The 71282-nt window shown below is 45.1% G+C and overlaps 2 protein-coding genes and 1 non-coding gene across 3 annotated transcripts; 2 read left to right on the top strand and 1 right to left on the bottom strand.

Annotated features, from left to right (window-relative positions):
* Positions 1–11309: 11309 nt before the first annotated feature.
* Positions 11310–11444, bottom strand: LOC129403947 (small nucleolar RNA SNORA70). The gene has a single exon (XR_008629578.1). It is a non-coding gene; the product is annotated as a small nucleolar RNA SNORA70 (small nucleolar RNA).
* Positions 11445–18008: 6564 nt separating this feature from the next.
* Positions 18009–22749, top strand: LOC105943219 (protein PET117 homolog, mitochondrial). The gene is made up of 2 exons (XM_055133346.1): positions 18009–18167; positions 22600–22749. Exons 1-2 carry the CDS (start codon positions 18072–18074, stop codon positions 22747–22749), a joined length of 246 nt encoding a protein of 81 aa, XP_054989321.1. The 5' UTR covers positions 18009–18071.
* Positions 22750–23063: 314 nt separating this feature from the next.
* Positions 23064–55126, top strand: KAT14 (lysine acetyltransferase 14). The gene is made up of 10 exons (XM_004614404.2): positions 23064–23328; positions 25505–25623; positions 30869–30990; positions 34774–34955; positions 37100–37516; positions 37911–38476; positions 47834–47970; positions 48937–49112; positions 50889–51079; positions 54202–55126. The coding sequence occupies exons 1-10, from the start codon at positions 23070–23072 to the stop codon at positions 54373–54375; spliced, it is 2343 nt and encodes a 780-aa protein (XP_004614461.1). The 5' UTR covers positions 23064–23069; the 3' UTR covers positions 54376–55126.
* The last annotated feature ends 16156 nt before the right edge of the window (positions 55127–71282 follow it).

The following is a 71282-nucleotide window of genomic DNA, read 5'->3' on the forward strand; positions in this document are numbered from 1 at the left end:
TGTCTCTGTCCCTGTCTGTCTGTCTGTAGTTTAAGTCTTTCTCTCTTCCCCCTTGTTCTTTGGTCTCTCGGCTTCCCTTTTTTTTTTTTTTAAGTAAAAGGAATGGGAATATTCTAGATATTCATTGTTTCTGTGTCCATTGACTGAAGGAAGATACATATTCTCTGCTTTTAAAGAAAAAAAAATTTGGTTTTTGGCTGGAGCACAACCTGTGGTCCTCAGGGCTTACTCCTGGCTCTGTGCTCACTGATTACTCCTCCCGGGGATCAGGGGACTATGTGTGGTGTCAGGGAGCAAACCTGCTTGGCCTTTTGTAAGGCACTATTTCTCTGGCCCTTGCTTTGAACTTTTAAAGCAAGTAAGTCTTTTTTTTTTTTTGCTTTTTGGGTCACACCTGGCTCTGCACAGGGGTTACTCCTGGCTCTGCACTCAGGAATTATCCCTGGCGGTGCTCAGGGGACCATATAGGATGCTGGGAATGGAACCCGGGTCGGCCGCGTGCAAGGCAAACTCCCTACCTGCTGTGCTATCGCTCCAGCCCCGCAAGTAAGTCTATTTTTGAAAGCAAGTTCAAAATCCACTGGTAACTCTAGTGTCTGGTTATGGGCTCCAGAAAAATTAGTCTTTTTGTGCCTCAGTTTCCTCATCTGTAAAATGGGAAAAATAGCATTTATTTCATAGAGTCATTGTGAAGATGACTCAATACATATTCATATAAATAGCCCTTCATTTAACATTTAAAAAACAGCTTTATTGAAGGGTTGGAGAGGCAATACAGCAGGTGGGGTGCTTACCTTTCGTCCTGGTGAGCTGGGTTTGATTCTGGCACTGTACCACATGTGGTCCCCAAGTACCACCAATCCCTGAGTTGAAAGCAAGGAGAAAGCCCTGATGCAGTCAGTGTGCCTCCTTTTCCGCCACCCCTCACTCCCCCCAAACAACCAAAAACAGCTTTATTGAGATAATAATGTATACACATTAAATTAGTGCCCCCCCTTTAAAAAAATATTCAGTCCTCAATACTTAGTCCTCACTCTGTGCTCAGAGATCACTCCTGGTGGCACTCTGGGGACCAATATGTGGCACCAAGGATCAGAGTTGGCCGCACATAAGGCAAATGCCTAGACCTCTGTACTTTCTCTCCAGTCCCTAATAATTTTCCCTTATTTTGTTTCATTCTTTTTTGCCTTGTTGGTTGTTAGTTTTGGTCTTCAGGCCACCCTCAGTGGTCGTCAGGGTTTACCCCAGACTCTCTGCTCGAGGATTATTCCTGGCAGAGCTCAGGGGACCATGTAGGTGCTGACCATCAAACCCATCAAACCCATCAAAGGGTAAAAGCAACCCTGTCACAGTGTATCATCCAGTGGTGTTTTACTGAATGATATTTTAATAATTTCATTTGGCATTTTGTTGTAACAAGCAATATAAAATGCATTATTTTGTGCATGCTAAAAGAGTAGGCTTGGAGGGTGGGTGGGAAACTAGGGGCACTGGTGGAGTTAAGGACACATTCGTGGTGGGACTGGTATTGGAACACTGAATACCAGGAACAACTGCACTGAGAACAGCTTTGTAAATCAGTGTTTAAGTAAAATTTAAAAAAAGTGTTTTCATACCTCCCTTTTTACCTGTGACCATACACACACACTCACACACACACACACACACACACTTGATTGTGAGGTAATGATTGAGTTATTTTTCATTTCAGTAATTATTTTGCACTGCATAGGCATATCAAATTATCACATTATATACCTTAAAGATGCACAACTTTTACTGATAATTTATACCTCTATATACCTGGAAGGAAGATGTTTTTCTTTCTCTTTTTTGTTCAGAGGTGGGGGGGACACACCTAGCTGTAATCAGGGCTCACTCCTGAAAGGCTCAGGGGATGATAAGCACTGCCAGGGATCTAATCTGTCAGCCACATTTAAGACAAGTGCTTTGCCCACTGTACTATCTCTCCTGGCAGAAAAAAATCAATTTGGGCAGAAAATATTAAGCACTGAGAAAAAAATAATTAAATACACAGAGATGAAGAAATGGTATGTGCATTGTACAACTTGGATGAACTTTCTTCTTCTTTTTTTTTTTTCTTTTTGGGTCACACCCGGTGACGCTCAGGGGTTACTCCTGGCTCATGCATTCAGGAATCACTCCTGGAGATGCTCAGGGGACCATATGGGATGCAGGGAATCGAACCCAGTTTGGTCACGTGCAAGGCAAGCACCCTAACCCGCTGTACTATCGCTCCAGCCCCTGAACCTTTCTTTTTTTTTAATTATTTTTTTTGCCAATTTTAAATAGTTTTATTTAAGACATTGCGTTTTCCACTCATGATACAATGCTTATAAAGTGCAATGTTTGTTTTCCCTGTGCACATGTTCCCTATTCAAGTATTAAGAATGCCCGGTTACTTATTACTATAACAACTTAATTGCTGTGGAATTTGCTACAAATTTGGGTCCTTCAATGTTTTGTGTGTAACAATGCTATATATATGTATATATGCTCAGCTGGATTAATCAACCTCTTTAATGGTTGGGCCAGAGGAGGCACCACCAGAGGGAGGAGCACCACCACCAGGGAAGCCACCGGGCATTCCTCCTGGCATGCCACCTGCACTCTGGTACAGCTTGATGATGGGGTTGCAGACTTTCTCCAGCTCTTTCTGCAGATGTTTGAATTCTTCCTTCTCAGCAGTCTGGTTCTTATCAAGCTAAAAATTATTTTTTAACTGAATCACCATGATTACAAAATTACAAAGTTGTTCATGACTGAGTTTCAATCATACAAGGTTCCAACACCCATCCCTTCACCACTGCACATTTCCCATCATCAATGTCCCCAGTTTCCCTCCACCCCCAGCCTGCATCTAAGGAAAACACTTTTCTCCTCCTCCTCCTCTCTCTCTCACCTCTCTCCTCCCTCTCTCTCTCCTCTCTCTCCTCTCTCTCTCCTCTCTCTCTCTCTCTCTCTCTCTCTCTCTCTCTCTCTCTCTCTCTCCTCTCCGCTTTTAGGCGTTGCGGGTTGCAGTACTGTTATATCTCAGCACTCAGTTCTCGCCCAGAGGATCAGTTCCAGTTCCAACCATCATTGTCAAGGTCCTTTCTCTTTCCGAACTACATTCTCCCCTCCTCCTTGTGGAAAGCTTCCAACCATGGACCAATCTCCCTGGACCTTGTTTCTTTTGTCTTTGGATATTCACATACTATGGTTTTTTATATCCCTCAAGTGAAATGGATGTGATCATTCGTGTCTGCACCTCTCCCTCGGATTTATTTCACTCAACATGATGTTGTCCATGTCTATCCATGTATAAGTGGCTTCATTTTATCTGGCAGTTGTGTAATATTCCATTGTGTCGCTATACCATAGTTTCTTTCTTTCTTTTTTTTTTTTGCTATACCATAGTTTCTTTAGTCACTCATCTGTTCTTGGGCACTTGGGTTGTTTTAAGATTTGGGCTATTGTGAATAGTGCTGCAATGAACACAGGAATCCAGATGATATTTCTGCATTGTGTTTTTAGGGCCTAGGGTATATTCTCTGGCTAGGTACTACTGTGTTATATGAAAGCTCAATTTCTAGTTTTTGAAGAATGTCCATATTTTCCAAAAAAGCTGGACCAGTTATGACTCCCAGAAGCAGTTAATTATGGTCCCTTCCCCCCCACATCTTCACTAGCTCTGGTTGTTCTTGTTCTTTTGGATGTGTGCCAGTCTCTGTGGCGTGAGATGATATCTCACTGTTGTTTTGATTTGCATCTTCCTGATGATTAGTGACATAGAGCATTTTTTATATTCCTTTTGGCCATTTGTATTTATTTATTTATTTTGCTTTTCAGGTCACACCCGGCAATGCACAGGGGTTACTCCTCGCTGTACACTCAGAATTACTCCTGGCAGTGCTCAGGGGACCATATGGGATGCTGGGAATCGAATCCGGGTTGGCCACATGCAAGGCAAACGCCCTACCCGCTGTGCTATTGCTCCAGCCCCTTGTATTTCTTTTTTGAGGAAGTTTCTGTTCATCTCTTCTCCCCACTTTTTGATGGGGTTGGATATTTTTTCTTTTAAATTTGTTCTATTGCCTTATGGATATTAACCCCTTATCAGATGAGTGCTGGGTAAATAATTTTTCCCATTCTGTGGTCTATGTTTGTATCCTGATCATCATTTCCTTTGAGCTACAGAAGCTTCTTTACTGTAGCCCCATTTGTTTATGTTTGTTTCCACTTGCTTGGTCAGTGGTGTTTCACCCTTAAAGATGTCTTTAGCTTCAGTGTTACGGAGAGTTCTGCCTATATTTTCCTCTATGTACCTTAATACTGAGGTTTTTAATCTATTTTGATTTGACATTTATACATATCATTAAAAAGAGGTATGAGTTTATATTTTCACATGTAGCTGACCAATTTTTCCAACACCACTTGTTGAAGAGGGTTTCCTTGCTCATGTCATATTTTTTTCTCCTTTATCAAAGATTAACAGATCATATACCTCATGGTCTATCTCAGGATATTCCATTCTATTTAATTGACCTAAAGGTCTGTTTCTAGTCTAATACCATGCTGTTTTAATTACTGCTGCTTTGTAATATAGCTTGAAGTTGGGGAAAGTGATGACCCCTATCTTCTTTTTCCCAATGATTGCCTTAGCTCTTTGGGGTGGTTTATTGTTTCAAATGAATTTCAAGAGTGATTTATTTCTTTGAAAAATAACATGGGCATCCTTATAGAGAGAGCACTGAATCTATACAATACTTTGGGAGTGCTGTAATTTTAATGCTATGAATCCTCCCAGTTCATGAGCAGGGGATATGTTTCCATTTATTCATGTTCTCTTTTCTTTCTTGTTGTGTTTTGCAGTTTTCTTTGTATAGGTCTTTCACCTCTTTAGTTAAGCTGATTCCTATGTACTTGATTTTACAAGGCACAGTGGTGAACTTTTAAAATCTTTTAAAATATATATATATATATATTCCCTTTCATTGTTTGTATATAAGAAGGCCATGAACTTTGATGTATTAATTTTGTACCCTGACACTTTACCAAACAAAGCTATTGTTTCTATGAGCTTTTAAGTAGAGTCTTTAGGGTTTTCTAAATATAGTGTCATCCACAAACAGTGAGAGCTGACTTCCTCCTTTTTTACCTGGATGCCCTTGATATCTTTTTCTTGTCTAACTACTACTGCAAGTACTTCCAGTACTATATTGAATAGAAATGGTGGGAGAGTTTGGAAAGATATGGGAGGCAGCCTATGAGCCCATCAACATGTGGGCTCTATCTCATTCTGCTTATACGCAACTATATCACATATGGATAAACAAAATGTGAGATAGATAAGAAGATATAGATAGATAGATAGATAGATAGATAGATAGATAGATAGATAGATAGATAGATAGAGATAGACATTTGTTCTCTTGGAAGTGTGGAATTTCTAGATCTCTGCCCTCCAAGGTTTCCTAGAGGCTGCATATGTCAATGAGATACTGGCTTTTGTCTTGTGAAATACCCTGAGGAGAAAAGCAAAGGAAATATCCAAAGTCCACAGTCAGAGCACTCTTATCTTGTTTGCAAGACATCAGTAAGGGAGCATGAAATAAGGGTTCACTGCACCCTCATTTCTGTAAACAGAATTTTAAAGTAAGAGCTTCAAATAGCCACAGCTGGAGTGAGAGGACATCAGGTAGAGGTGCTTGCCTTCCATGCAGTGGGTCCAGCTTTGATCCCTGGCATCCCGTGTTCCCCCAGAACCTGACCACAAATGTTCTCTGAGCACAGAGTCAGTAGTAAGCCCTGAGCACTGTGGATATGGCCCCAAAAGTCAAAAACAAAACAACATCAACTAACCACTGATCCTTGCATCTTCCTAAACACAAATAGCTCTGATTAATAGATTCAGGGATTGCTTTAAAGTTAATAAAGTCTGTTATTGCACTTAACTGTTTAACTGTAACTGTTAGAAATCAACTGTCTTTTATTTATTTATTTTACTTATCTTTTAGGGCTGGAGCGATAGCACAGCGGTTGGGCGTTCGCCTTTCACGCGGCTGACCTGAGTTTGATTCCTCCGCCCCTCTCGGAGAGCCCGGCAAGCTACCGAGAGTATGGAGCCCGCATGGCAGAGCCTGGCAAGCTACCCATGCGTATTGGATATGCCAGAAACAGTAACAATAAGTCTCACAATGAGAGATGTTACTGGTGCCCGCTCGAACAAATCGATGAGCAACGGGATGACAGTGACTTTTTTTTTTCTTTTTGGGTCACACCTGGCGATGCACAGGGGTTACTCCTGGCTCTGCACTCAGGAATTACCCCTGGCCGTGCTCAGGGGACCATATGGGATGCTGGGATTTGAACCCGGGTCGGCTGCGTGCAAGGCAAACGCCCTACCCGCTGTGCTATCTCTCCAGCCCGAGTGACTTATTTTTTAAGGACTTTTGTGTTACAGCTGGCTTTGCTCAGGACTTACTCCTGGCTCTGTCATCAAGGATAACTCCTAGTGGGTTGTATGAAGTGCTGGGTACGCAGCATAGAAAGCAAGGACCTTAATTTCTGTACTATTTCTCTGGCCCTTCCACACTATAATTACCCCTGTCTTTTTGTGCATGTAACTTACAATAACTACATAAAGTGGAACAGGACCTTTGAAAGTGGGTCAGTCACTCAGAAATCTGTTTATTGCTCCTTGAGCCTATGTATGTTAGCTTGTTCTCCATACCTCTCTAACAAATTACTCTTTTTTTTTGCTTTTTGGGTCACACCCGGTGATGCACAGGAGTCACTCCTGGCTCATGCACTCAGGAATCACCCCTGGCGGTGCTCAGGGGACCATATGGGATGCTGGGATTCGAACCCGGGTTGGCCGCGTGCAAGGCAAACGCCCTACCCGCTGTGCTATCACTCCAGCCCAACCTCTTTAACAAATTACTCTTTCATTCTATTTATTTATTTGACTTTTTGTCACACCTAGCTATGTTCAGGGTTTTCTCCTGGCTCTGCACTCAGGAATTACTCCTAGCAATGTTGAGAGACCATATGGGATGCCAGGGATCAAAGCCAGGTCAGCCCCATGCAAGGCAAATGGCCTCTTGCTGTACTATCAGTCTGGTCCACATATTACTCTTTTGGTAAACTTTAAATTTAATTCACAGCAGCAATAATTTTACTGTGTAATATATAATATCTATCATTTGTAATATAATAATATATTCTTTATATATAATATATATGCTCTGCATATGGTCTCCTGAACACCATCAGAGTTATACCTGAGCACAGAGCCAGGAGTAAGATCTGAACACTTCCAGGTATGGCACAAACCCTTCCCCAAATAAAATACAAAGCAAAGCAAAAATGAGAGGCTAGAGTGATAGCATAGTGGGTAGGGTGTTTGCCTTGCACACAGCTGACCCAGGTTTGATTCCCAGCATCCCATATGGTCCCCTGAGAACTCCCAGGGGTAATTCCTGAGTGCAGAGACAGGAGTGACCTTTATGCATCGATGGGTGTGACCCAAAAAGCAAAAATAACCAACAAAAAAAAAAAAAGAAAAAAGAAAAAGAACCAACAAAAATGAAACAAAACTAAATTGATAAAATGTACTTGGTGTCTGAATTTGCTAAGTGTTTACTAATTTATCATTTGACTTTGTCTTGCTTTGCTTCATTCTTTGGTTTTGGGTCAGCACCTAGAGATGCTCAGGGCTTATATTCTCACTCTGTGCTCAGGGAATCACTCCCAGCAGTGCTTGAGGGATAATGTGCAGTGCCAGAAATAGAACTGGGGTCAGCCACATACAAGGCAAGCACCTTAACCTCTATACTCTCAGCCAATAAAGTGATTTTTGAAACTCTCCCTATAGATGAGCTGGCCTCAGTTTTAAGTGTTTCCACCTTAGTGTAAAAGCTCTGCGTGAGTGTATGTCTGTGTTCTTTTTTTTTTTTTTGGGTCACACCTGGCAATGCACAGGAGTTACTCCTGGCTCTGCACTCGGGAATTACTCCTGTCAGTGCTCAGGGGACCATATGGGATGCTGGGAATCGAACCCAAGTCGGCCGCATGCAAGGCAACTGCCCTACCCATTGTGCTATTGCTCCAGCCCCTGTCTGTGGTTTTTTCCCCTTCCCTTCCTTCCTTCCTCCCTCCCTCCCTCCTTCCCTCCTTCCCTCTCTCCTTCCCTCTCTCCCTCCCTTCCTTCCTTCCTTCCTTCCTTCCTTCCTTCCTTCCTTCCTTCCTTCCTTCCTTCCTTCCTTCCTTCTTTCCTTCCTTCCTTTTCTCTTTTGGTTTGTTAGTTTTAGGGCCACACTCACAGTGTTCAGGGGGTACTCCTGGCTCTGCACACAGGAATCACTCCCAGTGGGCTTGGGGGACCCTATGGGATGGTTGGGTTAAACCTGGTTTGACTGCATGCAAGGTAAGTGTTCTACTTACTCTACTATCTCTCCCACCCAAGTAATTAGTTTCAAAGCACTTACCTAGAAAATTTCTCCTCTTGCTGTGGTTAGTGATGAAGAGAGGAAACTAGTAAAGAATTCAACACCAGTTATTCCCTAGTTCCTGGAGGAGAGATTTGGGTCTTGAATCTTCTGTGATGTGAAGTAGACTGGCCCTGGAGTGGTAGATCCATCCTACATTAAACTTTAGGGACTGGGACTGAAGCAATAGTACAACAGATGGAATGCTTGTCTTGCAAGCAGTTGACCCTGGTTTCATCCTTGGCACACATATGGTCCCCTAAGCTCCACCAGGAGAGACCCTTGAATGCAGAACCAGGAGAAAACCCTGGGTACTATGTGCTGCCCCGCCCCTTGCTCCCCTCCCAAAAACAACCCCCAAAACTCTAAGGGTCACCTTTTATTACTATCTAACTCTACTTTTGCTGCTATAACAAAAATATCATAGAATGAGTGACTTAAAGAGAAAAATGTATTTCTCACAGTTCTAAAAGCTGAGGAGTCTGAGGTCAGGGTTCCAGCATGGTCAGGTTTCAATCCTCTTCCTGGATTGAAGATGCTAATCTTCTTACAGTGGAGGAAACAACACTTAATATCATCTCTTATAAGGATTGAATCCTATCTCCACTCATCTATTTTACTTTTTAGGTTTGGGACCACACCCAGTGGTACTTACGGCTACTCCTGGCTCATGATCATGGATTATTCTTGGTTACACTTAGAGGACCATATGTGGTACCAGGCATTGCACTGGGGTTGGCCACATGAAAAGCAAGCATCCTATCTCCATGCTTTCTCTCCAGCCCTAAGGATGTCATTTAATCCCCAAAACTTTCCAAAGGTATCACTTCCTAATGCTACTAATGCTATCTCATTGAAGATTAGGATTTCAACAGACTTTGGAGGAAAGGAACACAAGCATACAGTCAATAGCAATTACTACTTAACTGTACACACACACACACACACACACACACACACACACGAGTGCATGAGTTTTCGCTTGAGTGTGAGAATGTTTGATAAACCCATCTGTCTTTCTTGAGGGATGGGGAGGCACTACCTTGAATCTACTGTTCCTGTCATTTCAGTCAAAGTTTCTTGAAAGAATGATGTAGTGAACAGCAGAAAAGATTGATGAGTAGATCTGAATTTTACCTTCTGGAAATGTATTCATGGGGCAAGAGAGACTTTCATTTCTTTCATTTGGGGGAAATAGTTTGAGAAATGTAAGTCCTAGGTGGGATTTCCTATTTTTTGTTGTTTGTTTGTGCTAGGGATTAAATCTAAGTTTCATGCATGTAAGTTGCTTTCCTCTGAGACACATCCTTGACCTGGTAATAAGGCATTTTTTTGTTTTTGTATTTTGGGTCACACACAGTAGTGCTCGGGGATTACTCCTGACTCTGTGCTTAGGGATGACTCCTTGCAGGGCTCAGGAAACCACATAAGATGCCAGAGATCAAGCCCAGGTCAGCTGCATGCAAGGCAAGCATCCTACCTGCTGTACTGTCACTGCAGGTGTTGATAATAAGTCCTCTTTGAAGGATTGTAGAAGTCACTCATAAACTCATGTAACCTGGACTTTCATTTTGGAGTCTTTTAATTATTTCTTCAGTTTCCTTGCTTCTAATTTATTTATTTAGGTTTTCTATTTCTTCCTGATTCAATCTTGATTTAAAAGTGATTTAAAAAAATGTGTCCAGTTTTTCTAGGTTGTACAATTCAGAGGCATAAAATTATTCATGGTGGTTTTTGTTTTCTGTGATTCTTTGAATTTCTGTGATATCTATTGTAATTTTCCCCTTTACATTTCTGTTTTCTCTCTTTTTCTTTGTGAATTTAGGTAAGAGATTTTTAATCTTGGTTTTTTAATTTTTCTTTGATTTTTTTAAACAGTCATTCAAGTATATATATAAGTATATAAGTCATTCAAGTCTCCAAATGTTTGAGTTTTTCTCAGCTTTCTTTTTACTTCATTTATTGGGGGCATTGTTTGGGGATAAACCTGGCAGTGCTCAGGATTTACTCCTATCTCTGTGCTCAAGGATCATGCCTAGTGTTGCTCAGGGCACCTACATGGTGCTGGGGGTCAAACCTAGGTCAACTGGGGGCTGGAGCAATAATACAGCAGGTAGTGCGTTTGCCTTGCACACGGCCAACCGGGTTCGATTCCCAGCATCCCATATGGTCCCCGAGCACCGCCAGAGGTAATTCCTGAGTGCAGAGCCAGGAGTAACCCCTGTGCATAGCCGGGTGTGACCCCAAAATGCAAAAAAAAAACCCAAAAAACAAAAAACACCAAAAAAAAAAACCTAGGTCAACCATATACAAGGCAAGAACCTTAATTCTGTACTATCATTCCAGTCTCCAGCTGTCTTTTTATAATTAATTTATACCATTATAGCATTGTGAGCTGAAAAAATTTTATATGATTTCAATCTTCATGACTTTATGTTAAAAAACAGGATTTATTTAGTGGTTTCCGTTGCTGAGGAGCAGGGACCCAGGGGCAACTCTGAGGTTCTTAAGAGTTCAGTGCCTGCCATTTGTTCAAACTCACGCCATCTGGGATGAGCCAGTTTTCAACCACCACGTCTTCAAACTCATCTGCCTCAAGCTCTGTAAATTCATGGAGATGTGGCTTTTCAGGTGGCCAGGTGCAAAGTCTCAATCACATGCTTCTTGCTCTGCAGTTTGATTGGGTTGGACATGATGGAAAATGTTAACCTTGGCTATCATGCCTTGGGACTTTCCAAAGCTCTCCCATAGCACAAACCCATTTGGAAACTGAGATCAGGGTCCTAGCAGAATGGATAGGAATGTCCACAAGTGAAGGACTGTCTTTAAGGTCCGTTTGAACAGTCCACACAAACCACAGGCTGCTGATACTAGCAAGGAGGCTTCTTGTTTGCAACCACTGCTTGGCAAGTCCCAGAGGGCAGTGAGCATGGTCGGCTCAACTGGCTGCATGTTCACTTTACTGACACTCGTTTAGTGTTCCAGCATGTGGGCCACCCAGGGGAATGTTTCTTGTTTACTGGAAGAATGCATATTTTGCTTTTCGGAAATGGGGAGCCCTGGAAATATTTATTAAGTCCAGTTATTCCAACACCTCTTTAAATTTGTTGTCTTCTTGTTGATTTTCAGTCTGGTTGTCCATCCACTCATTTAAGTCAGTCCTAAAGTCCCCTACAACACGGGTACAGCAGGCTGGGTGCTTGCCTTGCTCACGGCCAACCGGGATCGATGTCCTGCATCCATATGGTCCCTGAGCATTGTTGTTTTGTTAGTCATGTGTCACACGAAGCATTGCTTCACACTTATTAGTAGCTTTTTTGTGAATTTTTATGTCCCTTTATTTATTTGTTTGTTTTGTAGAGGGTTTTTGTTTGTTTGTTTTGCTTTTTGGGTCACACCCAGCGATGCTCAGGTATAGGATAACATTGGGTTTTTCCTTTCAGCCTTGCCACAGGGAACTTAGTTTATCTTAAAGCAAAGTCCTCTCTGTATGGACACAGGAAGACAGTTAATATTATGCTATTATAACTTGGGAGTTGATTGACTCCAATAATATTTACTCCTGGGCATCTGCTTTCTCGACTCAGTTGCCCTTAGTTCATAATACCACAAAAGCAGGGTCTTGATGAGGGACTGAATGGACCCAGGGCAAGCTGTGAACTACCCTGGCATCGAAATGGGCCAGGCCAAAGTGCCACAATACTCAACTATAAGTTGAGACCATGGTCATAGACAAATGCTGTCATGATCCAAAAGTAACGACGAAACTAGAACCCTGCTGGTGTTAGGAAGACTAAACTGACCTGAGGACTGTGGTCTGGAATATATAGTGAATGACTCAGGAAGAACCAAACTTTAAGTTTGATATATCTCTTACTGTGCTCATACAGAATGACATTGTTAGAAACATTAGAAGTAGATTTACTACAACTATTTAAGAGACTCTTGCCCTCGCACCTGGCTGTCTTCACCAGGGCCTCTCAGAGGGGGTGGGTTGAGTTTTCCTTCCCACCCTGAGAAGCGCCCCTGCAGCCGAAGACCTCTGGAACCCAGCCACAGCCATGCTCAAGGTTCGATGAGCCTCACACTTGAAGGAACTGGCAGAGGAAACCAGGTGTGTGGGACCCAGGGCTGAGATCTCCAAGCCTGCTTAGATCGGGACTGGGCCTCTTCCACCCAGACCCCCATTTTCTAGCAGCTAGATGGTCACACCCAGAGACTGCCCCTGGCACCGTGTAATCCCATCAAGGGCCAACATCCAAAGACTATGGAAACCAAGCTCCTGGAAGTGCAACATCTTATAGCCTAGTTCTCCCTCTCGGAGAACCTGGCAAGCTACCAAGAGTTTCCTGCCCGCATGGGAGAGCCTGGCAAGCTCCCCGTGGAGTATTCATATGCCAAAACCAATAACAATGATGGGTCTCATTCCCTTGATCCCAAAAGAGCCTCCAATGCGGCACTGTTGGGAAGGACGAGTAAAGAAAGGCTTCTAAAAATCTCAGGGCTAGGACAAATGGATACGTTACTGAAACTGCTCGAGAAAATTGATGATCAATGGGATGATGATGATGATTTAATTGTATTACTAGCTGAGGAAAGAAGAAGGAGACACACCCTGGATTGGATCCGCCCTTAAACGGATCTCCTAGTAATCTGGAGTAATCTCTTTAGATGAGGTTTTATCCTTGAGTTAATCTCCTGGAGGAGTAGATTTACCTCTCTTTGTTGATTTGTTAATGTTCAATCTACCTTTGTATCACCATCTTATGTGATTGCTACATGAAGTAAGACTGTAAGAGCGGAGGGGGTCAGAGTCAGAAGTAAGAGTCAGAGTCAGAAGTGAGAGTGAGTGGGGCTCCAGAGAGAGAAGCAGGAGAGATCAGAAGAGAGATTGGTCGAGAGATCGGTAGAGACCAGAGGAGAGACAACAGAGACAGAGAGATCGGAAGAGACAAGAGGAGAGACTACACAGACAGAGTCAGAGATAGACAGACAGACAGACAGACAGACAGACAGAAGAGAGCACAGCGGCACAAAGGAGGAGCTATCCCAATCCGGTCCATACACAGTGGCTCGAGAGCACTGAATGCAAGCGGGGGGGGGGGTAGAGAGAGAGAGAGAGAGAGAGAGAGAGAGAGAGAGAGAGAGAGAGAGAGAGAGAGAGAGGAGGAGAGAGAGGGAGAGAGAAACCCCCGAAAGTCCACAAACACACATCATCCTTCCGAGCATGCACTTGTATTTTTTACACTCAGGGGACTCCTGCTTCTGCACTCAGGAAATACTATCCTCCTGGAGATGCTGCCCCTTTATTTGGTGCGTGTGTGTTAAGTCCTCTTGGTCTATTTAGCTATTCATCATTATATAATACTAATTCTTATCTTTTATTACCTTTTTTAGTTTGAAATCAATTTTGTCTGATATTACTATCCTTGCCTTTTTGCTACCCTTTGCCAATATTATTGTTTTCCAACCTGTCATGATGAGTCTGTTTATCACTGAAGTTCAAGTGAGTCTCTTACAAACAGAAGGCTCCATTTTGTTTCCTGATGTCTACCTCTTGCATTTTGATTAGCCAGTTCAGGTCATTGATATTTAGTGAAATTATTGAAATTAAGAAATGCATTGCTTTTGGAGAGGTAGCTCAATAAAGTAGGTGCTAAATAAACTCAATGCTTTGCTTGTGAAAGGCCCAGGTTTGACCCCTAACACCGCATGGTCCCTGAGCACTGCTGGCAGTAACCCTCACCCACAGAACTAAAAGCAAGCCCCCAGAAGCATTTAGGTGTTCCCCCTGCCCCAAAACCAACTACAAAAAGAAATATTGCTATTTTTCTAGATGGATTTGGGTGTTTCTGTAGTTTGTCTTTGTCTCTCTAGTCTTTCACTCTCTGCCCTTATACTTTGCCGTTGTCCTTTCATGTAGAGGTCAGGGTCCGTTGCTCGTTCTAGTTTCTCTATGACTTGAGCTTACCATTAGGTTCACATCTTAAGTTCACAGTTTAGATCCCATTTTAAATTTAAAACAAATAGAGTCTCATGTTCACTCGAGGAGAGCACACTATTACTCTTTTTTCCCACATTTCATATTTCTAAAGTACCTTACTGCTTCTGAATGGGATTTCTGCGCGTGTTTCAGAAGACCCTGGGAGAGTTCCTGAAGAGCCAGTTCAATGGTCACAAATCCTTTTACCACTTGCTTTTCAGAAAGCTGTCTATCATTTCTTGAATCTGAATGATAACTTATCTGAAAAGTGTATTCTTGGTTTGAGATCGATTTTATTTAGCACTTTATCTATTCTATTTTTATGGTTTTGGTTTTGGGTCACACTGGGCTGTGTTTGGGGTTTACTCCTGGCTCTGTGGTCAGGGATCACTCCTGGCGGGGCCTAGAGGACCACATGAGGTACTGGGGTAGGACGGAAATGCCGTACCTGCTCTACTGTTACTTTGGCCCTGCTCTTCAACTAAGAATTCTTCCTCTTGAGAGAGAGAGGGAAAGAAAAGCCTCCCACAGAGGCAGGTGGGAAGGGGAGCAGCAGGGAAACTGGGACCATTGGTGGTGGGAAATGTACACTGATGAAGGGACGGGTGTGGCACATTGTGTGACTGAAACCCAATCATGAACAACTTTGTAACTGTGTAGATCACTGCAATTCAATTAAAAAAATTTTTTTAATGAAAAAGGAATTTTTTTAAGAATTCTTATTCTTATTTTGGAACCCTATAATACAAACATTGTTCCCCTCATTGCTATTGCATAAATCTCTTAAGTTATCTTAAATTTTTACAAATTTGGGTTTTTCTCCTGTTCTTTTTTGGGGTGGGGGAGGTTAGATCACAGAAGGGAGTGCTCAGGGCTTACTCCTGGCTCTGCACTCAGGGAACAAACCTGGCAGTGCTCAAGGAACTACCATATGGGGTGCTGGGGATTGAACCTAGGTCAGCCATGTGCAAGACTAATGCCCTACCCACACACTATTGCTCCAGTCTGTCTTTCCCTTCTCCTTGAGCTCACTGATATAGTCATAGTATTCTGTAATTCTGCTGTTTAGTTTCTCTATTGTGGTTTTTAATACAGTTACTTTATTCCTTCCTTGTGGGCGCAAAGCTGACGGTGCTCAGGAGATCATGCCAAGCCTTGCCAAGCACGCACGTGTTCCAGCCCTTTGCGCCATCTCTCCAGTCCCACCCACTGTCTTTTTGTTTTGTTTTGCTCTTTGGGTCACACCTGGTGATGCACAGGGGTTCCTCCTGGCTCTGCACTCAGGAATTACTCCTGGTGGTGCTCAAGGGACCATATGGGATGCTGGGAATCGAACCTGGGTCGGCCGACTGTGTGCAAGGTAAATGCCCTACCTGCTGTGCTATTGCTCCAGCGCCACCCACCCACTGTCTTCTTTAGTTCAATCATTTCTGTTTGGATTTTTCTCATACTTCTCTATCTTTGTTAAAATTCTCTTCCTGATTGCCTAATTTCAGTGGACACCATTAAGATTATTGCTTTGAAAACCACTTCATCAGGGAGTTTGAAAAAGATCTTGCAGTTCTTTTCAGGCTTTATTATTTTGGCTTTTTGGGTCATACCTGGTGATGCTCAGGGGTTACTTCTGGCTCTGCACTCAGGAATCACTCTTGACTGTGCTCAGGGGACCATTTGGGATGCGGGGATCGAACCCAGGTCGAATGCATACAAGAAAAATCCCCCCCACCACTGTGCTATTGCTCCATCCCTCAGGCTTTACTTTTTAATTAATCAAAACAGATGAATTCCTCCTTTGATTTAGTCTTACTGGTGGTAGGCAGGAGGCTTAGAGATTCCTTCCCAATTGCAGTTTAGTGTCGTGTGCTCTTTCTTGGTGAGGGCATCCCTCTCTCCTCTCTGGGAGTTCTCCTGCTACCCTTGCATGCCAGGATTTCAGGCAAACGTTCCCTGCTCCATCTCTTTGCAGGGCTCCTTGCATTCAGCCAGGTTGAAGGAGGCTGCAGCTGAAGCATGGTCCTGCCTGGCTGTGCACCGCTGGATTGTAGCCTGGTGTGTTTTGGTACCAGCTGAAGAAGGTGCCTTCTCTTGAAACTGGAGGTTTTCCTTTTACCTCTTTTTTTGTTTGTTTGTTTTTTCGCTTCTTGGGTCACACCCAGCGACGCACAGGGGTTACTTCTGGCTCATGCACTCAGGAATTACTCCTGGCAGTGCTCGGGGGACCCTATGGGATGCTGGGAATCGAACCCGGGTCGGCCGTGCAAGGCAAACGCCCTACCCTCTGTGCTTTTGCTCCAGCCCCTCCTTTTGCCTCTTGCTCAGAGTCCTGAGGACATTTTGTGATTAGTTCAACTCTTGGTGTAGACTCTGAAGTGAATGCAGGAGAATATAAATACAGGTTCTCCCTATTGGGTCATCTTGGCCCTGTCTTGACAAATTCTTTTATACTAAACAGAAGTTATAGCACACACACTTTGACATGAGCCTCATCAACCAGCTCATACAAGAACAAGTTCAAATTGGGTCAGAGAAATAGTAAAGCAGGCACGCATTTGCTTTGTATATAGCTGACCTGGGTTCCATCTTGGGTACCCCACAGGGGTCCCCAAGCACAGCCAGGAGTGATTCCTGAGCAGAAGCCAGAAGTAAGCCCTAAGCCCTGTTGGGAGTGGCCCCAAAACCAAGAGAAAAAAAGAAGTTTGCCCTCTCCACCTGCTAAAAAAATCCATGTTCTCCAGGTACCTCCCCTACCAAGAAAGCAATGATGGCAATGTTAGTGAAGCCGGTAATAAGCAAAGCATAGCAGCACAAAGATCAGAAGGAGCGGTTTGGAAGAAAGGTCAGCATAGTATCACCTAAGAATTCCACCCCAACATTCCCCAGGGATGCCTCTGGAAAGGTTGAAATGAGGCAATCAATGCAAGAGAACATTAACAAGGATAGAGAAAGTATGAGAAAAGACCAAACCGAAATCATTGAGTTAAAGAAGACAGTAGCTGGGGCTGGGAAGATAGCTCAGAGGGCTGGAGCGCACACATGCTTTACATGCAGGAGCCCCGAGTTCCAGCCCTGGCTGACGTGGTCCCCTGAGCACCACCAGGTTTGCTCTAACAAAGAAGGAATACAGTAGTTGAATTAAAAACAAAACGAAACGAAACAAAACAAGACAACAGAAGGGCGGAATGGCAGAACGGCGGAGGGCAAAAATTAAACCAGTGAGCCCAAGGACAAGGGAAAGGAAACTATCAACAAAGAACAGGAAATAAACTTTAAAAAAATTAGGTAACATTAGAGATTCATGGGATAGGATGAGGAGGAACCAGGCTGAAATGAAAACCCCAACATCCGGGCAAGATTGCGGGCCAGCTCCGGGCATGGCCCTTTGTCTAGGTGGCCCCTCGGCGTGACGGGACCCCCGAAGCTCCAGGGGCCCCCTGGTCTGCTCCGGAGCCACCGCTCCCCGCGGGCGGCGGGGCGCGCTCGGCTCTCGACTGCTCGCGCCTGGCGCCTCCCGGCCGGGCTCTGCGCTCGAGCCGTCGGGCCTGCGGCGGGAGGCGGCGCGCGGCGGCGGCGGGGCGGCGGGGCCGGCGGGCGCGGGGATGTCGAGGAGCTCCAAGGTGGTGCTGGGCCTGTCGGTGCTGCTGACCACGGCCACGGTGGCCGGCGTGCATCTGAAGCAGCGGCTGGACCAGCAGGTCGGCGTCCTGGCCGCGCGCTGCCCGGGGGCGGGTGGGGGGTGGCCCCGGTGGCCCGGCCGGTCGGCGCGGGCCGTAGGAGGGTCCCCGCGCCCCGCCGCGGCCGCCCGGCGGCCCTGTCTCCTCCCCTCGCGGGGCGCGGGCCGGACGTGCACGTGCGGGGCCCGCCCGGTCTCCGCGGCCGTCGGGGCGGGTCCGCCGGGTGGGGGTGGCCGAGGCGCGGCCCCCGCCCCGCTGCCTCCTTCCGCCGTCGCCTCTCGGGGCCCCGCGGCCCGTGGTTTCGCCGCCGAAACTGACAATCGGCGACTCTGTGCTGGGGGCTGAAGGTTGGGGACCCGAGATGCGGAAGCGCTTCTTCCTGAGCCGGGGAGGTGGCGATGACCCTGTCCCCGGGGCGAGAGTGGACGTCGCGAGTGGGGGGGGGGGGGACGCGCGCGGGCCGGCCAGCGGGGAGGGGTGCGCCGGGGGGCCGGGGGCATCAGTCTGGTCGGAGAAGGAACTTAGGAGGTCTTTGTTAGTGGGGGAGAGGAAGAGGGGAAACGCGTGGCATCGGAGTTTTGGCAAGGGGAAGTTGGTGTTGTGTTTTTAGTTTTTAGTTTAGTGCCCACTGGCCATCACCCTTTAAAATTTTTTTGATTAGGGCACTGTTATGCATTAAAATTCAGTTTTCAATAAATCACTAAACAGTTACATATTACACCATAGTTTTGTTTCAGGCATATATTGTTTCTGCACCAGTTCCACCACCAGTGGCTGCTTACTTATCTGCACCAATGATCTGCTCTTCAGGTTCCTCCCAGCCTGCCTCGCTGACACGTTTTTTAAGTTTGGTTATTGTAGCGTGAGTCTCATGCTTGCAGTGTTATTGACTCAGTAGTTTAATACCTGTAGCACATTTCTAAGCCACTTCAGTGCTGGAGGTCCCCGACCCCTGCCTGCCCCATCCTCTTTTCTGTTATGTAGGGTCAGAGGTACTCTAGGTATCAGTGAAGTTTATTTGACAGAGTGTGAAGACTGCCAGTGATGACGGAAGATCAGGGAAGAGGTTGGAGTTGGGGATCAAGCGCTGGTTATAAAGAGGTAACTTTTGGATTAGGGGCCTGTATCCCTGTCTGCAGGAGGGGATGAAGAATAAGGTGATCCAGAAAAACAACTGAGAGGAAATGGAGAATGGTGTATCAGATGTAGCCCCTAGGACCTTGAAGATTTGGACTTTATTAATTTCATTTTGTTTTGTTTTGTGTCATACCCAGTAGGACTCAAAGCTTACCCCTGGCTCTGTAATCAGGGATCACTTGGGATTGTATGTGATGCTGGGGAAAACACCAGGGTTTGGTCATGTGCAAGGCAAATACCTTGTATTTGTGCTGGTGAATAGCACTGCACCCACGACTGGGATATTTAGAGTTGGGGTAGGGATGGGAAGTTGGTGGTGAAGCTTCCCTGCAGGTCTTGTTTTCTGGGGAATCTTCACAGTGTGGGGGCTGGGCTCCAGCCTAGTACCAGAGTGTCCTGAGGATGGCTCTCTGCCGTAGGCCTTCTCAGAAGGCATTCGAACAGCAGCTGGTGTTGAGAATCACAGTTAGAAAAGAAGGGTGGAATAGAAAGATTTATGTATTTGAAAGTTAGGAAGCGAATGTTGCCAGAAACCTTTTTTAAAAATTATTATTACTATTACTATTTTGGGGGGATTGAGGCCCACACCCAGGCAGTACTCAGGGCTCTCCACTCAGGGATCACTCTCGGTGGACGGTAGGGAGTTTCGACGACTGAACCTGGGTCAGTGATATGCAAAGCAGGGCCCCCACTATCTGCCCAGCCTCCATTTGTTTTATTTTATCTTACGTTTTGTTTCTGGGGTTGGACCCAGTGGTGCCCATGCGCAGTCACTGGAGAACGCATGTGCTGCCGGTGCTGATGGAACCGCATCGTGTAAGCCAGGCGCCACACCCTCTGCACTTTCTTTCCGGCCCACTTGTGTTGTTTTACATCCAGTCATTAGTAGTGGACTTAATGTCTAGCAGGGGAGAGAGTAGGGCAGATGCCCACACCATGAGTACCTTGGAAGGTTCAAGGAAGCAAGAAGTAATAATTGTTAATTCTGATCATTTTGAGACGACCCAACTGTACTGTAGCACTGTTGTCCCTTTGTTCATTAGTTTGCTTGAGTTGATGAACAGTAACATCTCATTGTGAGACTTGCTGGTACTGTTTTTGGCATATCGAATATATCACGGATAGCTTGCCAGGCTCTACTGTGTGGGCAGGATACTCTCGGTAGCTTGCCGGGCTCTCTGAGAGGCACGGAGGAATCAAACCTGGGTTGGCCGCATGCAAGGCAAACACCTACCCTCTGTGCTATTGCTCCAGTCCCGCCAACTCTACTAAACTCTGTATATACCATCTCTAGTCTTCACTGGACATAGGAGAACAATACTACTTAAGGAGCCATATGTGTAAGTGTCTGTTACAACAGTGAAGAGGTCTTGTTGAATGTTGTTGGCAAGGTAGGTGTCAAAATTACAAGAAAGATGTTTGAGGGGCTGGAGAGAGAGTACAGCGAGTAGTGTGCTTGCCTTGCACAGTGGCTGACCTGAGTTTGGTCCTCAGTGTCCCATGTGGTCCCCTGAGCCTGCCAGCATTCCTGAGTGCAAAGCCAGGAGTAAGTCTGAGTACCACCGGCTATGGCCTCCAAACAAAGGATATTTGAGGTAATCAGGATAGACTTGAACATTGGAGGAAGGTAGCAAATGCGGAAAAGTCTATGATGACATTTGAGAAAGGGTAGATCTTCAGCAGATGTGGAAGGAATGATTCCAGATGTGGGATGGGGTGGTGTAAGAATGTCCTGGTGCAGCATTTTTTTGCCTTTTTACATCATCCAACTGGCACTTGTCTGCATATGGGGCAGTTATTGCCACTGTGGCACACCTTTGGTTTAAGCCCTCTCCCACCTGTGGGCCTGTGCCTGCGAGCCACAGTCCTGGGGTACCGAGCCTAGGAGGGTAGAAATGGTCGAGGGAAAGGAGAGCGCTTGAGCAACCTTCACTTCTTTCATTGTTTCTTGTTTGTTTGGGTTTTATTTTTTACCCACGCTCGCAAATGGGCTGCTCCTGGATCTGTGCTTGGGGACAGCTCCCAAGGGTGCCTCGGGACCTTGTGGTGCAGGGAGGGGAGTGGGCCCCCACACGCAGAGTGTGCATTTAGCCCACGGAGCTCTGTCTCGGGCCCACACTTCCACTTCTGACCTTGGAGTCTTACCAGGCTGCTCAGGACTCAAGAAAGTGGGTTTTTGGGCTGGAGAGATAGCACAGCGGGTAGGGCGCTTGCCTTGCACGCGGCCGACCCAGGTTCAAATCCCAGCATCCCATATGGTCCCCTGAGCACGGCCAGGGGTAATTCCTGAGTGCAGAGCCAGGAGTAACCCCTGTGCATCGCCAGGTGTGACCCAAAAAGCAAAAAAAAAAAAAAAAAGAAAGTGGGTTTTCAGTTTTCAGCCCCAGGACTCTTAAATTCCCAACGACCTTTAATAGCAAGTGAAGTTCTAAGTGGAGGAGATCCAGGAAGTGGATACTTGGGGCGAATTTTTAGTATAGGCATGATAGGGCCAGAGAGATAATACAGCAGGTACAGCAGGTAGGGGGTGTGCCTTGCAGTGTGTGTGCGCGCGCGCGCGCGTGTGTGTGTGTGTGTGTGTGTGTGTTGGGCCAAACCCAGCAGTGCTCGGGGTTTATCCTGGCTCTGCCCTCAGGGATTATTCCTTGCAGGGATTAGGGGACCATACAGGGTGCCAGGGATTGAACCTGGCTCAGCCACATGTAAGGCAAGCACCGTACCTGCAGTACTGTTTCTCTGGCCCTCATATCCTTGCTCCTTAACCAGTAGACTTAAAAAAGAAACCTTTTAAGGCCTGGAGTGATAGTATTGTGGGCAGGGCATCTGTCTTGCATGTAGCTAACCCAGATTCAGTCCCTGGCGCCACTTATGGTCCTGCAGGTACCACCAGGAGTGACCCCTGAGCTCCACAGGCCTGGCCCAGTAACAGCAACAAAATGTTTTAAAGTTAATTTTTTTATAACTTTCAGTAAATGTCTGATTTGTGTGTATACACACACACACACATACACACACACACACACACACACACACACACACACACCTGTTGTTGCCAGTTTAAGAAGCCTCTGTTCTATACCAAATGAAGAATTTCTTAAAATATGGCAGGAATTTATTTTAGTAATAAAAGTATTAGCACAGTGTCAAATTAACTTGATTGTTTCCTAATTATGTTTTACATTCATTTAGAAAATTAAAACAGTAATTGAATATTTGAAATCTTAAATTTTGGTAACACTTTTTTGGGGATTTGAATGGTACAGGAATGGAGCCACCTGTTCAGGGTGTTACTGAAACCTGTTTTTTACATTTTTAGAGACTTCATTACGGCGTGATCAGGGACATTGAGAGACAGAATCGGAAAAAAGAAAACATTCGTCTTTTGAGAGAACAGATTACTTTAACTGAGCAACTTGAAGCAGAAAGAGAGAAGATGTCATTGACAAAGGGATCACAAAAAACATGACTTGAACAAGAGATGTCAGTGGAAGGACAGTGTCAAGTGTGTTTGTGTCTCTGTGTGGGTGGAGAATAGTTTAGTGAGGTAGATTGCCAGCCTTTTCTTGACGCCTTGTCCATTTAAACTTGATTTTAAAAAAAAGAGTAAGCAATGGATCATATATTCTAAATTGTTGCTTTGGAAGGAAGCCCTTAGGGTTGAGTAAAGAAGCCAGCAGATAACCTGAAGAGTTGCTGTCTACAGGCTGTTAGCTCCTGTAGCTTGTGGGCCAGCACAGTAATTTAGGTTACTGCCGCAAAACACTTCTGGCCCAGAAGAAGAAAGGGATGGATAGTAACATCCACCTGAGTGGTCTGATAAGTCGGCACGATGATGAAGCCACAAGAACATCTACCTCAGAAGGACTGGAGGAGGGGGAAGTGGAGGGGGAGACGCTCCTGATTGTCGAGTCTGAAGATCAGGCGTCTGTGGACTTGTCTCATGACCAGAGCGGGGATTCCCTCAACAGTGATGAAGGTGACGTGTCGTGGCTGGAGGAGCAGCTCTCTTACTTCTGTGACAAGTGCCAGAAGTGGATTCCAGCCAGTAAGGAGCCTCTCGATTTCTTTGGTTTGTTTTTCTAACCTGTGAAACACGAATGTAAAAGAGACCTTAACCAAAGATAATCAAATTAGTTTGGTGGATTGCTACCAGTTTATATCAGACAACACCTGTACTAATAGAAATGACTGTCAACCTGTCACACTGTTAAATGAATGTTCTTGGTTGGTAACCCAATAAAAATTAGAAAATTGGAAATCTGTGTTAAAGACTTAGCTACATTTCTCTAGATCATGTTTAAGAGCGTAAGGTTACGTAAGTATCTCTAATAAGATCACATGGGACTAAATTAAAGGCAAAGTTATAGGATGATCATTCCAGTTCATAGTGATACATAACTGATTGGATATTTAAGTCAGATCAGAATTAGCAGTTTAGGAGTATTTCGTGCCCTTTGTTTGGGGTTATTTGTGTTTTCCTGCTTTCTCTCCTCCTTGTTACACTTACAAGAGTTGTGTCCGCTCTGCTTCCACATCCTCAGTCTTCCTGCTTCCTGCCTCTCTTGGAGTGCTCTTCCAGCCAGCACCACTCTTACCCAAACAGAACTTTTCGGTTGGGCAGAAAGTCATATGCACATATGTATTTAAGGAATTCTTCATGTAATGGAACTTGTGAGTGGGTCAGATTTATGTACATGGTGGATCAGGTCTTTTGAGTCATCCTCTGGTTGGGTGGAAATGTTTTTTTTTTTTTTTTTGGTTTTTGGGTCACACCTGGCGATACACAGGGGTTACTCCTGGCTCTTAACTCAGGAATTACCCCTGGCGGTGCTCAGGGGACCATATGGGATGCTGGGATTCGAACCCGGGTCGGTCGCGTGCAAGGCAAACGCCCTACCCGCTGTGCTATCACTCCAGCCCCGGGTGGAAATGTTTTTAAGATGGATTAGTAATTAATGACATTTTCACAGAGAACAAAACTAGAATGTCCGACCTGTTAGCTAGTTCTTTGCTTCTGAGCTTCTCTTGGGTTCTAGAAAATCTTAATGATTTTCCCCCTAACCTCTCAGGTTACATTTTAAATTGTCCTTTGTGATGGGGTCATGTACCAACTTTGTCCTCTATCCTTGGTATCCTTTTATTCCCACATAGAAGCAGACTTTGCAGTTAGGGTGAACTTGAACCATGCCCTCCGCCCCCACTTTCCCAAACGGACGCCCCTCTACCCACAATTCATTCTATGTAGGACTTTGAATTTTCTTGGACTATAGAGATGCAGTCTCTCTAGTCTCCATAACAGCACTCACCCCCAGCACTTCTCTTTACCTGGCTAATTCCACTCTGTCAAGTCCCCTGTAGACCTCCCACTTTTTCTAGCTCTCTTACTATGGGTTGCCCACCCTTGGTTTTACTTTCAGTACCAAGGTTTGGAAACGTGGCTTCTACCACTGAGCTCCATCCCAGGCCTTCGTGTTGCTGCAGGAGGCTGCATGTCTCCCAGTGCTTTGTATTCCCTAGGAAATATGGCCCTGAAGATTGCCGCCCTGTCTCTAGAGGCAAAGCCACTGCTTGAGGGGTAGACCTAGACAAAACCACTCTGGGTGCTTCCAGTGCTCTGTGGGGGTGGAGAAAGCACTGTACTAGTATGATTTACCTGCATCCTCCAAATGTGTAAGCTGCATAGCATTCATAAGCTGCTGAGAACAGGCGCTGCCTGTTGTGTTGTGTTTTGTTTCCAGCTCTTTCTTTCTTGGTTTTGGGTCACACTTGGAGGTGCTCAGATCTTACCCCTGGCTTTGCATTCAGGGAGTCACTCAGGCGGGCTTAGGGACCGTATGGGGCGCCAGGGATTGAACCCGGGTCAGCCACATGCAAGGCGAGTGTGTTACCTGTTGCCCAGTTCCGGGTGTTCCCAGCTCTGATCACAATGCCCGGCCCATGGTGCAAGATGGGACATTTTCTGAAAAAACTGTAGCTAAACCTGTAGGAATCGGGAATGTGACTGGTTGGAAACTTCAGTATTTTTGTATTTTTACCCTAAAAGTTAGGGGATGACCTGTGATGTTGGCAGAATAAAAATCTCCTTTTCTGTGAGAATGTGGTGACTGAAAAAAAGGAAAATCAGCACGGAAAGCAAAACATTGGTAACCAGCTTAAGCCTTACTCCGAGTTCTAACTGGTGTAGATACAAACTGATGTGCTTTTTTTTGTTTTTCTCCTAGGTCAGCTGAGGGAACAGCTCAGTTACCTTAAGGGTGATAACTTTTTTAGGTTTACTTGTTCTGATTGCTCAGAAGATGGGAAGGAACAGTATGAAAGGTTGAAGCTGACATGGCAGCAAGTAAGTAAAAAGTGACTTAGAGTTTTAAAAGGTTGGCCCCTGAAGGAATTCATTGGATTAAATAGAAAATGAGTCAGAAATGCAAGCTTTTTAAGGACCACTTTGTATTTTTACAATGAAAATAATACATAGAGTAGCACTGCACTGTATCACTGTGGTCCCGTTGTTCATCGATTTGCTCTAGCGAGCACCAGTAACATCTCCACTGTGAGACTTGTTACTGTTTTTGGCGTATCAAATATGCCACGGGTAGCTTGCCAGGCTCTGCTATGTGGGCGGGATACTCTCGATAGCTCGCCAGGCTTTCTGAGAGGGACAGAGGAATCGAACCCAGGTTGGCCACGTGCAAGGCAAATGTCCTACCCTCTGAGCTATCGCTCCAGTCCGATACATAGAGTATGTTTTATAGCTTAGATATAAAGGCATTCATAATAAAAAAATAATAACTCAGTGCTGGGTCAATGAATCAGGCTTGGTAATTTTGGAAATCTTAACAGTTTTATTTATTTGCTTTTTAAAAAATTTTTTTTATTTTAATGAATCACCATGATATAGTTACAGACTTATAAACTTTAATGACTGTGTTTCAGTCAATGTTCGAGTACCCATCCCTCCACCAGTGCCCATTCTCCACCACCAATGTTCCCAGTATCCCTCCCCCCACCCCCGACATTTATGTATAAGTTGAAACTGATTTTAGTTGGAAATGAGGTTCACATTTTTCTGGAAGTCACAGTTTAGAAGGGATGTTTATTTAGTCAGTAAAGAGGCAAATAAGTTAATTAAACAAAGCACTTTTTGCTATGAAGGAATTAAACAGTATTGAGAAGCAGATTTTTAGGATATACAGTATAAGTCACTAAAGTGTTCCTTATAAATTGTAGTTGTAGTTTTAAACTATTATTTAAGTAATAAGTGCTTTTTAAGGAAGTTTCCTGATGAAATCTGTGAGTAGTGAATTTAGGGAGCCTTTTTATCCTTTTTTATGTATTTGCTTTGGTCTTTGGGACACACCCAGTGATGCTTCAGGCTTACTTCTGGCTGTGCACTCAGGGGTCACTCTTGGTGATGACGGGGAACTGTGTGTGGTGCCCCAGTTGAATCCTGGTTATCTGTGTGCAAGGCAAGCATCCTGCCCACAGTAATATCTCTCCAGCTCCAACAATGCCTTTTTAAACTTTCTAGAAAATATGCAGATATTGAAGGGAACTTTATGTTGAGCGTATAGTCTCATGAATATTGTAATTTTGATCCTTTTCTCAAAGTGTACGTGGATACTTTACTAGACCAGGACAGACTAGCATCACTGCCCTCCCACTTTCTCTCTCTGGACTGGTCCGCCTGGGGCAGCAGCGTTTTTCAAGATTGGTTCTGGAGCTGGGCTGTTTCTGTCTTAATTTGTTATTTTTTAGAATAAATTTTCTACAGAGATGCTTTTTGAAAGAAAAACTGGCTTCTGGACATATCGCTCAATGAATAATAGGACTCAACTTGAAATTTTTTGGGGGGTGGGGCCCACACCTCCTGGTGCTCACAATTTACTCCTGGATCTGCACTCAGGAATCATTTCTGGCAAGGCTCAGGGGACCGCATGGGGTGGTTGGCTACATGCAAAGCAAGTATCCTACCCACTACACTGTTGCTTCGCCCTCAACTTGAACATTGAACTAGATTAACTTGACTTTTTTTTTTTTTTTTTTTGGTGGGGGATGGCGGGAGAGAGTCACACCTAACCTTGCTCAGGGGTTACTCCTAGCTCTGCTCTCAGGAATCACTCCTGGCTCAGGGGACCATATGGGATGCCAGGGATCGAACCGCGAGATGGCTGCATGCAAAGCAAATGCTCTACCCACCATACTATCGTTCCAGCCCCTAACTTCACTTAAATCATCCTTTTTTTTCTTTCTTTTTGGGACGCATCTACCAATGCTCAGATGGTGTGGTGTCTTGTTTGGCTCTATGCTCAGGAATTGCTCCTGGAGATACTTGCAGGACCACGTAGGGCACTGGGAATCAAACACAAGTTCGCTGTATTATTCCTCCAGCCCCCAAATTCATCTTTCAATTTCCCAAAGATGTACTGGTATTGGAATCCCCGGTGTACTGAAGCACTAATCAGAGCTGACAAGTCTTATCGCAGACTGCTGGCCAGTGTTCTGGCTGTGGCCAAAAATTCCACCCTCTCTGGAAAGAGCTGAGACTCTCTAGGTCTTGAATACGGTCTGTTGAGGCTATCAGATACCAGATCATCTATATATTGGGGTGTGAACTGATATATATATTCTTTTGGCTTTTTGGGTCACACCCGACCATGCTCAGGGGTTACCCTGGCTCTGCACTCAGGCATTACTCCTGGCTGTGCACAGAGAGACCATATGGGATGCTGAGGATCCCACCAGGGTCGGCTGTGTGCAAGACAAACACCCTAACCACTGTGCTATCACTCCAGCCCTGTGGACTGTCTATATTTTTAAATCTTAAACTTTCTTACTGATTTACCAAAGTATTAAGTAAAAATTCCTGGTTTTTGTGGCTGCCACTGCGGCCACATGGTACTTAGTGGCTGCATCCCCAGTCCCCTCTGTATGCTTGTTTCTGTTACAGAATACCAGCAGTAAAGAGCTCTGCTCTCCTGACTTAGAGGCACTTTCTCCCATGCCTTCTGTCCGTCTTCAACTCCTTGGCAACTTATGAACAATTTGAAATGAAGGAAACACTCGACCAGATATATATTGGGCGAATAGGGTAAATTTTATATTTCTGTCCTGTACACCCGTTTCTGTAGTGTAGAGTGAAAGGATCTCTTTGCCTGTGCTCCTTTTTCTAGGTTTTTACAGATACTTGGGAGCCCAGGTGGGATCTGGTGGTACACACGGCTGGCTTGTCATTGCTGAGCCGGAGCTGACACTGGGGAAGCTGAGAGCTAAGCTAGGCTTCACTGAAGGTAGTAATCTCCAGGAGAGGTGTGCTTCTTACATGGAGTTTCTAGCTTGCACAGTAAACACTAAAATGACTAGAAAAGGTATTTTCAAGGAAATATGTGAAATTTAACTTTTTCACCCACGAAGTGTTCCAAATATATATTTTAAAAAATAGTTCCCTAGAGATTGGAGAGATGGGACAGAGGTTAAGGCACTTGCGCATTTGATCTGTCCTTTTGCACAGTTTTATCCCTGCCATCACATGTGTTCCCCTGAGTACTTCTGGGAGCGATCCTTAAGCACACAGCCAGGAGTAAGCCCGAGTATAGCCGAGTGTTGTCCAAAGACCAAAGAATGAAAAATAAAAATAAATAAAAGTCAAGAAATAAGGTCACAGACCTTTATGTTTTTACTGCTGAGATTCACAAAGCATGCATGTTACTATGACTCTAGGATTCGTGAGATTTGGCAGAAGCAGCTAATTTCATTCTTTTTTGTAAAATATTTCATTCTTTTTGGTTTTTGGGTCAAACCCAGCTGTGCTCAGGCCTTACTCCTGCCTCTGCACTCCAGGCTCACTCCTGCTAGGCCTGGGTGACCACCTGGGATGCCAAGGACCAAACCTGGGGCAACTGTGTTCAAGGCAAGCACTGTATTTGCAGCACTCTCTCTGGCCCTTCTTGAAGTATTTCTTTAAAATTCTTTAAACTTTAAAATTGTGGCAACATACACCTAATACGAAAATTTGCCAGAGATCTGTATTTAACTCTAGTTTGTGGCACTGGGTTCTTTCCCATTGTTCTGCAACGATCGCTTAACCATTTCCTCTGCAGAACTTTATCTTCTCCAACTTAAGCTGAATCCATTAAACCATAACTTCCTCATGAGCATTAACTATGTGAAGGGAGGGAGATCCAGGTTGGCCAGTGTAGACCCGATGTAGGAATAAGTGGAAGAAGGAAAAACTCAGTCATCTGCACTTTTTGTAAATTTAAGGATGGGAAATAGAAGCCTCAGAATTGCCAAGGCCTTTTGAGTCTTACACCAGACTCCCCATAAATTAATGCAGCAGAAACTATAGTTTATGTGCATCAGTTATGTTTATCTATTACTATTGGAGGCATAAGCTGCAATTTACTAGGCTCTTTACAAAGCAGCATCAGCTTCAGGTTGCTCCTCATGGGAGAAGTTTATTTATTCACTTGCTATTCTTTGTTTTTAGGGCCATGCTTAGTGGGGAAATAATTAAGGAATTTTTCTCCTTGGCGGGGATTTCTTGGGAGTGAATTCAGGTCCCCAGCAGGTGTGGTGCTTGTGCCTGACTCTGATGGGGGGGCATGTGATGCCAGGAGCCGTGGCTGCCTCTTGAGCTGCCTTCTTGACTTCTGCTTATTATTTTTATTAGGCTGAAACATGAATGATGTTCATAGTTTTGTCCATGTGCATGTCTAAGTACACAACTACAAAATTTCATGTAGGTGCAAAGAGAAGTATTTGAAAGAACAATGAATATAATGAAAATGTTAAAAGTGATTTCTTCACAAAGGTGTTCTAAACTGTTTTTTCTTTGTTCTGTATTTGAAGTCTTTTCTTTTTTAAGGTAAAATTTCCTGAAATTTTATTTAGCTTATTAAAAAAATTAAAAATTTGGGGCTGGAGCGATAGCACAGCGGGTAGGGCACTTGCCTTGCACGCAACTGACCCAGGTTCGATTCCCAACATCCCATATGGTTCCCTGAACACCGCCAGGAGTAATTCCTGAGTGAATGAGCCAGGAGTAACCACAGTGCATTGTCGGGTGTGACCCAAAAAACAAAAAGTAAATAAATAAAAAATATATAAATTAAATTATAAATTAAGATTTTTATAGCACAGTGTGTAGGGTGTTTGCCTTGCACGTGGCCGACCCGGGTTCAATTCCTCCTTCCTTCTCGGAGAGCCCAGCAAGCTACCGAGAGTTTCCTGTCCGCACGGCAGAGCCTGTCAAGCTATCTGTGGCATATTCCATATGCCAAAAACAGTAACCACAAGTCTCACAATGGAGATGTTACTGGTGCCGGCTTGAGCAAATTGATGAACAACGGGAGGACAGTACTACAGTGCGGCTTACTGTGACTTACAAGTGTTTCAGTAATACAGTGTAGTGAAGTCATTTGCAGTGAACTTATGTTACCTATTTTTCTGGAAAGTACTTCCTCACTGAGGACTATGACTATGAACTTGTGGCCCGTAGAGAACACGAGTGGATCAGATGCAGCGCCCAGCAACAATGAGCTGAGCAGTCCCTTGTTAATCACGCTTTTCTCTCACCCTTCCCTCTTCAGGTTGTGATGTTGGCAATGTACAACCTGTCTCTGGAAGGAAGTGGCCGCCAAGGGTATTTCAGGTGGAAAGAAGATATCTGCGCTTTTATTGAAAAACATTGGACATTTTTATTAGGGAATAGGTAATAAGATTTTAAAAATACTATTTCTCAGTGATGATGGAGAAAATGGGATTTGAGAGACTAGCTCTTTAAAGAATTAGAATAATACATGTGGTTAATTGCATGTTTTTTTAATTCCAGAAAATATTGTTCTCTTTTAAGAAATTCATTTTTTTTAATTACTTTAAAAGAAGCTTATTTGGGGCCAGAGATAGTACAACAGGCAAGGCACTTGCCTTGCACACAGCCAACCAAGTTTGATCCTTGGCACCCTGTATGGACCCCAGACAATACCAGGAGTCATTTCTGAATGCAGTGCTAGGAGTAAGCTCTGAGTACTGTCAGGAGTGGGTAAAATCAGAGATCAACAACTTATTTGTGTGAAGTCATGGTGGAAATGTATACTCTTAAATAACCAGTTTCTGTTATTTAATAGTTCCTTAAATAACTACTTCCCAAGAAAACTGTTTCTACTGAGCATGAAGAGAGTTTTAAAGGCATTCTTAGAATCTTAAAACAAAACAGAAACATTTACCTAGGGGCTACAGTGTAGTAGGTAGGGCACTTGCCTTCCATGCGGCTGACCCGGGTTCAATCCCTGGAGCCCAGTAAGGTCCCAAGCACCACAAAGAGTGATTCCTGAACGCAGAGCCAGGAGTGAGCCCCCGGAACACCGCTGGGTATGACGCAAAATTTTTTTTAAAAGTTCGTTTAAATGAGGGCAGGTGGTTTAATAGTTGGGTGAAGAGCTGTTTCTTTCAGGGTGAGGATTATTAGGTCCATTTAAAAATCCATGCCCTGCTTGCAAGCAACCACCACTGTGGCAGATGATCAAAACTGTCCGACACAATTTGTGCTGCTCTAACAAGAAGGTTTAGCCTATGCTGTTCTTTTCTCCTTGAGGCAAGCCTTTCTACAGACTTAACAGCATTCAGAATATTTAATTAAAAATTAAATAATAGAAAAAAGTAGATCACTAAGTCAGAGCTGTGGGTCTGGGAGATGACTCAGGGGTCAGCTCGTGCCTGGGATTTGCACATGGAGGCTTCAGTCTCTGCCGGGCGCATTTCCTTTGAGATTCTGTTCGAAGTGCTCAGTGTAGTCTAGTGTCTGGGCATGCTAGCATGTGTGTGGCTCATTTACTCCCCCCTCCCCCCTGGGATAAGCTCTGATTCTGGTGCTGAGGGCTCTGTCTCACTGGCTGCCTTGCTTCCTCCGACTTGAGATGCCAGTCTGCACTGGGACCTCAGTGGACACTGAGGCCATGTTTTAGCCAACATGACCTCTATGCACCCAGTACAATCTTCGTTGAGACGGCACCGGTGAGCACTTTCAGGGATGAGATTGTTAGGCACCATCCCAGGACTGTGGTGCTGTTCGTTTTGCATTATCGAGTCAGCTGCACGTGACTAAAGGCTCGGAGAAGCCCAGGGCCAGGGCAGAGGGTCGGTATTTGTCCTCTCTCACAGCCCCTGAGCCCGCTGCCAGCACCCAGGGGGGCAGTGGGGAGAAGGAACATCTTCTGGCAGTCGGTGGGGTGGGGGGGGGAAGAGAGATGAGGACGTTTTTCACAAAAGGAGTTATTTTTGTTCTTGGGTTATTTTGTGATTGTAGGGAAAGAATTGACAGTGTAACTGGTCCCTTTCTTAGGAAGTCTGTTGCCTTCGTTTGATAATGATTTAGCACTATTTGTGGAACTGATTATGCCCCATTTATAAGGGATAAGAAGGGGGGCAAGCTAATAAAATTAGATCTTGTAATGTTCTCATGATCTGGCATGCTCTTCTGTTTAGTGGATTGTCACTTAAGAGGCAATTGGATTTAAGTTGCCTGATTTTAAGGATATTGCAGTTTTATTGGTTCGTTTCTAAAGCATGTTCTGAGAGCATTCAACTAAGGTTTTTTTTTTTTTCCTTTTTTAATACTTCTACTGAAAGACATGAACTGCTCTCCACTTTCTGTGGTTAACCGTGCAACACATGTTTTTGGTCATATTAGTGTATCTCCTGAGTGATCGTTTACAAGCTGTCACTGTCACTGTCATCCCGTTGCTCATCGATTTATTCGAGCGGGCACCAGTAACATCTCTCATTGTAAGACTTATTGTTACTGTTTTTGGCATATCCAATATGCACGGGTAGCTTGCCAGGCTCCATACTCTCAGTAGCTTGCCGGGCTCTCCGAGAGGGGCAGAGAAATCGAACACGGATTGGCCGCATGAAAGGTGAAAGCCCAACCGCTGTGCCATCGCTCCAGCCCATCGTTTACAAACGAAGCACGTAATTCTTTTGTGTGCCAGGGATTGAACCTAGGTCTCTGGCTGGGACCACACTCCTGGCCCTCCAGTCTATCACTTTTTAGGAAGAAAAAAAATGAAAAGAAGGAAGGAAGAGAAAGCGGGGAAGAAAAGAAAGAAAGGGAGAGACAAAAAGAAAAGGAGGAAGGAGAGGAAGGAAGCTCGCTCGCTCGGGCTTCTGATGAGTAGCTCGGGTGCTGGGGCGCATGCCCGCAGGGGTGACCCTGTGATGCTCAGCACCACATCCAACCCCAGAATTTCTCTTTTTGAATTGCTTAGTTTGGGGGAAAAATTCACACAGTCCTAATAAGTGGGAAACCCATATCATTTGCCCTAAATAGAATGAAATTATAAAAAAATAACCGCCCTATGGGCCAGGAGATAGTTGAGGGGTTAAGGCAGTGCAGTGGTTAATGTGCCACGCAGTTCATTCTGGTACCTCCAGCATCACATGTGGTCCCCGAGCACTTCCTGGGGGAATCCCTGAGCAGGAGCCCTGAGCGCAGTGGTTTTGGCACCCAGACAACAACAGAACCAAAGTAAACTAAGTGCTTTAAAACTTGGTGTTGTATCTAATGACTGGTCCCATAGCCCTTAACTATATTGGTCACAATAATAAGCTGTTTCACCTTTATATACTATGTAATGAAGTTCTAAATTTGAATACATTTCCTTTCAGATCTCTCTAGACTTCTCTTTTATGAATTTAATGTTTTATTAAGGTTCAAAAGTTTATTTAGGTCTAATCTATTATACCTATTATATATTTTTTATGTAGTTATTTTTAAATACTTGGACTTCCCACCCCCACTTTTGGAGGGGCAAAAGTTACAGCTCTGAGCTTCAACTCCATATTTTTGGAACATACCCTATAATTTTATTCCCACTGTGCTCTTTGAAGGTAAATAGGAGCTGACTGAGAGATACATTCAACTCCTTAGGGAACGTGAACTTTTTATTAGGGCTGTTGATTCCCCTGTTTTCTTTCTAAAGAAAGAATGTGTCTACATATTAAAAGAACTCAAATTAACTAAAATTGACTCCTTTAACTTCATGATGCTTGCAATACTGAGAATTGCTTTCTGAGCTTTGAATAATTTTATTTAATTACCCCTCCCCCCCAGCAAGCTAGGGAGATAAACTCTATTATTATTATCTTCTTTGGGGGTGGGAGAGCACACCCTCCGCGGTTTCTCCTGACTTTACACTCTGGGATGCTTGGGGAGCTTAGGAGATGTCAGGGGTCAAACCCAGGCCAGCCATGTGCAAGGCCCTACCCACTCCTATCGCTCTGGCCCTGCTTTATTTTAAGGAGGAAGAAACTGAAGTTGCTGGAAGGTGAGAAAGCCTGGCTTGGAAGCAGCCAGACCCTTCTCTAGACTTTGCAGTTTCTTCCGGAGAGATTCTGCAGCCTGCTACTGGCTGGGAGTCGCCGCGTGTGCATGAAGGACGGTCTGGAATCAGATGGGCCTGAAAGCCGGTAACTCTGAAATTCTTGCAATCTCCAGAAAGAAGACATCCACCTGGTGGAGTACAGTCGCAGGTTGCCTCAGTGTGGGAAGTCCTATGTACTTCCGCTCCGGCGCCCAGGAATTTGGAGAACCAGGATGGTGGAAACTTGTTCACAACAGGCCTCCGACGATGAAGCCAGAAGGAGAGAAGCTGTCAGCCTCAGCTCTGAAAGTCAAAGGTACCGTGCGACAGCTGTGGAGCTGCTCTCTGGGCGAGAGGGGGCCTCAGGGAAGGCCCGGCATGGACACGGCCAGCCTGGCCCCTGGGTTCCTGAATTCAGAGCCCTGAGTACTTCTGGGTGTGGCCTGATATATATATATATTTTTTTTCAAAGTACTTTCCTGACCAAAGCCCAGTAGGTTTGGTCAGGAAAGTACCTAGTTAGTTAGGAATAAATTGCCCTTTGCCAGACACAGTTCATTTGCTTCTTTATAGTTAGTCTGCTGGGCAATTTTCTTTTTTTTTTTTTTAACTCATGAAAAATAAGGAGAATGAGCAACATTCTCATTTTTCATGGGCTTTGGGGAGTTTGAGTCACCACACTTGGTTCTCAGGTTCAATTCCCTGTGTCGTGGCCTGGGTGGATCCTGGTGATGACTGGGGGACTGTTGTGATGCTGGGGACCAAACCCAAACCTGCCGCATGCCAAGCATGCCCTCTAACCCACTGAGCTATGTCCCGAGCTCCAACGTTTTAGTCTTCAAATATTTCAGCACAGGACTGGAAAGATTGGACAGTAGGACATGCAGTTGCCAGTTTGGGTTTGGCCCCTAGTGCCTCATATGTCTCCCACTGCATACCGGGTGAGCCCTGAGCACAAGCCAGGTGTGACCCTCTCCCCTCACCTCCACTTTCAGTACACATTTCAAAGGTGTAAGGGAACTTTCTATTTTGTGACATAAAAAGAGTGTTGTGGGGCCGGAGAGATAATACGGTAGGGTGCTTGCTGACCCAGGTTTTATTCCTGGCATCACTTAGGGTCCCCCAAGCTTTCCAGAAGTGAAAACGAGGTGCGAAGATAGGAAGGACCCTGAATAACACCAGGCGTTGCCCAAAAGCCAGAACCAAACAAGCAAACCCTGAAGAAATCCGGAATGTCATTTTCATACTTTAATAAAATTGACAATAAGGAGCTGGAGATGTTTTGATCATTTCTACCATTTGTTCATTTGTTCTCAATTTCTCCCCGTACCTTGTTTGGCTGTTGTTTTAGTTTCTCTTTGGGGGCTGTACTCTGGGGAAGGGGAGGCTCTTCCTCAGGGATGGCTTCTGGCAGGAGCGTGGCGGCCTTGTGCTGGGGACCTCGCCGGACTTGTTTCACCTGCACTTAGCTCTTTGAACTGGCTCTGGTTAATTGAGCTGAATTTTTGGGTGATAACTTGAATCCTACATAACACATTTCTGTTACTGTGTCAAGGAGCACTTGCAGCCAGAATTTTTATTGGTTTTACCAGTTACTCTCCAGAATATTACACCAAAAATTACACATTACTAAAAAGGTACAAAAATATCCACTTGCTTATTTCGGCTTGTATTGAGTTTTTTTTTTGTTTTTTGTTTTTTGTTTTTTTTTTTTTTTGCTTTTTGGGTCACACCCAGCGATGCTCAGGGGTTACTCCTGGCTTTGCACTCAGGAATTACTCCTGGGAGTGCTTGGGGGACCATATGGGATGCCGGGGATCGAACCCAGGTCGGCCGCGTGCAAGGCAAACGCCCTACCCGCTGTGCTATCGCTCCGGCCCCCTATTTCGGCTTGTATTGAGTTTTATCCAATTTTAGTTTAGGGAATTCACTGAGAGATTCTCTTCAATGAATTTGGTAGTGAGTTTACAGTACCAAATCAGCACAAGAGGCTGTGATTCTTCCAAGCACTGCTGGGAGTAACCTTAGCACCCCTTTCCCAAAGGAAAAGACACTAAAGTTGAAAAAAAATCTTTTTTTGTTGTTTTTTTGGTTTTTGCATCTCAGGGAGGTTCCCCGTGGCAGTGCTCCGGGGTCCCTCCTGGCAGGGCAGGCAGAGTGGGGGAGCCCGGTGCTTGTAGGGGATCAGTGCACACAGCTGTGTGCAGGGTAAGCACCCCGCCTGCTGTCCTGTCTCTGGCCTGAAAAGTTCTCCCGAAGTGCAGGTGTTGGCTTGGCTTGGTTTGGGTCGAGGGCTGTACCCAGCAGTGCTCAGGAGCGAGGCCTGGCCCCTGCACCAGGGTCACTCCTGGAGGCACTTGAGATCACGTGGCACTGACCCTGGGTCGGCAGCATACAAAGCAAGCCCCCTCCCCACTGTGTTCTTGCTCCGACCTCCCTTGATGTTCTTTTCTGTAACAGCCTCAAAACCAGCTCTGGATCCCATCATCACTGTGGAGGGCCTCAGGAAGCGGGCGAGCCGGAACCCCGTGGAGTCGGCTATGGAGTTAAAGGAGAAAAGGTCTCGCACGCAGGAAGCCAAGGACATTCGCCGGGCCCAGAAGGAGGCTGCGGGCTTCCTGGACAGAAGCACGTCTTCCACCCCCGTCAAGTTCATCAGTCGGGGCCGCAGGCCGGACTCAGTCCTTGAGAAAGGGGAAGTCATCGACTTCTCTTCCCTCAGCTCCTCTGACCGCACCCCGCTGACCAGCCCTTCTCCATCTCCCTCCCTGGACTTCTCTGCCCCCGGCACCCCTGCCTCTCACTCCGCCACACCCAGCCTGCTCTCCGAGGCTGACCTGATACCAGACGTGATGCCTCCGCAAGCCTTGTTCCACGGTAAGACTCACCCTTCCTGATTGTTGAGGGATCGCTCAGGGGCCCTCCACTCTGCAGGGGGCTGAGGGCTGGGACCTAGGTAGGCCACGCACCAGGCAAGTGCCCGGGGTCTCTCTTTTTTTTTTTTTCATTTTGTTTTGGTTTTGGGGCCACACCCTATGGTGCTCAGGGCTTCCTCCTGGCTCTGCACTCAGGGCTCACTCCTGCCAGTGCTTGGGGACCCTGGCGGGTGCCTGGGACCAAACCCAGACTGGGGAGCGTGCAAGGCAAGCGCCCCACCTGCTGGGCTCTCATCCTGTCCTCGAGGGTCTTGTTGTTTTTATCTTTACCTGGTGGATGAGCTCTGCCTGGGGCGGGGGTGCCCATGTTGTGACCGCACCGCTTCTCTGCGCAGATGATGACGAGATGGAGGGGGACGGAGTCATTGACCCGGGGATGGAGTATGTCCCACCCCCGGTGGGCTCCTCCCACCCTGGGACAGTGCTTGGGGGACGGAAGAAGGTGAGAGCTCCCGAGCAGATCAAGCAGGAGGTGGAGAGTGAGGAGGAGAAGCCTGACCGGATGGACGTGGACAGCGAGGACACCGACTCCAGCACATCCCTGCAGGTGAGGGCTCGCGACAAGAGGAAGGCCCAGCTGGAGAAGGACCGGAAGCCCAAAGGGCCCAAGTACACGGCCGTGAGCATCTACGAGGAGAAGCTGCTCCTGCGGAGGTTGGAGGCCTGCCCCGGTGCCGTGGCCATGACCCCGGAGGCGCGCAGGCTGAAGCGGAAGCTGCTCGTGCGCCAGGCCAAGCGGGACCGAGGCCTGCCGCTCTTCGACCTGGACCAGGTGGTGAACGCGGCGCTCCTTCTGGTCGATGGGATCTACGGAGCCAAGGATGGGGGTGCCCGGCTGCCCCCCGGGCAGGCCACCTACAGAACCACGTGTCAGGACTTCCGGATCCTGGACCGGTACCAGGTAAGTGTTGGCTGGGAGGTGGTGGGGAGACTGTCCTTTGCTTGGGGCTTGCTGTCATTTGAGATGTTTGGATTTTTCTGGCACCAGGGATTGAACTCAGGGCTCATGCCCTTGCGGCCTTTGCCCTCTGCCTTTGAGCCAGATCCCCAGTCCTGCCCTGTGAAGTAAAACCCCAAGTCAACTTTTTAAATCTTTTTTTGTTTTTGTTGCTTTTGGGCCACACCCTGCAGTGCTCCAGGGCAGCTCTTGGCCCCCCTCACTTGGGAATCACTCCTGGGAGGTGCCGGGCACCCTGTGGGATGCCAGGGAGTGAAGGCAGACGCCCTACTCATGTTCTTGCATTCCGGCCTCCAACTTTTTTAAATCCTGAGTAATTCTGAGAGAACGGAAACAAACAGCAAGGGAGAAAAAACCCCAGCATTGTTTGTTTTCAGTTGTTGCCCTTTGATATACCTTTGGAGATCTGCTGGGCCTGGAAGACCACCTGGAAGCTCGGCTAAGCCTCGGTTCCTGAGCTGCCCCCGCCCAGATTTGTTGAGGTTCACGGTGTGCTCCAGGTCACTGGGCAGGATTCCCAGATGTGTCCACTGCCGTTTGGTTGGGAGGCAGTTTGCATGTAGAGAGGGCAGCTGGGGGTGGGCGCAGGTCAGAATTAGATTAGGAGATTCCATAGAACACAAATCCTGTCAGTGCGCTGTGAGCAATTATTTACCCTCAGGACACCAGGTTTCACACCTTCCTGCTGCAGGGAAGTGTCTTATAGGCCTGTATTTTTGCAGCCACTTGATAACTAGACATACTGCATTACTGATGGTCAGCCTTTGCTAACGTGTTGGCTCTAAGGTTAAATCTTGGGTTTTGTTGACCTTGTTTTCATTACCAAGGTTAAATCTTGGATTTTGTCGACCTTGTTTTGATTACGGTAAGGTTAAACATCTTGCTTGGGTCACACCCAGCAGGCTTAAGCTCAAGGGTTACTCTGGGGATGCACAGGTTCGACCTTTCAAGGCAAACAGCCCACCCACTTTACCATTTCTCCTGCCCACTTAAACATTCTTCATGTTTTCTAGTTGTTGCGCTCTCTGTGAATTACCATTTGAGTTTTTTGCTTCTTTTTCTATTCTGTTTGGAAATTTGTAGTTTCTTTCCTGTATTGCCAACATTCTGATATTCTGTGATATACTAGTGTAGGCTTTTTCTTTCACTGTGCTGGGCAGTTGGTGTGCAAACCCTTTCAATTTGAAACACTCGTCGTGTTTTCCATTTTCAAGTTTTTCTGTTCTTTAATTTTTTTTTTTTTTTTTTGGTTAGCTCTGTTACGTGGCTATGGGATTCTTGCCACCAGTGCTCGTCAAGCTCCAGTCCCTGGGCTGTCTCAGTCTGCAGATTAGAATGGCCTCTGCGGCTGCGTGGTGGCAGCCTCAGCAGTCTCGTGATCGTCCATCCCTGTCAGTCCTTCATGTGGATTCACTGCCCTCTTGGAACGTCCTGTTCCCCGAGAGCCTCCACGCGATCCCATTCTCGTTTCCTTGTAGGTAGTGCCTGATCTTCAGTCCGGGAGTCCATTTGAAGTATTCTCTCTTTCCCCTCATAGTTCTCTTGCTTGGCCATTCTACTCTTTCTATCACAGGTCCATTAGATGCTTTTTTGCCTTTATCCTTGTTCTGTAAGTTCTTGGATATGTGAGATTTTGTTTTGTTCTGTGTGATTTTTCTGTTGAGTTTGGAGGAATTCTCACTTATTTATGCCTCAGGTTTTTATGGTTTGGGGCCACACCCATCAGTGCTGAGGGCTCTACAGAATTCTGGCTAGGATCATGTCTGGCTGGGCTCAGAGGACACTATAGGGTACTGGGGATCAAACCCAGGCAAACACTTTACTGGCTATACTATCTCTCTCTGCCTCAAATATTTTGTTTGTTTCTTCTTCAGTTGGTATTCTCATATGTTTATATTTGTAGTTATATTCTTTCCATTCTGGTTCTTCATCGCCCCACCCCCCAACCCCCAGTCTTTTTCCAAGAAGTCTGTTGATAATATGTTCAAGCTCCTGTAGGGAAAACTCATTAAAATGTGCCCCCTTATATCCCCTGGAGCTTTTTCTCTTAGATTTGTCCATGTTGAGCATCCAGCAAATTCTTACCTGCAATTTTGGTTTTAGGTGCTCTTGTTCCCTCCATCCCTCTGTCCTGAACTGTCCATCGAGTTTCAGGCATCGGTGTTTGGCCTCCCTCCCCAGTGCCCTCCCATTTAGTTGCAGTTCTTGCCTGTATCCTTGACAGGCACATTTTTGTTTGGTTGGTTTTTTTTTTTTTTTTTTTTTTTTTGCTTTTTGGGTCACACCTGGCAATGCACAGGGGTTACTCCTGGCTCTGCACTCAGGAATTACCCCTGGCCATGCTCAGGGGACCATATGGGATGCTGGGATTTGAACCCGGGTCGGCCGCGTGCAAGGCAAACGCCCTACCTGCTGTGCTATCTCTCCAGCCCCTGTTTGTTTGGTTTTTGTTTGGGGACCACACCCAGTGGTACATAGAGCTTACTCCTGGCTCTGTGCTCAGGAATCACTCCTGACTGGGGAGTGGCAGGGCATCAAACCCGAGTTAGCTAGAGCAAGGCAAGCATCCTACCCATCCTACCCGCTGTATTCTCCCTCCCACCACAACAGGCAATAACTAGGATTATTAGGAACATTTCGTTTGGGTTACCTGCTTGTGTGTTTGCCCTGTCGTTTAGCAGTGTACGCATCCCACGCCTTTACACTCCAGATCTCCTTCTCTGAGAAGCTGGACTCTCTGAACTTGCTTTTCTGACATCAGTTTAGCAGCCAGGGGGTTGCCGTGAGCCTGTCTTCTCAGGCACCTGGGCCGAGTCTGCCTCCCGCCGCCTCTCGCCTGCCCTCTGTGGATGCTGCAGTAGGCAGGTCACACACAGATACACTTGTCTGTGGTGCTCGTGCAGGAGGCCCCAGTGCTCACACACACTCTCGGCCTCCTTGGGGCTTTTGCAGAGTGTACACATGTCTCCTCCAGGGCTTGCAGTTCCTGCACTCATTGCCCAGCTGTGGTGCAGCCAGAAGCCATTGCATTGTTAGGTCACAGGCAGCAAGATGGCAGGATCATGCTTGGCCGATGTGGCCACACCAGGAATTGAGCTTGTGTGTGGCCTGAGGACTGCCAGGCATGTTTCACCGAGCTGCCACTGGGTCCTCACCACTTTTTGGGGGGGTGGGCAGGATGAGGGTTATTTGGGCCACACCTGGCAGTGCTTGGTGCTGTTTCGAGCTCTCTGCTGAGGTGTGCTCTGGTGGTGCTCAAGGGACTCTGGTGCCAGGGATGAATCCTGGGCCTCATGTGCAGAGCACCTGGTCCTCTGGTCTGCACACGGGAGCAACTGGTCCAGCATCACTCTGGTCCTCACCATTGACTTTATTCTCCCCTCTGGACTCTTCAATATGGATGATGATACAGTTATTTCATTCTCTTTCTCTTGGCTTTTTTGAAGAGTTCCTAATACCATTTGTTGAGTGCTTTATTCCGTGATGGAAATAACTGATGATAAATAGGAAAGGCTTCAGGCTCCTTCATTACCTTGGAAGTCTACCTTTTATTATTTTATTATTATTATTATTGTATTTTGCTAACAGCTTTATTGGAATACGATTCATATACTGTACAATTCACCTATCTAAAGTATACCATTTCAGTGGTTTCTGGCATATTTACAGAGCTCAACCATCACCATAATCAGTTTTATTTTTTATTTTTTTATTTTTATTATTTTTTTTAATTTTATTGAATCACCATGTGGAGGGTTACATAGTTCTCAGGATTATGTCAGTTATACAATACTCAAACACCCTTCCCTTCACCAGTGCCCATCTTCCATCACCAACCCCCCCAGTATACCTGCCGCCCCCTCCCACCTCCCCAGTCCCCACCCTTGTAAGTGATAAGTTTCACTTCATTTACGCCTTATCTCGATTACATTCCATGTTTCAACACACAACTCACTACCGTTGTTGGGGTTTCCCCCAAAAAAGAAAAAGACAGTCCTATTGCCAAGGAAGCATTTGATAGTTCTCCATTGCTAAGAATATAGAGATATTAAGTCCCGCTGTTTGTTACATAACTTTTCTTTTTCCCCCTTGCCCCGTGCCACCGAGTTCACGCCTGTTTAGTAATCGCCACGCTGCCTGACAAGGGAAAAAAAACCGAAAACCGAAAAGGATGGTTATTTCCCGTCATCAGCAGGCGTGGGGCTCTGGCTTAGTTGATAGACTAGTAGAGTGTCTGCAAGCAGTTTCTGGAACCGAAGGTCTTGCGATGGTATCGGCTCCGGCTCAAGATTCCACCCGCGTCCCACTGTTCCATGTACATAATTTTTCCCCTTATCCCATTCCCACGCCACCAGGTCTGTTTGCTTAATGGACATCACACTATAGTTGACTCCACGCCGCGTTTCTTCCCGAGAAAGAAGAAAATTTCTTCTCAGCCGGCGTGGGGATATAGCTTAGTTCAGTCTAGAGAGATGGCTACCACTTTGATTGCCTTCAATATTTCAGCAAAAGACTTACTATTCTTGTTAGGATCTCCCACAAAAGTCCGACCCATTAAAATGGAACCATTACATATTGCTGATGCTAAGATGACATTAGGTCGCGCGTCCGCGCGGTTTTGGGTTTCTGTATAAAGTCCAGGGAAAGTACAACCAGAAATAACATCACTACAAACTTTTACCCTTTTATGGTGCTCATAAGATGGAGAAACCTAGAGAGAGGCTCGGCGTCTCCATTTTGCGCTCAGCAAGCCGCGGCCCCTGCGCTGTGCTCGGGAGGAAGGAGTTGAGAGAGAGAGGTTAAAAGAATTGGGGGATGCCCGGTTCCCACTGTTTCAGCCCGCCGTGGGGTCTCCGATCGCGTGCCGGAATTAGTTCAGTGGGCTGCTTGGAGTCCAAGAGCGCTTCCTTGGGCTCTTCCATCATGCTCTCTCCGCGGCAGGGTCCAAAAGGACCACCATAATCAGTTTTAGAACATATCCATGACCCCCTTTTGCTACCTTGCTTAGCTCTCTAACCTACCTCCCATGATTCTGCTCTCTCTTTTTACAGGGACATTTAACCACAATTGGAATCACATAAGTAGTGAACTTTTCTGACTGCCTTCTTTAACTTAGCATAATGTTTTCAGGATTCATCCATATTGGAACAAGTATTTATTCAACTGTATTCAATCTCCATGTCAGATTTTTGGATCCTCATCAATTGTTGAACTTTGAGGATAGGCTGTTATAAATAATGCGTATTGGTGTTCATGTTTTTGTGTGACTATATATATATTTTTTATTTCTCTTGGATATATGCTTAGGAGTGCAATTGTTGGGTAAAATGCTCGGTCCGTGTTTGACTTTTTGAAGAACTGCCAGATTTTTTCCAAGGTGACTACACCGCTTTCTGTCCCCACCAGCACTGTACATTTCTGAATTTTCCACATACCCCTGCCAAGACTTGCTGTCCGTCTGTCCTTCCAGGTGACTGCAGCCCAGTGGGTGGGAAGTACTCGCTCATCGGGGTTTTCATGGACATTTTCCTGATGGTAGTGTGTTGTGATTTTTTTTTTTTTTTTTTTTTTTTTTTTTGCTTTTTGGGTCACACCCAGCAATGCTCAGGGGTTACTCCTGGTTCTGCACTCAGGAATTACTCCTGGCAGTGCTCAGGGGACCATATGGGAAGCCGGGGATTGAACCCGGGTCGGCCGCGTGCAAGGCAAACGCCCTACCCGCTGTGCTATCGCTCCGGCCCCGTGTGTTGTGATTTTTAAGTGTTCTTGTATGTTTAGTAAGTTAATTCTGTTCTTGTGCAGTTATAGTTGCTGCTGCTGCTTCTCTTGCTTTATCTTTGTCTTCTTTGTCTTGCATTTCTTATGTACATGTCTTAAGTTATTTTTATTCTGCACTCCAGGATCACTCCTGGTGGGCGTGGGAGATTGGTGGTGCTGGGGACTGAACCCCGGTCAGCCATGTGCCAGGCAAATGCCCTACCCACTGTACTATCTTCACCCTGAATCCTTTCGGGTTTCATGAGCCGTCTTTGCTTGGTAGCATATACCTTGGGGAAGGTCAAGAACCTGCCACCCTATTAGCAGGTTTTCTGAAGTGGGAACCTCAGGGGTCAACCATATTTCTTTTCTTTGTTTTTGAGCCACATCCAGCGCTGTTCAGGGGTTTACTCCTGGCTTTCTACTTAGGAATCATTCCTGATAGTGCTCAGAAAACCATATGGATCACCAGGGGTCAAACACAGGTCAGCCTTGAGCCAAGCAAGCAAGCGCTCTAGCCACAGTGCTCTCTCTCTGGCCTTGAAGCCAGACTTCATCCTCATCTTTCTCCAGTCAGACGTCTCATCAGTCAGGAAGTTCCCAGAACTTCTGACCCCGCTGATAGTTTTCACTTGTTTCTGCGGGGGTTCCGGAATGTTCGGGAGCTGTTCTGATGGTATCTGCTCTGCCTCCAAAGGCCCAGCACTGCCCTGATACTCCCTCTAGCTAAGGCTTGCTGGCAGGTGGATTGGTAGCACTTTACCTAGAAGTGGCTTAACCAGGGAAGCCCCCACTCCGCCCCCGTGGGCAATACCTTTATCTCCCTGGCTTCCTCTGCTCTTGCCTTGCCTGCCCCTCCCACCAGGGCTCCACCAGCCCCTGCACTCCGTCTTCTCTCCTCCTCGCTTTGGCACCATCACCTAGGCTGCATTTGGGGAGAGGGTCTCAGCTGCCTGCTTCATGCTCCATTTCATTTAGAAGTTTCAAGGAACTCACGAAAAAACATTGAGGGATGGTCCTCTCCCCCCCACCCCAGTAGTTTTTCCCTATGTGTCAGGCACTGGTCTAGTAGCTAGGGCTCTCTAGTGACTAAGGCAAGTCCGGCTTGTGGAACTGCCACAGTGGATGGGGGTGGCAGTAGCAGCTTCCTCAGCAGACAAGACTCTGCAGCAAAGAAGCGCCGTGGGGGAGCGGGCGGAGAGGGCAGTGCAGTTAAGCAACTATGTGCTGTGGGCAGGTAACTCGGGCCAGGTCCTGAGCCTCAGGGAGGAGCCAGGTAGAAGGCATGAAGTCTGGAGTGGATTTGCTGTGGGAGGTGGGAACACGGTGATGGTGGGAGATGAAGCCAGGGAGTAACGGGGCCAGATGCTGCAGGTCCTGCATAAGGAGTGTGAATAGCATTCTCCGCGTGTGGAGAAAGCTATGTGGTAGTTTTTTTGTTTGTTATTGTCTTTTTGGGTCATGTCTGGTGATGTTTAGGGGTTACTCTGGCTCGGCACTAGCAGTTACTCCTGGCGGTGCTCAGGGGATCATATGGGATGCCAGGGATCGAACCCTGGTGGGCACGTGCAAGGCAGACGCCCTACACTCTGTACAGTCTCTGTCTCTGGCCCCTTAAGTGGTAGTTTGAGGAAAGAAAGCAAATCATAAATTATTTTTTGTGGAAGAATCCATTCTGTGTGGGGAGTGGATGATGTAAGGGTGAGAGGCTGGCAGGAACCTGAGGGGAGGCAGGCAGAGACGGTGGTCTGAGCAGAAATGAGGGTGGCGCAGAAAGCAGTGGGGTGAAGGCAGTTGGGATGCAGATAAGATCTATGGAATGCCACAGAACTTACCTTGCAGCATTCACCAGATACTGTTTCGTGGGCTGAAGATTTGGTGGCTATTTCAGTTATCTCTCTTTAGGTTATGAACTATTCCAGGACTAGGGCTTTGAAGTAGTCATTATTTCCTCTTTCTGCGTCTCTGGGCTGACTGGCCTGAGTTGAGGGGCTTGCATGGCGCCTCTCTGCTCAGACATGGTGGGGACAGGCCTGACCGGAGAGCCAGGCCCCAGAGCGCGGCTTTAGGTGGTTTGTCACCTGCAGGACTCAGAAGGGGAGAAATGGATGCTGGAGACCTGGCATCTGTGCTCTTCCTGGCTGTTATTTCTGATTGTCTGGGCTTGCTCCCGGCCCACCCAGGGTCCTAGCAGAGGGGAATGAACTGCTTCCGATATAAGGAGCCGCTGGTGTCTTTCAGTACAGGAAGAAACGGTGGTGGCTATATTTGGAAACCATCTCCCACAGCGTTGGATTTCACTTGGAAATGTATTTTTAAGTCCTGGGGAAATGACCAAGTACCCGAACTGGACACCACAAGTTTTGGTGTCCAGTTTGGGGGAGGTGAGGAGAGCGAGTGGCCAAGAAGGAGCGCCTTTCTCTTCCTCCAGCCGTTATTCTCTAGGCTAGGAGCAAACGGATTCTCAAAAACAACTCAAGTTTCTAAACTGCATCCAACTCTTGGCAAACTGTTTTATAAGTGTGCCTTTTAATCTTCTGTCTGCGTTCTCGACTGTAAAACCCTAATTGCGCCTGCTCTGTTACTACACGACCAAGAGCCCGGGAGCGGAAGAACGGACTCTTCAGTTAAGTTCTCAGAGCAAACCCTTCCCGTCTGTAAAGATGCATGTAGCCCACCCCCAGCCCCCAAGAACAAAGACTCGCCGCCAGGAATTTTGCTCTGGTGTCTGTTGGAGAAAGGCTAATGTACATCAGGCTTGCTTCTGTCAGTTATTCACTGGAGTAGAGATAGATTCTAGGAAATCCATGTACAGTTGCATGGGAGATTACTTGCCTTGCACTATGTGTAAAGCCTGAGTTCAATCCCTGACACCGTAAAAAAAGAAATAAATAAAGCCCAGAACATTATACTATATATATATATATATATATATATATATATATATATATATATATATATAACATATATATATAAAGTAAATCAGTCCACATACAAGTACAGCAATAATGGGCCCCTGACTTCTGGATCACAGTGATTCTGAACACCTGGACCCCTGCACACATCACTTCCCTGGGCACTGGTGCCAGGTAATGCCTGATGGATGGCTTGATGTGCCCTGAGGCTGCTCTGGGTCACTCCTGCTGGGCTCCTGTCTAGAAAGCATATTTGTCCCCGTCCTGGAGCCAGCCGCTTGGCCTGTTAGTGTGTGTTTATACAGAGATAGCCACAAGCAGGTATTGAAACTGGAGCTTTCCAAACTGGCAGTGTAAAAAGCCCGTCTACCTGGGGACTGGAGAGAGAGAGAGAACTCAGAAGTTAAACATCCTCTGCAGGCAGGCGGCCCGGGATCAGTCCCCAGCATCACAGGGTTGACTCGGCACCACCAGCTGCGACCCCTGGTCACCGACCTGGAGTAGCTTCAGAGCATTGCTAAGTGTGGCTCCCAAACCAAAATCATCCAACAGGAAAATGCCCTCTGTACCAGTTACCCATAGAAATGAAGCCCGTCCTTGAAGTAATTTTGTTTCTTTCTTCTCTCAGACAGCCTTGCCTTCTAGGAAAGGATTTCGGCACCAGACCACAAAGTTTTTGTATCGTTTGGTGGGGTCGGAAGATTTGGCTGTCGACCAGAGCATTGTCAGCCCATACACTTCCCGGATCTTGAAGCCTTACATCAGGTACCCAGAGACGAGCTGGGTGGCGGTTCGCCATGAGGGCTCAGCTGTGGTCTCTGCAACCCTCCCCCTGGCTGGATGAACAAACACCAACACCCGAGCCAGGGCCCTGTCTCTGCTCCCTGCCAGCTCCTCCCCTGCCGGTTTCGCCCGTACTTTTCTTTGCAGGAAGGACAACCTTTTGAAAAAGCTGAGCAGATTGAACTGTTAGATTTTGTGGCAGTTATATCTGTTGTTCAGTTTTAAATTTTGTTTTACTTCTGCCTTTTTTTTTTCCTTTGTCCTCTCCTATAAATCGGGCTGCCATAGAGACAAAAAACAGAGACTTTTTTTTCCCTTTCTCATCCTAGTGCAAAATGAAAGAACATCAGTAAATTGTTCATGGTCTTTCGGCCAGTTTCAGATTTGAGAGCCGTACATATTTAGTGGTCTGTGAAGTGGAAACCCAAGAGACGCCTCAGTCTGGCGTGCCTCGGGCCATTTCCAACGCTGTGCTCTGCAGAGGCGGCGGCGGGCCAGTGTGTGCGTGGGCTCAGTGACCGTGACTGCATTCCGTGGTCACATGATGCCCTCTGCCAAGTGTGGCTGCCCCCAGCGTATGTCAGCCTGCTCTCATCTCTTACCTCTAAGGTTTCGAAGAGGCCCTGTGGGGCTAGACCCTCCCCTGCCCGGGCTGTGACCTGGTTCTGGCCACTCCAGGGTGAATGGGGATGCTGTTTCTAGTCCATTCGGCCTCACCACCTCTCTGGAGTTCCTGGCAAAGCCTGGGAGAGTTCAACCAAAATTTTCCCCACACATTGTTAATCTCATGCCAGAAAAATATTGTCACTGTTACCAACTTTGCCACCTTACAGGGAGTAACACAGAATTGTTAAAAGTGTCAGGCAGGTCAGAGTGTGGCTGAAATGTGTCGGAATCATATTGGATGTTTTCCTGACTTGAGTCCGTTTGCTCTCTGTGATCCTGGAGGCGTGACTATGAGACGAAGCCGCCCAAACTGCAGGTCCTGTCCCAGATCCGCTCCCACCTGCACCAGAGTGACCCTCACTGGACGCCAGAGCCCGATGCGCCTCTCGATTACTGCTACGTCCGGCCGAATCACATCCCAACAATAAACTCAATGTGTCAGGAGTTTTTCTGGCCTGGTATGTTTTCCTTTGCCAAACTGGGCAGATCGGTTTTGTATTGTTCACTTTTAATTGGTGTCTGTACGTGGCCTCAAAGCACTACATATATGATTTTATTTAGTTTGTTTCTACTAACACCAAAACTGTAAACTATAAATAACTTTCCTTCCTAAGATGTCAGCAGAGTAAATAACGGTGTTTTTGTTTCTTTTCTATTTGTCTCTATTTTCAGAGTAAAAGATTCATCCTGTTTTGCTTCTGCATATGTTTAGATACCAGGTAATGTCTGTTAGAGATGAACAGACTGGTAACCTGGGTGCATTTGGATCCTTTAGATTTTTCCACACTAATTCTGTATGTTTGTTAAATTTTCTGTTTCTTAGAGAGTATATTAGCATGGCCAAAAAATTAAAAAGGTTCTTTTTAAAAAACCCAAATCCAGATACTAGGGCAGAGAGATGAAAGAGGAGTAAGGTGCTTGCCTTGCTCCTAGCTGACCCCATACAGTTCAGACCCCCTCTGGGCGCCACATATGGTTCCCCTCACACCACCAACGGTCGCACTCAGAGCCTGTGGTATTCCCGAACAGTACTCTGAGGCCCACAACTCAGAAACACAGACAAAAGCCACCGGTACTGGGCCTGAGATGTAGGTCGATGGACTAAGTACGTGCTTTGCATTTGAGTCCCAGGCTCAGTCCCACTGTTAGGTGTGCCCCAAATAACCAAGACGGGGAAAAACCAAATGTCAAAATCACAAAGAGTAAGCCTAACAGGGCTTGTTGTCTCATCAACTTTAACATCATGTTTTTGAAGACCAAAGCCATCAATTTAAAAAATGCATTTTCATCGTTAAAACACTTTTTTAAAAAATGAATTTGCATTATAATGCTGCTTTGAAGTGTATCACTGTATCACTGTCATCCCATTGTTCGTTGTTGATTTCCTTGAGTGGGCACCAGTAATGTCTCTATTCCTCCCAGCCCTGAGATTTTAGCAGCCTTTCCTTACTCGTCTTTTGCAACGATTGGAGGCTTTTTCAGGGTCAGGGGAATGAGACCTATCGTTACTGTTTTTGGCATATCTAATATGCCACAGGTAGCTTGTCAGGCTCTGCCCATGTGGGCTTTGAAATGTAAAGGAAGTAATACATGTCGTGCAGGTGTTAGGGAAGATTTCTTCGGAATGAGAGCCATGTCATCTCCGTTCATCTTAGAGTAATGTGAACTGTTGATGGGAGAGGTGTGACTTTTCTTTGGCGAGTGGTGTGGGAATGAAGACATCAGCCTGCCCTCTAGAGACCCTCTACTTCCTGTCCTTTCACTCTCTGCCTTGCATTCCTTATGTTTCGGAAGCATTTCTTTAACCACCCTTTGTTGTAAAGTATAGCACTTGTGCACCAGAAGCCTACACATCACATACGTATGTACAAGGTGAAGGTTGCAGCCAGGACACACACAGGGAATGTGTACCCTGTGCAGTCACTGGGATGGTTACAAATCTGCCAGCTGACCCTGGTGGAGGAGGCTGAGCCCAAGCCAGGTGTCCGCCTTCTCTGCTGCCCGTTTGCAGTGCCTGTCTTCTTCCCGTGTTCATACTTGAAAAAGGTGATGGTCTATTATTTTTTAAAATTAGCTTTTATGATCTGAATGTGTGGTGTGAGGAGTAGGATCTTTGTCTCCACTTTTATTTGTTTTCCTGGCATTTGGGTGTAGCTATAAGTACCTACTAAATAACTTGGAGCACTAACTCCAGCAGGCACAGAATCTGAGTACCCACTGTCCCTTCTCTCTAGGCATCGACCTCTCGGAGTGCCTACAGTATCCCGACTTCAGTGTTGTTGTCCTCTATAAGAAGGTCATCATTGCCTTCGGCTTCATGGTTCCTGACGTCAAGTACAATGAAGCTTACATTTCTTTTCTCTTTGTCCATCCTGAATGGAGAAGAGCAGGGATTGCAACCTTCATGATTTACCACCTCATTCAGGTACGTTGTGCTCATTGTCTGCTGGCCTCCCTGCGGGCTCTCCTAAAGGGAGAGGCAGGATGGAGTGGGGCTGTTCCTTCCAGCACTGCCCCGCCTAATGGATGCCTCCAAAACGGAGCAAAAGGAAACGATGCACACTCATTCACACACACCAGTCTCCTCCCTGTAAAGTAAGAGTGCTAGACTCTAGATCTGAAAAAACAAACCGAGGCAAGAGAGATAGTATAATGGCAGGGCACTTGCCTTGCATGTAGGTGACGTGGGTTTAATCCCTGGCACCCTGTATGGACCCCTGAGCACCATTAGGAGTGATTCCTCAGCACTGAGCCAAGAGTAAGCCCTGAGTACTGCTGGAGTCACCCAGAAACCTACATACATAAATAACAATGTTGGTTTGTGATGATGATGGAAATCAAAGGAGAAAACACCAAAAATGAGAACCTAAAGCACTCTATGTTAGTATCTTAGAGTCACTGTTGCATGACTCTGGAAAGTAGAACTGTGGTTTTTAAGTCTTTTAAAACTCTTTTTGGGGATCCACACCCAGCAGTGCTCAGGACTTACCCAGCTCTGTGCTCAGGATCACTTTTGGGAAACTTGGGGTCCCTCAGGGATAATTGAAGCAGGGTTGGCCACATGCAAGGCAAGTGCCCTACCCACAGTACTATTGCTTCAGCCCTAAGTCTTTTTAAACAATTTATTTTACTTTGTTTGGGGGCCATACCTGGCGGTGCTCCAGAGTTACCCCGGCTCTTCACTCAGAAATTACTCCTTGCTGTCTTTAGGAGGCCATGTGGGATGTCAGGGATTGAAACTAGGATGGCCACATGCAAGGAAAACATCCTGCCTATTTTACTATCTCTCCAGCCCCTAAACATTTTAGTAAAACTGTCGGTTAGTAGTACACATTTTTTTTTTACTGATTTTCTTAAATTTTATTTTACTGTCAGTATATAAGCTGGCATGAGCCTTTTGAGGCTTGATTTTAACAATGAGTTGTAAATTCTCTTCTGTAACATTTGTGTCACCGCTGAAGAAAACAGAACATCCACACACATGAAAGGATCACCTGCCTCTAATTCTTCAGAAAACCTTTTTTTAGAAACCATTTGGTTCAGAGGAATGTGTGTTAGGAACGTTTGCCCAGTAATTCCCAAGAATTAGTAGGAATCTCAAACAGTCTCCCAAGAAATTGCTTTTTTCTCTTCTCACTTAGCAATTGGTATTGCAGGTGAGACCTTCTCAGTGACTTCTGCTATGTCCCCCCTTTCCCTGCCAGCCCCCTCTCAGAGTATCCACTTCTGGGTTCATCTTGATCCCAGCAGAAGGTTCCGCCTTGTCCTTTAGCTGTGTAGGCTCGAGGGCAGTGCAGGGAAGACAGTTCCTCTCTGTGGCCTGCCACAGGCAGCTGGGCCTTGGTTCTACTTATTTGTAGAGTAAAGGTTGTCACACCACAAAATTCACTTTCTACATACATCTTATACAGTACGTATTATCCTACATACTAACTGTTCCCAGTAAACTAGTAATACTTGTCCAAGAAAAAAATATTGCCTCAGTGCAGATCTAAGTCCAGCAGAGGAAGCAGTCTGTCTGCCTTTACAAGTTCTTCAGAGTGTGGCGGGCTGCTTCTACTACTGCTGCGCCGGGCTGGGCTGGGCTGGGCGGGTTGCACCGGAGCTCGCCTGAACACAGCGGCTCCAGTGAGAGGAGAGACGCCTCTGAACAGCCTCAAGAGCAGAAGACGCCTGTGGGAGCCTAGATTTTAAAATCCCAAGGGACTTCTCAGCTTCAGTATTTCAGCACCTTATTGAAAAGCACCTTATTATATCTTGGTTGATATGACTATTGATTACTTACTGTAGATTATATTTTTAAGGACTTGTACTGATAGGATGGGCATTACTTTTTGCCCTTCAGCTGATGCTAAATGCATAACTCATTATGAGAAGCAAATTCTGTCCATTGGGAAGTGATGATAGGTGGGCTTGGGATTCAGAAAACCTGTGCAGGGTCAGGAGGATAGTCTGGCATTGCATGTGGCTGACCCAGGTTCAGTTCCTGGCACCCATATCTTTCCCTTCGCACAGCCAGGAGTGAGCCCTGAACACTACTGAATGTGGCCCAAGAACAAACAAGAAAAAAAAGTCTATGAAGGGTCATCAGGTTCTATGATTAAGTAAGCCTTAATATTTCATGTCTGGCCACATAATTTACCATTTTTTCCTAGTAGAACTTGGAAGGGATTTCATTTATTTTGACTTGTGGGGAATTCCCAGCACAGTACTCTGGAAATCATGTGTCGCTGAAGATGATGGGGCTCCTGCATGTAGAGATGTTCTCCAGGCCTCTGAGCTATCTCCCTGGCTGTGGGAAGGGAATCTGTGTGTGCGTGGTGGCGATGGTTGGGGGCAGTTTGGGCCATGCCTGGCTGTGCTCAGGGCTTGCTCCTGCCTGTGCACTCAGGGATCAGTCTTGAGTGGGGAAACCACAGGGTGTGCTGGGGATTGCACCCAGATTAGCTGTGTGCCAGGCAAGCACCCTACCTGCTATACTATCTCCAACCCCAGGAAGGAAGAAAATTTAAATTCGGATAACATCCAGTTTTACAAAGGCGAACTTCTCAACTTGCTCTGTTCAAGATTGCCATAGTGTTTGATACTGATATGTTTAAATGTAATCGAGGGCTGGGGAGATGACTCAGAAGTTGGGACACATGGCGTTGCATGTGGTAGCCTGGGGCTCAATCTCTGGCACAGCTTAATCATCCCAGCACTGAGGGTTGTGGCCTACTTGCCCCCAAATCCCCATAAATGTAATTGAGTTATAAATCAAATCATTGACTAATGAATTATGCGTCTTGGTCCTTTGCTTCAGAGAGAAACACATACACCCAGAATGCCATCCGTTTTCTCATTCTTGATGAATGTTTTCTTGAATATTTGACCAGCAGAAAAATGTCACTTGGTTTCCAGCTGTTGCTTGGTGTTGCGATGTCTCAGCTGCAGTCCCGTATCCTCTGGTTTCCATAACTCATTACCTACACTTAAAAGGGTTTCTTCACCTACTCATTTTCCCTCAGGCTTTCATTTTCATCTTGTATTTTTCCACCCTTTTGGCAGACCTGTATGGGCAAGGATGTAACCCTTCACGTCTCAGCAAGCAACCCTGCTATGCTGCTGTACCAGAAGTTTGGATTCAAGACTGAAGAATATGTCTTAGATTTTTATGATAAATATTACCCTTTGGAGAGTACAGAGTGTAAACATGCTTTCTTCCTGAGGCTCCGGCGCTGATGTGAAGACAGCTCTTCGTGGAGATGCCCTTAGAGAGTGGTCTCTATGTAGACCTGAGAGTGATTGTCCATTTCACTGGGTTCTGGTTTTTCCCTGCGCTTAGATGTTTGCTTGGAGCTTTCAGCTGAGGTGAGAAAAGCAGTGGGCAGGAGAATGAGTTGTGAGCAGCCCTTTAGAATTTTCTGGAGAGGCCTTTGACCCACCACGTCTTGAGACTCCGTTAGTTAACTAAGACTGAGAGACGCTGCTCTCCTCCTTCTCCCTGAAAGTCGTAAAAGAATATCTCCATTGGTATTCTTGGTGAGCGAATCAGTCCTAATTTAAAGGACGAGAGAAAGTGAGAGCTGTTCAAGATTTGTGCGGTGGCCTTCCAGAGAGTAGGAGAAGACTGCATAAGGGACGCCGGCCCTTCCCCTGGTCATGCTGCATTGGGAGCTCTAGGGCGCTGATGAGCTGCAGCCAGAAGATGTTTTCTCGGCACATCACTTCAGCTCTTTGATTATGAGCATCTCCCACTGGGGCCTGGGCTGGGGATGAAAGACTTTGTTTCCTCTCAGGCCTGCACAGTTGGTTTGGTCTGTGCCGTTGGGAGCCAGTCATTCAGATGGTTCTGCTGGACGGAGGCGTGTGCAAGAATTAGACTGCTGAGTTTATGAAGCTGGAGCTAGCCCGCCCAGCTTTTGCAGACCCAGCAGGAACATTTCCAAAAGTATCATATTCTCGAATAATAAAAATATTTCTTCTAACAACCTATGATCAGATCTTTCAGTTTTGCCAATTTCTATTTAAACTATTTCATTCAAAGCAATAGTTCTGGGGTCAGAACTATTGTCCCGTGGTACCTACATCATATGTAACTGACCCGGTTGGATCTCCAGCACCACTTACGGTTCCCTGAACTCCACCAGTGGTGATAGTGAGCACAGCGCCAAGGGTAAGCCCTGAGCACAGCCAAGTGTGACCCCACCCCTGGTGGGCTTGGGGAGCCATATATGGTGCTGGGGATTGAACCCCAGTCAGCCATGTGCCAGGCAAATGCCTTACCCACTGTACCATCTTCACCTGAATCCTCTCGTTTCATGAGCTGTCTTTGCTTGGTAGTGTACACCTGGGAAGGTCAAGAACCTGCCACCCTATTCGTGGGTTTTATAAAGTGGGAGCCAGTTATTTTTAGAATTCAAAGAAAGCAAGATACTGTCTAGAGAACTGCTTGCACATTTAAATTTTTTCATTTCAGAAACCTGTGGACCACCAACTAAGAGCCCTTTGTTCTAGAAACTTCCTTCAGGCCAGTGTGATTCTGATTGAGGGGAACATGTCAAGAAAATCTGTCCCCTTTGCAAACAGTCTAATGTCCATCCCATAGTGTAAGACTGAAACAACTCATCTCCTTCCTTTCGCTCTCCTCTTTCCTTGCTTTGGTCTTTCTAGGAGGTTCCTGTCTTGTTTTGGTTTTGTTTTTTTGGGTCACACCCAGTGATGCTCCGGGACTGCTCCTGGCTTTTTACTCAGGAATTCTCCTGGCGGTGCTCGGGGCACATATGTTATGCTGGGGATTGAACCTAGGTCAACCACATGCAAGGCAAATGCCCAACCCCTGGTTCCTGTCTTTGAAGACATTTTTTGTGGACTTGAACGCAAACCAACGAAGTAAAATTGAGGAAGCGACATTTTCTGATCTTGGAAATAAAGTATATGACTGACCAGCATTTGTCGTTAAAGCATTTGCCTCTAACCTCAAGGAGCCAAAGAAATCTATGATAGCCTTAATCCACTCTACTTTCCTGTAATGCATCTTGCTCAGTGCAGGGAAAGCATTTTCTCACTGAACTTCATCCCTGGCGCTTCATTTCTCTGTTGGGGAGCAACAAAACCCCACCACTATAATTCAGCATAATTTTGATTTGCCACATTGGCTTCTTCTCCCCTTTTCCTTTGCTAAAATATTTAGAAATAAATCCCAGATACATCACCCTACTTATTTGGGTAGGCAGTTCTAAACAATAAGGAGATTTTCTTATATCATTTTTATGTATGTTGTTTCTCCTCATAAGATCAATATTTTTTGATGTTAATAGGCACATGTAGTGAGATCTGAAAGGCCTCAGAAACGTGACTCGTGTGATTGGTTGGTCTGGACTGTGTCCCGGTGCTGACACCCTTGTCTTTCCTCCAGACGCGCCGGCTCCAGCAAGGCCCCTTCCTCTGGGCGGACTCGGCAGTGCTGCTCAATGTTAAGGACAGTTGCTGGAAATACTTCCTTTCTCAAAGTGATGGTTAGTGCAGGGGGCCAAGGCTGAGGTGTGGAAGAGTATTTTTAAATAGCCATGCTTGGGCACATTTTCAGTCATAATTTGTTAGGAGCTTAAAGTAAGGGAGAAGGCTTGGGTCTTTGTTTTGTTTATTTTTTTCTACAAAAGCTGATAACGGCTTTTCAACAGCTATGGAATCCTTCAGTTGTTATTTTTGAGGTTTCTGAGTTTCCTTAACCTTTATCCAGGCACCCAGCAGGAGGTGGCCCGATGGTAGCCAGGTTTGCCCTCCACAGGCCCCTTGGAGATAGGAGTGAGCTGAAATTAAGCATGTCCATGGCCTCTGGGGGTGTTGTACGTCCAGCTGTGCTCAAGGCTTTCTTCTGGTTCAGTGCTCAGGGATCAAACCCAGATCAGGAGCTTGCAAAGGCAAGTGTTCTACTCTCCAGCCCTCATGTCCATGTTTATCGAGTCTTTCTAGCTCTCTTTGTACGAGGACATTTGAGAACCGAATCCATAATTTTGAAATGCTTAAGTGTAGTTAACATATCTAAGTGTTCATTACCTAAGACACACAGCACTGGGACTTGCTTGAAGCTGTCCTGTAGGTGATTCTGCAGGTGTTACCTTCCACACAGGATGACGATGTGCTCAGGTATCTACTGGCAGGGAAGGGACTTCAGTAGGATGCCTGAGACCTGGGAATACCTGTGGCATGGCTTCAAGACTCCCCATTGGTAAGCATGTAGCTCACTGCTGAATTTCTGATCACATAGCTGGCAAAGAAACATACTACCTCTGTGCACGAGAAATAGATACTAAGTTCACAAACAGAATTTTTTTTTTTTTGGCAGTAAAACATTTTATTTGGAGGTTTTTAGGAAGGGGAAAGGGGGGAGAAAAAGAGCGTAGAGAACTTGGGCTCTTCCCAGGGAGGAGAGAGCCCCCTGCACACACCCCAGCATTAGATCTCAAGCACACATCTCAAGAAGGGAGATGTGGACGACGTGTGCTTGGGCCCCACATGTGCTCAGCTATATGGTTCTCTGGCAGCATACACGCTTTGCAAATTTTTTTTTAAATTTTTGTCCTTTTGGATCACACACCTGGCGATACTTAGGGCTAGTTACTCCTGGCGGTGCTCAGGGCACCATATGGGATGCTAGGGATTGAACCCAAGTCAGCTGCCTATGAGGTAAACACCCTACCCGCTGTGCTATCGCTCTGGCACACAAACAGAATGTTAAACCTTCAGCCTGGTCCTCTGTAGGAGAAGGGGTTTGCAGTGATAGTTTCAGTAAGACCAAGGTCGCAGTAAATGCAAGAGCCTGAACTCCAGGCTAGGTGGTTTGTATCAGAGTCCACAACCTTCCCCTCTCTGGCCAGGCCCAAGGTGAAGGCGTCCCCATGTGTTAACTTCACTGTCCCGAGTGTCCAGAGCTGTCCTGCAGAGCCAGCAGCATTAGCCTAGGTGACAAGGAGAGATTCTTGTGTGCACCAAGAGCTCCATGAACTGAGAGATCTCACAATGCCTGTATTTTTTGCTCTATAAACTTTATAAATGTAGAATCTATTACAGTTATTTTTTCACTTTAAAAATTCTTTTAATTGAATCACTTGTGAATTACAGAGTTGCAAAGTTATTTATGATTGGGTTTTAGGCGTACAATGTTCCAACACCCATCACCAGTGTCCACTGCCCTCCACCAGTGTCCCCACTTCCCTCCTGCCACCTGGCCTGTCTCTATGGCAGGAGCTATTTCCTCTCTCTCTCTCTCTCTCTCTCTCTCTCTCTCTCTCTCTCTCTCTCTCTCTCTCTCTCTCTCTCTCTCTCTCTCTCTCTCTCTCTCTCTCTCTCTCTTCCCCCCACCCCCACCCCTTTAGACTCTGTAGTTTACCAAACTTATTGGCAGGTTCTTATTAATGTCACTGAGACTCCTTTCAAGCACGTAATCCTGGTCCAGAGTAACCATTTTCTTGTGTCCCTTCTCTAATCTGATCTGTCCTTCCTCTGCCACCGCCCCCATGCTTTCTACTAAGGACTAGTTCTGCCCTTCTCTTACTTCTCTTCCTATGCCTTTAGGTGTTCCTTATTCCCCTACTGAATTGCTTTATATCCATTTATGAGTGATATTGTTCTTTGTCCTTTCTGAGGGATGGAAAGCAACTCCTACTTCTTACAGGTTTCACTCCTACTTGGTAGAGTGGAAGGAATCATACTAGGATGCATAATAGGAGAATAACAAAGACACAGAATTAGATTTGGATTTTACGGAGATTAAGGGGTGGTGCCCAGGTAACGGCTGGAAAGAGCCTGGGATCGTGCTTTCCTGGATCCTGTGACTTCAGGTAAGCCCACATGTGTGGAAGACAGCTCAGTATCTCCCTGAAGGTTCATGGCTGACAAGAGATTAGTTTTGACTGTAGTTATGAAAGCCTCTGACCCAAGCATTGTGACAGAGATTATGTAGAAACACAGAAGTTACAGCTAGTATCCTGAACACTCAGAGCCCCCTCACCCCTGTGGCAGTCTTAACTTCTAGGGTCTGTTCCAGGAGCACTCAGACAGGGGGTGCTGACAAATGTTTGAGCACTGCTGGGGTGAGGCAGTGGGGAAGAAAACCAGTGGACCAAACCTTGAAAACAAGTTGACAGTTTTTGCTGGTTTCTGTATTTACGTATTCTCATTGTAGTCAAGCTCTGGAATGCCACTGAGCAGTGGAACTGGACAACCATAGCAGCACGCCGTTTATCATAGAGCATTCTCATTACACAGACACAAACATTGTTAAATTTTAATCAGTGTGCAGTGGAGTTTTGAAAATTTATTTGTAGGTATTTGTAATTTAACTTGGAGTAATGGCTCACAGAATCCCAGGAAATGTGTCAACTTCTCTCTCCCTCATGTTTTTGTTTTTCACACCAAGAATCAATTGCTTAGGGGTTAGTCCTGGCTCTGCACTCAGGAATCACTTCTGGTGGTGCTCAGGTAATGTACAGGATGCCGGGGATTGAACCCAGGTAGGCTGTGTGCAGTGAAAGTTCCCTACCCACTGTACTGTCTCTTCAAACTGAAATGTATTAAATTTTTTGTGTAGCTGTCACTAGGTCCTTGCAGATCTGCGTCTGGTAGTTAGACATGTGTGGTCCCTGGAGAGGCATGAGCCTAGACAGGATGAAGCTAGGGCCAAGATTAAGTATAGGGACTAGGGCTCTTGCCTTGCATGAAGTCGGGCCCAGTTTGATCCCTGTCAGGACATAAGGTCCCCTGAGCCTCTCCAAGAGTGAGCCCTGAGCATATATCCAGGAATAAGCCTTGAGCACTGCTGGGTATGGCCCCCAAACTAAAATTAAAGAATTAGACTATAAAACATTTTTTATAGCAGGATAGATCCTAGTAAACAAAATTCCTCACTCAGAAAAAGCCTCATCCTGGTGTTCCTGTGGCACATGTGTCTGTGTCTGAAGCTGTGAGATCTGGGAGTGGGTGGAATGAGGGGGGATGGTAATGATCAATGAAGAGATCCTTAGCATAGAGATGGAAATCTCCTGCCATTGCTTCAAGTGGAACTGACCTGTTAATGGTCAGTTCAAGACCATAGAAAATAACCACTTTTAGACAAGTCAAAGATTGTACCATTGTAAAAACAACTGTAGAGTCCCCCAAAAGAGCACACACACAAATTTTTTTTTTGTTGTTGTTTTTGGGTCACACCCGGCGATGCACAGGGGTCACTCCTGGCTCTTCACTCAGGAATCACCCCTGGCGGTGCTCAGGGGACCATATGGGATGCTGGGATTCGAACCCGGGTCAGCCGCGTGCAAGGCAAACGCCCTACCCGCTGTGCTATCACTCCAGCCCCTTTGATATTTTTTAAAATATAAAAAATCTGATATTTCAGGCTATAAATTGGACAAACTGAGTTCACCACCCCTCAGCCTCCTTCAGGGAGGAGCCATGGTCTGGGGTGAGCTGTCAAACAATCTTGGACACAAATAGGGATCCAGCGTGGCCCTCCTACATTGTTTTCCTCCTACCCAGGGCCAACAAGCAGTACAAAGATAAATAAAGTTCCAAATAGATGCTGGTAATGGAGCATAGCACGTAGACTCAAATCTTGCAGAAGAAATACTATTAAAAATTGAAGATTGAACCCACAGCGAAGACAAATAGAAGAAAGAAATAAGACTTAGAGGTAAAGATCAGAGCTATGGAGGACCAGTAGTTGAAGAGAGAAGAGCAGAGAACATAAAGGAATAATAGATGAGAACTTTCCTAAGGAAAGAACACCACATGTGTCCTGGAACCAGAAAGAATACCCAAAGGTTTTAATATGAAACCATACTAAGGCATACCATTCTTAATTTATCAAGTCAGTAACAACAACAAAAATGTTAATAGCTACTAGAAGGAGAGAAAAAGTACAGCTCAAAGGCACTTCTATCAGGTTGTAATCAACTTCTCAGAAGAAAATACAGTCTGGAAGAGTGTAGGATGACATAATCACACTTAGCAAAAAATAAAATTGTTCAGCCCCAAATTTCTTACCCTGCAAAATTATCATTCAGCTATGATGAGGGGAAACTGACTTTCTCAACAAACAAAAACTAATAAGAGTTTAACCATCTACAAAAAAAAGATCTACAAGAAATGGTGAAGATCACAAGATTGAGCAAGAAGATTAATAGAAATACAGTAGCAGAAACAAAAAATATGAGACATAAAAAAGGAAAGACTGGGGGGAAAAAAAGTTCAGAACATACATGCCCATTCATAGTTCATCTTGCCATGTTCGTGATGCCATTTGTCCCCCATAGGACTCTGAGGGTGTGGGATTAGGGTCCAAAAGAAGTTTATGTGGGGCTATGCTACCAAGGTAAGGTAGGGTGCTTACCTTTCATTCAGCTGACCAGGTTTTGCCTCTGTCATTTCATGTGGTCTCTGGAGAACTGCCAGTAGTAACTCAAGAGCCAGGAGAAATCCCTGAGCATCGCCAGGTGCGTCCCCAAAACAAAACCAGAAGTTTATGTGACTGTCGCTGGTCGAATGCCTGGGAGGCTCTAGCATGAAAAGCTATTGAACTACATTTAAGCTCCCAGCACCATCAATTCTCTTTTATCCTTTAAAATTTTTTTTAATGTTTTGATGAGTCCATTTAATAATTATTTTCCCTAGTTTTACCAGGAGAATAGATGAGGACTTTCAGGATGCCCAGTGAAAGAGAAGTTCCTGGTGCCTCTCCGAGTGAGTGATTTCCAAGGCCATCACTTTTTGACCCTTACTCTGATAGGTGACTCTTGTTGGTCCTGAACTTTCATATAAGCAAAATAATCCACAGGCCATGCATTTCCGTGGTAATGCTCATTGTCAATTCACCTGGGTCTCTTGTAGTAGAACGGGGCTCCTTGAAGTTTGGACTAAGACTGAATGACTTCTGTCCTTTCCCCTTACAATCTGGAAGCTAACACAGAGCACAGTGCAAAGCAGTTCCATTAATGCGGGTCATCTTATCTTCCACAGCACAGGGGGATTGGTAAAACATGGAGAGTATCATGCTAAGTAAAATGAGTCAGAAAGAGAAGGACAGACATAGAAAGACTGCACTCATTTGTGGAGTATAGAATGACATCACACAAGGCTGACACCCAAGGACAGTAGATACAAGGGCCAGGGGGATTTCCCCATAGCTGGAAGCCTGCTTCATGAGAGGAGGGGAGAAGGCAGATGGAATTGAGAAGGGATCACTAAGAAAATGGTGGCTGGAGGAATCAGTCGGGATGGGAGATGTGTGCGAAAATTGATTATGGACCAAACATGAGGACCTCTCAGTGTCTGTGTTGCAAGCCATAATGCCCAAAAGTAGAGAGTATGGGGAATGTTGTCTGCCACGGAGGCAGGGGGAGGGTGGGAAATGCGGGTTGGGGGGGGGGTATATTGTTGGTGGGGAATGTGCACTGGTGGAGGGATAGGTGTTTGATCATTGTGTGATTGTAACCCAAACATGAAAGCTTATAACTATCTCACGGTGATTCAATCAAATTTTTTTTAAAAAGAGTACAAGCTGCCAGATTTCAATTTGCATTGACTTGCCACTCTTGCCACTTAGTAACTTTGTGCAAGTTACCTAAACTTTGTGTACCAAACCAGTGAGAAAAATAGTGCTTCCCTTATATAGTCTTTGTGAAGGTGCTGACTTAAAGAATAAAACAGCCAGTTCACTAGCAAAATGGGTTTATTCCTGACTAGCAAAGAAATTGCACATCAAGACATGCAAACATAAGGAGGGCCATATGGCAAATCCGAAGTGTAGAAAGGAACTTGCTTATATAGAAAACAGGTGGGACCTGGGCCTACTCCTGAACATCCTCTCCCTCTGGCTAGGTAACTGCAGCCTCCACACCTGGCCTGTGCCATATTAATGGGCCCACACTACAGATCACGAAGCCACGAATGCGACAGAACTATTCAGAGACTACATGCAGCTCAGTTATACTTCCTGTCATTTGGTGAAGACAGGCAGGGAAGGAGGAGCACAACCCCCAGCTTAGTTCTTCACATCTTCCAAGGATCTAATTAGAATTACCCCCAGCACCACAAGAACACTAGAAAAACAATGTAGAAAATACAAGCCCACCAAGTTCAACGAGCAAAAACAGTGTCACCCAAAGCACAAAGACACCAACCAGCTCATTAAATCCAGACCTTAGTGACACAATGATGAAGTTATTTAATGAACCCCAAGAAAAAAATGGCACAGGGTAGTCAGCAAAGTACAAAAAAGAATAAGAGTTGAAATGAGAAAACTACACTCAGAATTGAAGAACATAGTAGGTGAAACAGAAAACTGAAACTCTGACCAGCAGAATAACATCAGATGAAGAAAAGATCAAGGAACCCTAATATTAGTAGTAAGAAACTGTTAGGAAATAGCAGAAGGTAGAGAATAGTCTGAAAATAAATTAACTGCATACAAGAGAAGTATGGGTTAAGTTCAAGAGTGACAGTATAAGAATCATCAGAATACCTGAAGAACAGGAAGGCAAAAATCATGAGGAAAAAATAAGTATAGAAATCATTGATAAGAATTTTCTAGAGTTGAAGAATACAGGTACTGAGATCCAGAGGCCCAAATGATCCCAGAAAAAATAAACTCAAATACGAAAATGCCAGGACACACTGTATTCAAAATGATAAAATTCAAAAATTGAGAAAGAATATTGAAATTAGCAAGGTCAAAAAAGAAAATTATGTACAAAAGAAGGCCCATAAGATTTTCAGCAGATCTATCAAAAGAGACTACTAGCCAGAAAAGAATTGACAGATACTGTACAAAAACTCAATGAAATAAGCACGTCACCAAGGATACACTCTTTTGCTAGTGTACCCACTACCCAGTTATCACTCAGACTTGAAGGAACAATACAGAGCTTCATGAACAAGAAACAGCTTAGGGAATTTTTGACCTTGAAACCAGTTTTGCAAGAAGTGTTTAAAATGCTCTTTAAAGGACAAGGCAAACTTCTCAACTTGTAACATAAGTAAACAAGATGAAGGTTATCACATCCCCTGATTTTAAATGTTATAAAGCTCTAGTAATCAAAACTGGTACAGAATACGAATTCTTAGACAAATGAAATGGAATCTATAAACAAATCTATGGGTGATTAATCTATGACAGAAGTTGGGTATATGAAAGGTATCAAGGGAAGTCTTCAACAAATGATGCTGGGGAAACTCAGCCACATGCAAAAAGAAGAAAGAAGGAGGGAGGGATGGAAGGAAGGAGGAGGGAACTGGATCTATCTCACACCATACACAAAATTCAAAGTGGACTGAACTCAAGCTCTGGACAGAATCCATAAAAATGCATTGAGGTGGGGTTAGAGACAGCAAGAGAGGTAAGGCACCCTGCATGTGACTGAACCTGGTCTGATCCCTGGTACTGTACATGGCCCCCTGAGCACCGCCAGGAGTGGTCGTTGTGCACAGAGCCAAAAGTAAGCCCGAGCATAACTGGGTGTGACTGAGCCTTCCCAACCCAAACACACTAAAGAAGACGCAGTCAGAATGATCAGGATGTAGACATCAGAAGTATCTTTAGTGATTTCTTTCTGTTGGCAAAGACAGCAAAAGCAAAACTGAGCAAGCTGGACTACAACTTAAAAAGATTTTGCATGGCAAAAGACAGTTGGGCTAAAATTAAGTAAATTTAACCCTACTGAATCGGAGAAAATATTTTACTACCATATATCAGGTAAGAACTAATGTCTAGGATAAATCACTCATGAAGTTCCACCAAAAAAAAAAAAACAAAAAAAAAATCCGATAACTCCTTCAAAGAGTGTGTAGAGATGAACAGGTACTTCCCTAAAGAGGTGCAAGAAAAATTGTTCATCATCACTTGTTATCAGAAAAATGCAAATCAAAATGATAATGAGATATTGTCTCACACTAGTAATAATGGCATATATCAAAAAGGCTGGAAGTGATGTGTGTTGGTAGGGATGTGATGTAAAAGGAGACCTCCTTCTCTCTTGAGGGGAGTGCTGACTGGTCAGACCTATATGAAAAACTGTATGGAGACTTCTAAAGAAAAGGTGAAAATAGAGGTTCTTGGCATTTATTCCAAGAACACGAAAATATTAATTCAAAAAGGTAAATGCACACTATGTTTATTGTTGTACTAAGTACAAAAGCCAGGATATGGAAACAACCCAAACATTCAATGGCAGACAAATGGACAAAGAAGTTGTGAATATATACTATGCACCACTATGCAGATTTAAGAAAAGATGAAATCTTCAGTCCGTTGCAGTTGGATGGCATCTTGCAAAAGGACCATGTGAAAGGAAATAAGTCAGATGAAGAAGAATAGTGAATGATCACTCTCATCTGTGATATATAGAGAAATAAAACAAGAGGGTAGACATCTGTTGAACGATGACAAACCCTTGGCCTATGATTACAGAACCAAAATTACCAAGCAGTGGCAGGGAAGAAAGAGAAAGCCTGGGAATGACACAAGACACAAGGACAGTGGTGGAGGCTCTCTTCAGTGACGATGAAGGTACAGTAAGTACGTATATCAAGTATTAACACTACTGCAGCCATCTTTTTTTTTTGTAGCATTTTTTTTTCTTTTATTGAATCACCATGTGGAAAGTTACAAAGGTTTCAGGTTTAAGTCTCAGTTATACAATGCTTGAACACCCATCCCTTCACCAGTGCACATATTCCACCAAAGAATCACAATATAGCTCCATCCCGTGCCCCCACATCCCCAGCCCCCCACTCCGCCGGTGTAACTGATAAATTTCACTTTACTTTCTCTTTACTTTGATTACATTCAATATTTCAACACAAAACTCACTATTATTGTTTGGAGTTTCTCCCCCTTAAAGTCGGACCTGCTGAAAAGGAAGCATTTGATAATTTATTTTCCATTGCTGAGAATGAAGCGATATGAGGTTGAGTGGTCGCACTAGCGGCCACACAGTTTTGGATTTCTGTATTTTAGTAACTAAGTCCAGAGAAATATCTGCCAGAAATTGCATCATTGCAAACATGTACTTCTCAGCTGTATTATATTCCACATATGAGTGCAATCTTTCTATGTCTGTCTCTTTCTTTCTGACTCATTTCACTCAGCATGATACTTTCCATGTTGATCCACTTATATGCAAATTTCATGACTTCATGTTTTCTGACAGCTACATAGTATTTCATTGTGTAGATGTACCAGAGTTTCTTTAGCCAGTCATCTGTTTTTGGGCACTCTGGTTTTTTCCAGATTGTGGCTATTGTAAACAGTTCTACTGCAGTCATCTTACTTAAATGCAATATGTATATACAGATACATGTCTAAATATCTATGCAATATAAAAATATATACAACATAAATATTAAATATGAGTGTATTTATATATGAATATACACATACCACATACATATATAAATGGTTTCTATAAGTGTTGATTTTTTGTCATTGATTTTTTTTTTTTTTTTGGTTTTTGGGTCACACCCGGCGATGCACAGGGGTTACTCCTGGCTCTTCACTCAGGAATTACCCCTGGCGGTGCTCAGGGGACCATATGGGATGCTGGGATTAGAACCCGGGTCGGCCGTGTGCAAGGCAAACGCCCTACCCGCTGTGCTATTGCTCCAGCCCCCATCATTGATGTTTTTAATTAAATTTTTAAAATTGAATTACCATGAGATACACAGTTACAACATTGTTCATGACTGGGTTTCAGGCATATAATGTTCTAACACCCATCACCCATCCCTTCACCAGTGCATGTTTCCCCCCACAAAAATGTTGATTGTTTAAATCCCTCAGCTGTCCTGTCTGTGGGAAATGTCTCTTGAAACTCTCAAGAGATTTCTTGACCTTCATCCTGGTCCTTAAGAGAATTCAGTGGACAGCACACTTGGCAGACCCTTTAGGTACTTGGGGTGGGTTTGAAACTAGGAGTGGGAGCAGATGAGAAGAGAAGGGCACCACGTCTCTGGGAACAAACGGCCCACACAGGGCGGGCTGGCTGCTCCCTGTCAGCGGAGCACAGTCGAGCCAGTCCTGTTTGAAGTAGATGATTAAGTGTTGGCCTCAGGGCTGAGCTCTGGCAAGCTTTCCATTTCTTCTAGCACTTTCCACCTCGTCTGTGTTGGAGAAGGTGCAAGAGAGAAGATAATGAGATATAATTTATTATGTAAATCTGAGGCTGGTCTTAGCAGGCCATGGCTCTCCTGGGGCATCACTGAGGACCTTGAAGAGATGCCCTGTGATTTTATTTCTGGCAACAGATGCATCCAGAGTTCACAGATCACCTACAGGCCTCTGCCTTCACAAACTTACTCATTACTGTGGCCTATTTCCTGGGTCCCTATTGCCAACTTAAAAAAAAAAAGGGGAAACAGGCAATAAGGCAAAACTTACAGAGGGGGGAGAGGTGTGGACAAAAAAATTTCAGTATTTCAGAAGGGAAAATTCACTAAATATCAACAAATATCACTGAGGGTAGGAATAGGGTTCATACATTGGAATAATTTTTCAGGGAAGAAAATTAGCAATGTTATCAAGAAATTTAAAATACTCATAGGGGGGCCGGAGCGATAGCACAGCGGGTAGGGCCTTTGCCTTGCACTCGGCCGATCCGGGTTCGATCCCCGGCATCCCATATGGTCCCCCATGCACTGCCAGGAGCAATTCCTGAGTGCAAAGCCAGAAGTAACCCCTGAGCATCGCTGGGTGTGACCCAAAAAGCAAAAAAAAATAAATAAATAAAATAAAAGACTCACAATCAAACCTATTAATTAGCTCCCTTAATTAACTAGTCAATTATTGCCACAGTCTTGGTATGTAAAAACCACCCCAAACTCAGTGACTTAGAGTTTTCTTGCACGTGGGTATCAGGAACTAGCAGGATCCTACCTCCCAGCCAGCAAACTGGCCTGAAAGTTTCAAGAAGGCTGGTAGGAGACCTTTAGTTTAGTTTGTGAATTACAGCCAGAATTCTAGTTTTGACACCAGCTCCTTAAGCCCAAATTTTCACAGGGTAGCACAGTGGTGACTTACGATTTCTAAATAAGCAGTAAGAGTTACAAAAATGCACAAAATCAATTCTATGTGGATTATATCACAAATGCAAGAAGAAAAATAAAACTTCCATAAGATATTTTTGAGATAGGTTAAAAATATTAGCCATAAAAAGGAATTTATTCATTGGACTACAGGAAAAGTTTCTATAGTTCAAATGACAGATATTGCCTCACACCTGTGACAGTACCTATGTCAAAAAGACCAGACACAGTGTTGGTAAGAGTAGGAAGAGACAGAAACCCACAAAGGCTATTGGTGGGAATGTCAATTGATTCAGTCTCTACAGAAGCTGTATGGAAAACTCAAAAGTTTGGAAATGCTTCAAGCATGTGATCCAGCAATTCCACACCTAATCCAAATAACAGAAAAGTACAATTTTTTTTAAAGGATGTCTAGGCCAGTGTTTGTTGCATTGACAGTAACTAGAGCTAAGTTATGGAAGCATCCCAAGCTCCAAAAATGTGGCACGGAGGGGCTGGAGTGATAGCATAGCAGGTAGGGCATTTGCCTGGCATGCGGCCAACCCAGGTTTGATTCCCAGCATCCAATATGGTCCCCAGAGCACCACCAGGTGTGGCCCCACAAACAAAATTAAAATTAAAAGAGAACTTCAGCCCCTAGCACTTTTATATCATTTTTTAATCCTTTCTATTCTTTTGAGGAGGGGGGAGTAATCCTGGCAGTGCTCAAGGGTTACTCTGACTCTGCACTCAGAAATCACTTCTGGCAGTACTCAGGGAACCATATGGGATGGCAGGGGTCAAATCCAAGTCATCTGCATACAAGGCAAATTGCCTTACCTGCTGTACTATCCCTCTGGCCCCCAGTTTGTCATCTTTAAGAATATAGTTCAATCTTATTAGGTGCATTCACTTTATTGTCAGCATCACTACTGTATTTTCTTTTCACAAGCCAATTGAAACACTCTGCTTAGTCAATACTAGTTCTCCAACCTTCCATTCCATCCCAGCCATCTCTTATAACCACCCTTCTACATTCTGGATCTGTGGATTTCAATTTTACAAGGAACTTCAGATGGAAATGATATGATATTTGGTTTTTGTTTGTGTTTTACACACACTTTATCTTGTTCCCCACTCCCTTTTCCTCAACTAACTGATCGTAGTTCTATTACCAATGTCCACTGGTTTGCATTTATTTTATTGTGAACCAATTTTACATGTTCAATTACATACATAGATGAAATCATCCACATTTTCTCAGTATCAGTGTTGAAAAAAACTGGCCTTTCCTCATTGTATAGCCAAAAATTTTGGGTCATATACATGAGGAATTATTTCTGAGCTTTCTGTCCCATCTTTAAGCCAGTGCCACACAATTTGAATTAACGAGACTTTGTAGTAAGTTTTGAAATAATGACACGTGAGTCCTCCCCACCTTTTCTCTTTTCTCAAAATATCATTTTAGTTGTTTGGGTGTCTTGAGATTCATATAAACTTAGGGATTTCTATTTCTGCAGGAACAACAAAAACGGGCATTGGGACCTTCATAGTGATTACTTTGATTCTGTGATGACTTTTTGGTCATTAGTCTTCCAACCCATGAACACCAAATACCTTTTTATATTATTTATCACTTCTTTAATTTATTCTAGTATAATTTATTACTTTAAGTACATAAAGTACCTCCTGGTAAATTTCTAAGTATTTCATCATTTTTCATCACTTAAGCCGATGAAGTCATCATTGTCTCAATTTCCTTTTGGGATTGTTCATTGTTAATGTTAGAGAATGAAATTGATGTTGCTTTTGCATTTTGCTCCATCCCTTTTTAAAAAATGTATGCTCTTGTACTTTTCCATGCTATCATTATTTAGATTAGCCCCAGCATGCACTGCATAGGCTTTCAGAGTGTTGATATTCTAGACCATACACCAAAGCTACATGTTTCCAAACTTTTGCTAAGAATGTTTAAAGTAGTATCTAGACAATAACCTCTATCTCCTATCTTCTTGGATAAAGCTTAAAATGCTATTTAGCCCTTTAAGAAACTGTCAACAACCCATTCTAGAATTACAGACCAGCCTCTTGTTGAAAGACCATTGTTTTCATTGTCCTCCCACCTTTTCTTGTATTTAATCACAGTAAGATACAGAGTCACAAAATTGTTTATTATCAGATTTCAATCATACAGATGTTCCAAACACCCCTTAACCAGAGTACATTTCCCATTACCAATATCCCCGTTTCCCTCCAGGCCACACACCCCCACCCCAGCCTACCTCTATGGCAGGCACCTCTCTCTCTTCCCCCCGCCCGCCCCCCGCCTCCATTTAGGCATTGTGGTGTGTAATTCAGTTACTTAAAGGTTATTCTATATGTCTTCTTACCTCCTTTCAGCACTCAGTTCTTATCCAGAGTGATCATTTCCAAATACTGTTGTCATAGTGGTCCTTCTCTGTCCTAACTGCACTCCCCACCACTTGTGGCAAGTTTCCAACCATGAACCAATTCTCCTGGCCCTCATTTCTACCATCCTTTGGTATTAGTCTCATGAGATGTGTTTTTTTTTTTTACTTTTAACTTATTTTTAATTGAATCACAGTGATACACAGTTACAACAATTTTCGTGATTGTTTTTTTATGTCCCACAAATTAGTTCAGTAATTCTATATTCTTTCCCTTTGACTCATTTCACTCAGCATGATACTATCCCTGTCCATCCATGCAAACTGCATGACTTCATTTTTCCTGGTGGCTGCATAATGTTCCATTGTGTAGATGTACCATAGTTTCTTTTTTTTTTTTTGCTTTTTGGGTCACACCCAGTGATGCTCAGGGGTTACTCCTGGCTTTGCACTTAGGAATTACTCCTGGCGGTGCTTGGAGGACCATATGGATGCCAGGGATCGAACCCGGGTCGGCCATGTGCAAGGCAAATGCCTTACCCGCTGTGCTATTGCTCTGGCCTCTACCATAGTTTCTTTATTCAGTCATCTGTTCTTGGGCACTCAAGTTGTTTCCAGATTCTGACTATTGTAAATAATTCTGCAATGAACAGAAGTACAAATGGCTTTTCTGCATTGAATGCTATT

The sequence above is a fragment of the Sorex araneus genome, chromosome 3 (genome assembly GCF_027595985.1).
Source record: "Sorex araneus isolate mSorAra2 chromosome 3, mSorAra2.pri, whole genome shotgun sequence".
Lineage (NCBI taxonomy): Eukaryota > Metazoa > Chordata > Mammalia > Eulipotyphla > Soricidae > Sorex > Sorex araneus.

Bases quoted from the DNA above. Each gene is read 5' to 3' on its own strand.
- LOC105943219 (XM_055133346.1), top strand. From the start codon at position 18,072: ATGTCGAGGAGCTCCAAGGTGGTGCTGGGCCTGTCGGTGCTGCTGACC. The intron at 18,168-22,599 runs GTCGGCGTCCTG...TTACATTTTTAG, and splicing joins AGCAGCGGCTGGACCAGCAG to AGACTTCATTACGGCGTGAT.
- KAT14 (XM_004614404.2), top strand. From the start codon at position 23,070: ATGGATAGTAACATCCACCTGAGTGGTCTGATAAGTCGGCACGATGAT. The intron at 30,991-34,773 runs GTAATAAGATTT...TGCAATCTCCAG, and splicing joins ACATTTTTATTAGGGAATAG to AAAGAAGACATCCACCTGGT. The intron at 47,971-48,936 runs GTACCCAGAGAC...GTGATCCTGGAG, and splicing joins ATCTTGAAGCCTTACATCAG to GCGTGACTATGAGACGAAGC.